Raw genomic sequence first — 72089 nt, 5'->3', positions numbered from 1 at the left:
TCCAACATCTAATGGACTTTCAAAGCAAGTTTGGTTTTTATGATTTTCAAAACTTAATTTTAAAAAAATCTTATATATATATTTTTTATAACAAATTAGTATTAATAATATTATTAATTTATTTATTGGTTTTTTTAATAATTTCCTAACATCTCGGAATTATCATTATTTAAAATACGATTATATTTCCTCCAACATCTAGGTAGGAAAATTTTTCTTATTACTATTTTATTCGATAATCATTTTATATATTTTCTATTATTATTATTTAATACTTGGGTTATTATTCTTTTAAAAAATATTTTAAAAAATCAAAAGTTTTGAAATCATTATTTTATTATTGTTGTTATTATCCTTATTATTATTAATTATTATTATAAAACAACAAATATTTATTCTAATAAATTCTAAAAATTTTTAAACATGCATAAATAACAATAATAAAGCTAAAATTTATATAAATAATATATATAAAAAAGCAATAAAAATAAAAATTTTTTTACTTGAACCAGACCGGTCAATGGTTCAATCAACTTCAGTTCGATCGGTTCGGTGGTTTGGTCCAGTCTTGTTGAACCGGTTTAGGGCTACTAATGGAGGCAGGTCTACGGGTTGAGTTGAACGGATGCTGGGTTGGGTCACGAGCATGCGCGGATTCTTCCTTTGCCTAAAACGACATCATTTTAGGTTTTGTTTTTTTATATAAAAGTCAACTTTCTTCTTTTTTTTCTCTCAACTTTCACCAGCCAAAACCCTAAAAAATGATTGTGCGCTGCCGATTGCCATTCGCCGTTAGTGGTCGTCGGTGATCGAAAAATGCTAAAATTTTCCCAAAAACTTCTTTCAATCCTCTAAGCCCGAATTTGCCTTTTTTTTTTTTTTTAGGGAAATAACCCCAATTGGCGTAGATCAGGGTTTGAAGTTTTGGTGTTCATTTTATTAAACCAAAACTGATTTTCTTTCTTTTTGTAGGTAGCTCGACATTGATGGTTCCTCTTTATAGGGAAGACTATGTTGTTTTTTTTTTTTTATTTGTTTTCTTTTTTATAGGTGCTAGAGTCTATGGGAATGGAGTCTGAGTCAACTGATGCTCGACTAAGGTCAAGGGTGCCTAGTGAGGGTTGTTATAGGGTATGTGGAGGCTGAAATTTTAAGGGTTAGGGTATGCGAAGAGCTGGGTTGTTGTGGCATAGGAGCTAGAGGTTTCTGGGCATGGGAGACTTGGGGTTTCTTGGGCATCTGAGAGACTTAGGATTTTTAGGCATGGGAGACCCGCCAACCCGCTCAACCAACCTTGAATCGGCTCAACTGAATCGTGCGTTGAACCATCACTCAATTGGTTCAACCAAACCGCTTACTGAATCGCCCTTGTTTTTGGCCCAGTCGAATCGTCATTGACCGAACCATTGATCGATCCAGTTAAGGTTTTTTTTTTTTTGAATTTTCCAATTTTTTTATATATTATTATTTTTGTTATTTTGAGTTTTTTTATATATATTTATGCATGATAAATTTTAAAATTTTTTAGAATAAATATTTAGTTGTTTTAATAATAACAAAAATGAAAACAAGTAAGATAATAATTAAAATATATATATTAAAAATGCTTAAAAAATAATAATAATCTAAAAAATAGTAATAAAAATTGAATTTTTATTATTATTTTATTTTTCCTGCCTAGATGTTGGAAGGAATAAAAACACACTTCTAAAAATAATTTTGTCTAGATGTTGGAGAATTATAAAAAGAAAATTAATAAAAGGTATAAAAAATTAAAATTAATAATAATATTATTAATATTAATAATAAAATTAAAGTTATTATTAAAAATAAGTTTTCATAAAAAGGGAAATACATGAAGATTTTTAATAAATTTTCAAAAATCATAAAAATCGAACTTGTTTAAACAATCCACCTAGATATTAGGGATTTTTAGAGATGTTCGCGTTTTCTTTAAATCCTAAATTAAACCCTAAATCTTTTAAACCCTAAAACTAAAACTTCAAACCTCAAATCCTAAAACTGACCCTAAAATTCGAAATCCTAAACCCTAAAATCCAATACCTTAAAATTCAAAATTCTGAAAACATCAAATTTGGTACAAAATCTCGAATCATTGCCCGAAACTCACCAAATCTTAAAACCTCAACCTAAACTTATACTCAAAACCTTTTTGAAAATTTGAGGATACGTGCGAAGATCTTAAGTGGATTAATTTGTTCTCGAATGTCCCCTAGATGATGGGGTATTTAAAGAAATCCTATTCCATTAAGTTTTTCTCATAAATCCTTAATTCTCTTTAACAATGGGTTAATAATTGTTTAATAATAAAATGAGAGTAATAATAAAATGAGATCTTAAATATAAATGGTCACACCAAAGCTCTGCCTAGATGATGTGGAGTTAAGGTGGTCTCATTATATTTAAGAATCTAATTTCAAATTTACACTTCATTATCATACACAACATCTATTGGCTTACATACATTTATTTGTTACTGTTTGCACTTGTTTGCATTTCTTTTTCTTTAATTGTTACTTGCTATATGATAATACCATCATTTACGTTTTCACACAAAAATATTTTTTTTAATTTACTTACTTTTAAAATTATGATGTCGTAACGGTTTTGTATCCGTTCGACGAATTTGGAAATGAAATAAAAAATAACGGAGTCGCTACCAATTTTTTTTGGCTAGGTGCGATTGGCTATCTACTAAAACATATCATTTAATAAAGTTTTAAAATTAATTAAAATTTATTAAAAAGATAATTTTACGGTCTGCGAAACAGTCTGGGTTTGGAAGTCAGTTACGCGTGGGAAAGGATTAACACCCCTACAGCGCCCGTTAAAAATGATACCAATTAACAACGTATTATCCTTTGATTTTGATAAAAATAGTCCAATTTTTTATGTTTGAAAAATAATTTCCTTGATTTTTAATTTATTAGAAAAAAATTTTATTCTCGAGAAAAATAAATTAAAACTTTTTTATTGAAATAATTTTTAAAATGTTTCAGTACGTTGGTAACATTAGAAGAACTTTTTCTCACCTAGAGATTTCTTAGGCATTACTTCTCAGAATACTTTAGAATCTCATCCTCGAAGGCTCAAATTTACTTTTCGTAAAAAAAATATCATGCATGCAATGCAAAATATTACCATATTGATGCACACATTTTATTCTCCCTTGTTAAAAATTTTATTAATATTTATTTTTAATTGAAATTTTGAAGAAAAAAGGAATTTAATTATATTGAAGATTTTTTATAAATATTCCAATACACTAGTAATATTTTACAAAAAATCTTCTCACCTAAGGATTTCTTAAAGCATTTCTACTTGGAATACTTTTAGAATCCCATCATTGAACAAAATTTCCTTTTTTTCTCATTTTTTATTACCTATTTTTAATTTATTAGTTAATTTTATTGTTATTATTTTATAAGAAAAAAAACTTTTTATTGCATTGAAAATTTTTATATAAATACTCCAATACGCTAGTAATATTTTAAAAAAATCTTCTCACCTAGAGATTTCGTAAGCATCACTACTTGAAATACCTTTGAATTTCATCGTCGGATAAAAATTTCTTTTTTCTTGCATTTTTATTATTTTGGTATTATTATTAAGTTTATTTTTTTATTTTTAAAGTTCATTTTAAAAGTTAACAAAATTATAAAAAATAATATTTCATCATTTAATCTAACAAATATAAATATTTTAATATACATAAATATTAATAAAATTCAAAAAAAATTCAAAAAAAATTTTTTTTTACCTGAACGAGACCGGTCAACGCGCTGTTCAGTTCGACGATTCGGTCTGGCGTCAACGGTTCGATCACGTTCAGCAGTTCAGTTTCAATGCGAGTCAAGTTCAACGGTTCGATTTCAGTTCAGTCGGATCGATCAGAGGCTAATGAAGGAAACGGGTCGCGAGTAGGGTGTGCGGACCCCGGGTCGGGTCGCGAGTAGATGTGCGGATCCTGGGTGCTTAAAACGACGCCGTTTTGGTTTTGGCAGTTTATATAAAAGGTGCTAAATTTTTTGTTTGGTCATTTTCACCATTTCCTTAGAAAAAAACACTTTTTTCTCTTTTTTTTTTTTTTCAGGTTAACTTGGGTCCGATGGCCGTCCATCACAATGGCCGCCACAGTCCTCGCTGACGATGAGTTCCGATTGCTATAGTCGGTGTTGAAAAATTCTAAAATTTCTTAAAATGTTTCTCTCAACACTCTAAATACAGATCCAGCCTTCTTTTCACCAAAAAGTGTCTAAAATTTTCCAGATCTGCTAGTGAAATTTTGGTCAAACCTTCATTTTTTATTTTCTCTTTTTTTTTTTTGAAATTGACTCTTTGTATTTTCTTTGTGCAGGAACTCTCGACGTTGGGTTTCCCGTTCCAGGGGATTGAATTTTTTTTTGTATTTTTTTGGTATTTTTTTCTGGCAGAAAAGTCTTTTTTTTGCAGGGTTTTCTTCATTCTTCGTTTCTCTCCCCTCTTTCTTGTTCGGCTAAGAGCTTTATAAATAAAGCTCTAGTAGTGAATGGCATAAGGCTCGGTATGGGGTGCAGGCACGAGCCCCATGCTGCCTTTATTTATTTTTGTCTTATTTAACAATAAGGGTAGTAGCTGTCAGTGAGATGGGTGATCAGAGGGGTGGAGGGTAGGGTATGGTGATAAGAAGGAGAGGTAGGGCATAGTGGTAGTGGTGCCGAGGAAGGCACCACTGCCATCCCCCTTTTTTCTATTCTGTTTGTTTTTCTTTTTCTTTTTTTTTGGTATTTTGTATTTTTCTTGTATTTTATATTTAATAATATTTTTTTTACCTGACAAATTTGATGTCCACAGCTACCCCTCTTTGCACATTGTTGATAATCAATAATAGGGCACAGATAAAGACAACAATTTTATCCAAAATCCAAATAGATTTTTCTTTCCTTTTTTCTCTTTTTTTTTGAACATAGACTACTCAAAAAGTATTTTTTTTTTCAAATCGAAAATGCTCCTCTCACTTGAAGCTTGACAACTTTTGAAAATTTAAAATCTGAAAAAGACTCCCTCAGCAGAGGCTCAACAACTTTAAAAATCTCATCTTGAAAAGGGCTCCTCTTAGCAAAAGCTCAACGATTTTAAAAATTTCATCTGAAAAAGCTTCTCTCAACAAAGGCTCAACAACTTTAAAATTTTAAAATCTGAAAAAGACTCCTCTTAGCAAAAACTCAATAACTTCAAAAATTTCATCTTGAAAATGGCTCCTCTCAGTAAAGGCTCAACGATTTTAAAATTTTATCTGGAAAAGCTTCTCTCAGTAGAGGCTCAATAACTTTAAAATCCATCTTGAAAAAGCTCTTCTTAATAGAGGCTCAACTACTTTAAAAATTTTCTTGAAAAAGCTCATTTCAACAAAGGCTCAACAACAAGCTCCTCTCAACAGAGGCTCAACAACTTTAAAAATTCTCTTAAAAAAACTCCTCTCAACAGAGGCTCAACAACTTTAAAATCTCATTTTGAAAAGGGCTCCTCTCAACAGAGGCTCAACAACTTTAAAATTTCATCTTGAAAAGGGCTTTTCTTAGTAGAGGCTCAACAACTTTAAAATCTCATTTTGAAAAGAGCTCCTCTCAATAGAGGCTCAACAACTTTAAAATCTCTCATATGTTCTTCAAATTGAGTTCTCATCTTTGAATAAGTAAATTTCTCTCTTTTGAAATCTTTTGTTTGATTAGGAAATGAAAAGCTCTGTCCTTATTAAAATGCTCATGGATGCATATACTGAGTGCTTTAAATGTAATGCATGTAATGCAATCAAAATTTTTCATTGTAGTAAAAAGGTTCTCGAAATCTCTTTGGCTTCTTTTATCAGAATTCTTATATGACCAATCTGTTCTTAACATTTGACCACAATATTTTTCTTCTTCAAAAGTCTGCAACATTAATATCTTGTCATGCTTTTCTCATCCTTTTTCATTTGCCTTTATCAACTTTTAAAAAGTAATGCTAAGATCTTTCATGTTTGTTTTTCTTTTCATCATTTTAAGTCCAAGACCAATAAAATGCAATCACACATTTCTTCTATTCGTATAGCGGATAAAAAATGAGAATAAAGGAATTGATAGGTGTTATTTCCAAAAGAAAGATAGCATATTTTATTAGACTGGTAACAAGTGCATGGCAAAGTATTTGAGTTGAAACAAAGGTGCCCAAATAATGATCATAAGATAATCATGAATAAAATATTCCCAAATTCTTTTCCTAAAACTAAATTAGATGACTTCCTTGATCCTTCAGAGTTCATCAAACTACACTTGCCCCAGTATTATGGAATGATGCTTCTTCTTCACATCCAAGTCACCTTTTTTAGGTTTTCAGCTTAAATGAGTCATTATTTTTTCATTTTCTACTTTTTTTTTCTTCGAAGCAAAATATTTTTTCACAGCATCTGAGTTTATCGGAGTAGATAAATCACTTCCATCCATCTTTGCCAAAATCAATGCCCCATCGAAAAAGGCCTTTTTCACCACATACAGGCCTTCTCAATTTAGTGTCCATTTTTTTTTTATTATCATGTTGATTTGGAAGGATCTTTTTCAGCACTAAATCTCCTTCCCTAAAGCAATGGGGACGAATTTTCTTATCACGTGCTCTCATCATCTTTTTTTGATATAATTGACCATGACAAAGTACTGTAAGTCTTTTCTCTTCAATAAGGTTCAATTGCTCGTAGTGATTTCTATCCCATTTTGCTTCCTCTAATTCTACCTCCATCAAGACTATCAGCAAGAAAATTTTTACTTCGACCGGTAGCACAGCTTCCATTCCATATGTCAAAGAGAATGGAGTGGCCCCAATAGATGTTCAAACTGATATTCTATAAGCATGCAAAGCAAAAGGCAATTTCTCATGTCAATCTTTATAAGTATCAATTATTTTCTTCAGGATTCTTTTAATATTCTTGTTTGTAACCTTTACTGCCTCATTCATCTTTGGATGATATGGTACCGAATTACGGTGACAAATCTTGAACTGAGTGCAAACTTTAATCATCATTTTGCTATTTAAATTTTTGGCATTATTAGAAATAATTATCTCTAGAAACTCATATATATTATCTCTTTTTTTATGAATTTACATACCACAGATTGGGTCACACTAACGTATGATGTAACTTCTACCCATTTTGTGAAGTAATCAATCATCACAAAAATGAATCTATATCCATTTAAAGCTTTTGGAGTGATGGGACCGATGACATCCATACCTCACATAGAGAATGGCCATGAAGGAGTCAAAACATGCAATGCTATTAGAAGAGTGTAGATCTTGTCAGCATAGATTTGACACTTATGGCATTTTCTAGCATAATCAATACAGTCACTCTCTACTGTCAATCAATAGTATCCAGCCCTCATAATTTATCTAGCCATCATATGACCATTTGTATGTGCCCCACAAACTTTATCATGCACTTCTTCAATAATTTTTTTCACCTCAGCTGCATTCACACACCTTAAGAGTACTTGATCTCAACACTTTTTATAAAGAACATTTTCATCAAGAAAGAAACTCATAGCCAACCTTCTAATAGTTCTCTTATCATTTTTTGTTACAAGTTTTGGGCATTATTGGCTTTTAATGTATTACATGATGTCATGATACCATGGTTTCCCATCAACTTCTTCTTCAACACCTGAACAATGTGTTGGTTCATCCTTCACATTTAGCTTGATGGGTTGGATTTTAGTATTTGCATCTATTTTAATCATTGCAGCTAGAGTAGCCAGTGTATCAACAATTTAGTTTTCTTTTCTAGGCAAATGCTCAAATTCAACTTCTTTGAATTGTTTGACCAACTGCGAGATGTACTTATGGTACTATATCAACTTGAAATCTCTGGTTTCACATTCTTCTTGCAACTGATAGATGACTAGAGCTAAATCTCTAAACACATCTAATACTTTAATTTTTTTTCAATTGTTGCTTGCAGACCTATAACACAGGTCTTATACTCAGCCACATTATTTGTGCAATTAAAATTTAACCTGGCTGTAATGGGATAATAGTGCCCATCAGAAGATATTAAAATTACCCCAATACCATGACCCAAAGTATTAGTAGCTCCATCAAAATACATCCTCAAAGACTCTTCAACAGGTTTATTTTTTTCAATGGCCATCACATCTTCATCAGGGAACTCCAGGTTCATTGGTTCATAATTTTTGGCAGCACGATCAGCAAGAAACTCAACTATGACACTTCTTTTTATAGCTTTTTGAGTCACATAAATGATATCATATTCTGAAAGCGTAACTTGCCAGCATACTATTCTTCCTATCAATGAGGGCTTTTCGAAGATATACTTAATAAGATACAGCTTTGTTATGAGCCAAGTAGTATGATAAATCATGTATTGTCTAAGCCTTCAAGTTGTCTAGGCTAATGCATAATATATCTTCTCTAATGATGAATACTTAAACTCATAATCAGTGAATTTTTTGCTCAAGTAGTATATTACTCATTCTTTCTTGTCAGTTTCATCTCTTTGCCCCAACACACATCTCATGGAATTTTTATGTACCTTTAAGTATAAAATCAAAGGCTTTCTTGGAACAAGTGGTACCAATATGGGCGGATTTGATAAGTATTCTTTGATTTTATTAAAAGTTTTTTGGCATTCATCATTCCATTCTCTTGGATCATGTTTTTCAAGAAGCTTGAAAATAAGATCGCACCTATAAGTGAGTTGAGAGATGAAATGAGCAATATAGTTTAGTCTCTCTAGGAAACCTCACACTTTCTTTGAGGTACGAGGAGTAGATAAGTTTTGGATGGCTTGTACCTTATTCGGGTCCACTTCCATTCCTCTTTCACTGATCACAAAGCCTAATAGTTTTTCTAATTTGACACCAAATGTACATTTAACAGGATTCAACTTCAGCTGAAATCTTCTTAACCTGTCAAATAGGTTTTTGAGATAGACTACATGATCTTCTCTTTCATGAGATTTCGTAATCATATCATCCATATATACCTCTATTTTTTTATGCATATATCATGAAAGAGAGTCACCATTGCTCTTTGATAAGTGGTACCAATATTTTTTAACCCAAAAGGCACGACTTTGTAATAGAATGTCTTTCACATGATCATAAATATAGTTTTCTCCATATCATCTCGAGCCATCTTGATCTGATTATAGCCTGAGAAGCCATCCATAAAGGAAAATATGAAATGCCTCGTAATATTATCCACTAGAGTATTGATGTGAGGTAGAAAAAAGTTATCTTTAGGGCTTGCCCTATTCAGATCTCGATAATCAACACACATTCTCACTATTTCATCCTTCTTAGGAACTGGCACTATGTTGGCTACCCATTCAGGATATTTTACCACCTTCAAAATTCAGCATCAAATTGTTTCTTCATTTCCTTTTTAATTTTTAGCAGCATCTTTGATTTCATGCGCCTTAGCTTTTGCTACATCGGCTTACATCCTGGTTTTAAAAGCAACTTGTGCTTTACAATATCAATGCTGAGTCCTGACATATCCTGGTAAGTCCACGTGAATACATCTACATATTTTTGGAGTAGCTCTTTTAGCTTTTGTCTTTTAGCTGGTAAAAGAGATATACCAACTTTAACCTCTTTTCTATTTTCACCATCTCTCAAATTTACTAATTTGATAATTTTCTGGTAAGGTTCAATTGGCTTATCTTTATGTTCTATTAATTTTAACAAATCAAGAGGCAGTGTGTAGTTATCTGAATATTCCTCATTATCAAGTTCATCAACATGAATTAAGTTTTCAAAATCAAATTCGAGATTATTGCCATAATTATCTTCGTGTTCATTATTTGGGACCCTGCAAAGGGTAAGATGAAGAGAATATTGGCACACAAAAATGAAATGGCAAGAAAATAATGGAAATAGAAGAATGGAAAGCAAAATGAAGATGAAAAATAATAGAAAAAATGCATATACATCTTTTAAGTCTTTTATTAAAATGACAAACATAAACACACCATAAAAGATCTCTTTGTAGAAAGTAATTAGGGATTTAAAGTTTCACAATACATTACTTTTCCAAAGTTTTAAAGGTAACAGGCAACTCTATAACTTTCTAATTATCCAGTTCAAAATTTAGAGGATAAAGGTACACGAACAGCTTTTCATTTTAACTCTTCTTTTTTCCATCATCCACCATTTGAATAGCCAACTCTGAAAATTCTTCCACGAATTTTGCACTTAGGGCTTCAGGCAAATCTGGATAAATATATCCTCTTGAATGAAAGGAATCATAAAGGTATGAAATGACCATAGGTTTTCACTCCGGCTCATATCCCCTAAGATTAGCTATCCTCTTATCTCTTTTCTCATTCACCATTCTTATTCTGTCCCCTCTTGTTGGTTTATATCCCAAGCCAAATCTATCTCTCTTTTTATATATGATCGATGGTTTCATGATTCCTTGTAGGCTCTTTCCAAGTCTGACTTCAGGTCACCATCCCATCTTGGTAAGCTGTTTGACTACCATTTTAGTTATAATAGACAAGTGTGGCGAATACAATTTAGATTCTCTAGCTATATATGTTGCATTGACAATCTCAAAAGATCAATAAGAGCATTCCAGAGCTTTATCTGCTGATTCCATATAAAGAGTATTTATCGGTTGAGTTACTAATAAATCTTCTTCTCTTGCTACATATGTTAGCTTTCCTTCAATAATGAATTTAACTTTTTGATGTAATGAGGATGGAACAGCACCTGCCATATAGATCCACGGCCTACCCAATAAACAATTGTGTGAAGGAGAGATGTTCATAACTTAAAATTTCACGTTGAAAGTGTATAGGCCAATATGCAATGGCACTTCTATATCTCTCATCACCTCTCTTTTAGTTTCATCAAAGGCTCGCATTATCATATGACTAGGCTTCATATAAGATCCATCAATAGAAAGTTTTTTCAAAGTAGTCACAGGTATAACATTGATGGATGAGCCATTATTAATCAAAACCTTAGCCATTGTATGACCTTTATATTTCACAGTAATGTGAAAAGCCTTGGTACTTCCTCGACTTTCAGGAAGAATCTCTTCATCACTAAAAGAGACATAATTTGAAATTATCAGATTGCTAACAAGCTATTCCACATATTCAATAGAAGTATTGTGAGACACATATGTTTGATTTAACACCTTCAGCAAAACATTACGGTGTGACTCTGAATTGAGTAATAATGACACTAACGAAATTTTAGCTGGCATCTTGTTAAGTTGTTCTACCACGCTATACTCGCTATGTTTTATTAACTTTAGAAATTCACATGCTTCACTTTCAGAGATTGGCTTCTGATATTCTTTTTTTAGGGCTGCGTCAAGACCACTTTAACTTTTTTTTTCTTCTCCTACCTTGGCTTTTTCTTTTCTAGCTTTTTCTAGAGCCTCTGGGGTATAACACCTCTCACTTCGAGTCATGCCTCCTATGCCTATTATGTTGACAGTATCTGGATTGACTATGATATCATAATCATATTTTTATGGTACTGTTTTATCATTTTGATATGAAAAAAGGTCAAAAACTTTAATTGTCACCACTGGTCGAAAGATCGACTTTTTTAGCTTCAATGTTGGCATCTTATCATAATAGATAGTTATCGGTTTACGCATAAACTTATTCTTTGAATCAATGGTAGACACTTTAACTTTCGCCAACTCTTCTTTCTCTTAGTAAAACTCTATTCTATCCATATTCATTAACTTTTGCACCTCTTGACGAATTGGTGACAATTCTTGATAAAATACCCCATAACACCTTTGTGATAATTGTAGCTTTCAGTTGAGTTAATCACTTTAGAGCGATTTTGAGGTTCTATTGGCTTCAACATGTTAGCTTTGACCAAGACTTTGAACATCATAGCCATCGGAGTCTTAACTTTATTTATTTTTTCTCTCACGTGGCTTCTTTGCCCATTAATTAAGGTATTTATTGATGGTCTGGTATGATTTGGTAAAGGGCTCCCATTAACATTTGGAGTCCCTTATTGGTTGGTATCAAAGTTTAATACCCCTTCATTGATTAACCCTTGCACTTTATGCTTCAAAGTAGTATACTTCTCAGTGGAATGACCTGGATTCCCATAATGATAATCACAATATGCATTGGGGTTATACCATTTGAGAAATGAAGGTTTCAAGGGTACAACAATAATAGAAGCAAGCAAATATTTTTTAACAAGTCGAGAATACAAATCTGTGTATGTCATGGGAATGGGATCGAAAGTGATTTTTTCTTGGGTAGTTCTTGGGGCTCTCAAACACTATTAGAACTAGGTCTCCATTCTGTTTTGATAGGTGCAGCAGGACGATTGTACGTGGGTGTCTGAAAAGATGGCTAAAAATGGAATGGATGAGCTGGTTGTGGTAATGACTGGTATGGTTGATATGAATGAGGGATGGATGTAACATGGTTTAAGGAAGGGTAATGGGTCTGGTAGACTGGTGTAGGATAAGGTGTGAAACCTTTAAATTGTTACCCCATATAGTTCACTGCTTAAGCTTCATTCTCTTTTTTTTAAGAGCTTTACCTTTTCTTGCTCTACTTGTCTCTCATGCATCGAGCTTACCATTTTTTATGGTATTTTCAATGATTTCACATGATATCACCATAGCTATAAAGTTTTTGGTTGCATTGCCTATCAATATCTCATATTATGGTGTTTTCAGGGTGTTCACAAATAAAATAGTTATTTCTTTCTCAGTGAGAGGAGGTTGAACTTATGCAGCCATGTCTTTTCATCTTTGTGCATATTCTTTGAAGCTTTCAGTTGCTTTTTTTTTCATACCGTGTAAAGATAGACGATCTGGAGCTAAATCCCTAACATGTTGATATTATATAAGAAATGCCCTTGTGAGTTCTTACCAGGAATGAATATGAGTGTTGTCTAGTTGGACATACCATCTAACTATAGATTTCGTAAGGTTATCTTAAAATATGTGCATCAATAACTTCTCGTCACGAGTATATGCTGCCATCTTATGATAATATATGGTGATATGAATCATTGGACATTTTATGCATCATATTTTTCAAATTCAGGGACCTTAAATTTTGGTGGAATGACCACATCTGGAACTAAACAAAGGTCAGCAGTATCTGTGGAGCCATAAAAATTCATTCCCTCTACAGCCCTAAGCTTTTCTTTCAATAACTTCATCTTCTCTCGGGCATTGGTATCTTCCACTTTCTCAGGTGTTTGTATCCTTAGCTTTTTTCTTTCCTTGGGATCATCTAAATAAGGAACTAAGATTGGTTCAGGTGATTTTTCCATCATAAAGGGATTAACAAAATTTTGAAATTATCTTGGAACAGGTGTAGATGTCATTCTTGGATAAGGATTGGGATATCCATCGAGAGTAAGAATTGCCACTCTAGTTTCTTGAGAAGGTTGGGTCGATCGTGGCTCAAACCTTAAAGGGTAAACAGGATCTACCATATCTGACGATTACTTTTGAAAGCTAAGATTTTCTTCCACTGTTTCTCTTGTCAAGTTTCTTGAGCATATCCATTATTGTACTGAGATCCCCTCTTAGTTCTTCTTGAACTTTTTCTATTCTCTCAAACCGACTAGCCTATTCTAGGTTCATGATTCTTGTCTGAGTCCTGGTATTGTATGAATAACAAGTAGGTTAAGTTAAAATTTTTGATGGGTGAGATATTCTTGAACCTTTATTATCACAAAGTTTTTTTTTTATTTTGAAAAAAAAAAGGAAAAAAAATTAGAATGCTATGTGTTGAAAATTTTATTTTTCAATGATGTACATGATGCATGAATACAAGTGGGAGATATTTGCTCTTAGATGAATTTCAACATTAGCAATTTTTATTGATTCTATATAACTTTTATTACATAGGATTTACCATCCTAAAGTTATATCCATAGAAGCGTTTGACTTGTTTATAATGGTCTTTTGCCTCGTCTAGAAAGTTCACTAGGCGTTGTCCATATTCTCCTATGAGATTGACTTCTCTTCTTAATGCTTCTACCTTTTCAACCATCCCCCATGCTTTCTTCACTACCTTGTAAACTTGATTAGTCAAGTGCTCTATGTACTGTTGCCTCCCTAAGCTTTCTGTCTTCCATCTCATGTGAGCGTCCTTTTCTGAATCACATGTGAAGATCCAATCTTTTCCCCTTCTATGTCACTCATCTAAATATGGCTCTTGTGGTCTTGTAGTTGTATCTTTAACCTTTGGATCACCTGGTGAAGTGATTCTTTTTCATTTAGTACTTCGGAGTGCTTTCTTTTCTCTTTTACGAGCATAACTTTCAACCTTTCCTTTTCGTTTTGGCATTCCACCAATCTTGCTGAGGTTGTAGAGTATAATCCCTTCCAATTCTGACATTCTTGAGAAATTCTGGTGGTTTTCTCTTGCTTTTCTTGAGCTTTGCCCTTCCATTGGTTTATTCCCTCTCAAAGCTCATCCATTTCACGTTGTCGACTAAGGTAAGACTTTGTGACTTTTCCAGTTTTGAATTGAACTTGTAACCTTTTATTTTCTTGATGTAGATCTTTTAAATCACTATTGGCCACATCCTATTTTTTTATGACTTTTTCTAATCTGCTCCATTGTATCTCTGCTTCATATTTCAATTGCCCTACTTTCTCATCAAGTCTCAAATTTTTTCTTATTATTTTTTCTTTTTCAGCTTCTAATTCTTTCTTGACAAGCTTAACTTCTGATAATTGCACCTCTTCCAAAAGATTAACTAATTGATATGAGCTGTCATCAGAAAGGAGTACTATGTCTCAGGCTGCCTTGCTTTCCAAATCTGGTAATCAAAAGTGACTTTATCAATGAAAGGCCTTAACCTCATTCTTCGTGTTCTCTTTCATGCTTGAATCAACTACTCTGAGGTTTTTGATGGATTTGATTCCCCGTAAATAAATTCTATTTAGGCCAAACCATGAGTGGCAGGAACTAATTACTTTGCACTAAATTACCTAAGTACCATCAATGGAGCGTAACTTACAATACCTCATAATCCTAACAACGGTATCCACGGCTCATTTCCTCCATGATACAATAAAGGCACTCGAGGCATCCAAGGCACCATCCATTTAATTTCATCCCCACTCTTCTTTAGTCTTCAATATTGGCCATTGACTTTTACAAAACTCTTCAATTGGTGCTTTATTTTGTAGATACGATTTCAAAAATGCACTCTTTCTATACTTGAAATGGCTTCTAACCCATACATATAATAGAGATGCACATCCTATGAATCGTCTTTTTTCATTTCGTTGATAGAAATTCAATGACCTGATGGTTTCAGCTAGGACTACTGGAACGGGATTAATTGCTTGGGGTTCAATTTGCTCAAAAAAATTTACCACAGTTATCTCAATGTAACCCAAAGTTTTCGAAAAGATTACCATGCCATACAATGCTAGAGCAAACACAGCCATACCTTGATCATCATTTAAATGCCCTTGAATAAAGTTTCGAAGAAAATCCCAACGAACGTCGAGATGTTCACCTTTAGGCTTCACAAAAGAATCAATGGTTTCTACTTTAATCCACATAAGCTTGGCTAGCTTTTTACGATAACCTAATTTTGGCTTTCGGGTAAATACTTTATCTGGACATTGTAGTTTTATTCCAAGCAAAATTGAAACTCTTCTATAGTTGGCACCAAATTTTTCTGATTAAAAGTGAAACATCTATAGGATGGATCCCAAAATTGTATAGCTACCTTGACCAGCTATTCATCCATCACTACTAAAATGAGAGATGCAATCTATCCGTACTTTTTACAAAAGCTTTCTTTTCTTTCTTTACTTAACTGACCCCAAACAGCAGCTAACTCTTTTAAATCATTTTGTGTGAGATCTAAATACATTTTTTCGCTTAATTCAGACACATAACGTATAGACAAACAATCTTCATTCTTTTGTTGAGCTTTTTTTTACTAAACATGTACTTCATTATATGACTCACATGACACACTGATTGAAGATGAGCAAATATATAGTGCTATGGGATCCATGAAAACTTTTTAGAAAAAATATATCCTAGAGCAAATATCTCGATGCAGAACTGTATGATATGATTAATACAAAAAAGAAAATGAAAATGAAACAAAATTGAGTTAGTGTGATAATGCGGTTTAAGAAAAAAATATTTTTTGTTTTTTAGTGATTTTTTTTTGTGTTTTGAGATTTTGTGTTTTGTTTTGTTTTGTATTACGCATAACTTTTATTCTTAGGTATTTCCTACAAGAAGGTGGATAAGACTCTACATAAGGCTGGTTTCCTAAGTTTATTATATGCTGGGTTTGGATTGACAAGGTCTAAAGGTTCCCAAATTGTTTCTCATTGTCGTCCATGTTAGACTAGTAAGACACTCTGATCCTCACCCATTACAGGCTACGAACGTAAAGGGTTCAATTCGAGTGGAAGTATTTCACTTGTCATTACAGAGGATATTACCTCATAAGGGCATAGGTACTTTACTTTCTCCTATAAAGGATAGAGCCCGAGTATAGAGCTAATGCATGATATGCATCGTGCCATTGTATGCAAATATATCCTAATTTATTGAGAGTAATATATACAGAAAAATAAAACATAAAAGGCATAGTAAAAGAAATGTGTGTGAATTTTTTTTTTGCTTTTTATTTGTTTTTTGGTTTTTTTTATTTACCTTTTTATTGTTAAAAAGAAAAAATAAAAATCTAAGAAATCGATTAGGACTATTTAAATCAAAATTTGAGGATAACACATAATTAATTTTAGCCTGACTCTCGAAAATAAAATGCATCCCCAGCGGAGTCGCCAAGCTATCATAACGGTTTTGTGTCTGTCCAACGAATTTGGAAATGAAATAAAAAATAACGAAGTCGCCACCAATCCTTTTTTGGCTAGGTGTGATTGGCAACCTACTAAAACATATCATTTTAATAAAGTTTTAAAATTAATTAAAAAGATAATTTTACGATCTACGAAACAGTCTGGGTTTGGGAGTCGGTTACGCGTGGGGAATGATTAGCACCCCTACAGTGCCTGTTAAAAACGGTTCCAATTAACGTGTTATCTTTTCATTTTGATAAAAATAGTCTAATTTTCGATGTTCGAAAAATAATTTCCTTAATTTTTTATTTATTAGAAAAATTTTTTTATTCTCGAGAAAAATAAATTAAAACCTTTTTATTGAAATAATTCTTAAAATGTTTCAGTGCGTTGATAACATTAAAAAAACTTTTTCTCACCTAGAGATTTCTTAGGCATCACTTCACAGAATACCTTAGAATCTCATCCTTGAAGGCTCAAATTTACTTTTCGTAAAAAAAATGTCACGCATGCAATGCAAAATGTTACCATGTTGATGCACACATTTTATTCTCCTTTGTTAGAAATTTTATTAATTATTTTATTAATATTTATTTTTAATTGAAATTTTGAAGAAAAAAGAAATTTAATTATATTGAAGATTTTCTATAAATATTCTAATACACTGATAATATTTAAGAAAAATCTTCTCACATAGGGGTTTCTTAAAGCATCTCTACTCGAAATACTTTTAGAATCCCATCATTGGATAAAATTTCTTTTTTTTTTTCTCATTTTTTATTACCTATTTTTAATTTATTAGTTAATTTTATTATTATTATTTTATAAGAAAAAAATTTTATATAAATACTCTAATACGCTGGCAGTATTTAAAAAAAATCTTCTCACCTAGAGATTTCGTAGACATTACTACTCGGAATACCTTTGAATCTCATTGTCGAGTAAAAATTTTATTTTTCTTGCATTTTTATTATTTTGGTATTATTATTAAGTTTATTTTTTTATTTTTAAAGTTTATTTTAAAAATTAACAAAATTATAAAAAAAATATTTCATCATTTAATCTAACAAATATAAATATTTTAATATGCATAAATATTAATAAAATAATATATAAAAAATAAGAAAATTTAAAAAAAAAATTTTTTTACTTGAGCCGATTCGGTCAAAACGCGGTTCGGTTCGACGGTTCGGTCTAGCATCAACGGTTCGATCATGTTCAGTGGTTCAATTTCGGTTCGAGTCGGGTTCAGTATTTCGATTCCGGTTTAGTCGGACCGTCAGAGGCTGATGAAGGAAACGGGTCGCGAGTTGAGTGCACGAATCCCGAATCGAATCGCGGGTTGATGCGCAGATCTTGGGTGCTTAAAACGACATCGTTTTGGGCTTTTATTGAAACGACGTCGTTTTGGTTTTTGTAGTTTATATAAACGGCGCTAAATTTTTTGTTTGCTCATTCTCCCCATTTTCTCAGAAAAAAATGCACTTTTTTTTCTCTTTTTTTTAGGCCAACCTAGGGCAGGTGGCCATCCGTCGCAACGGCCGTTGCAGTCTTTGCCGATGGCGAGCTCCGACCGTCGTCGTCGGTGTCGAAAAATTCTAAAATTTTTCAAAATGTTCCCTTCAACACCCTAAACACAGATCTAGCCTTTTTTTTCACCAAAAAGTATCCTAAATTTCCCAGATCTGCTGGTGAAGTTTTGGTCAAACCCTCTATTTTTATTTATTTACTTTTTAAAACTGACTCTTTTTGTTTTCTTTGTGTATGAACTCTCGGTGCTAGGTTCTCCATTCCAAGGGACTGAGTTTTTTTTTTGTATTTTTTTGGTATATTTTTTTCAGGCAAAAGATCTTTTTTTTTTACATGGTTTTCTTCTTTCTTCGTTCCTCTCCCCTCTTTCTTGTTCAGTCAGGAGCTCTATTTATAGAGCTCCAGTAGTGAATGGCATAAGGCTCGACATAGGATGCAAGCACGAGCCCCATGCTACCTTTATTTATTTTTGTCTTATTTGACAGTGAGGATAGTGGCTGTCAGTTGGATGGGTAATTAGAAGGGTGGAGGGTAGGTATGGTGATCAGAGAGGTGGGGGGTAGGGCATGGCGACAGTGGTGCCGGGGAAGGCACCACTGCCATCTCCAATTTTTTCTGTTCTATTTGTTTTTTTTTCTTTTTTTTTGTATTTTAGATTTTGTATTTTTTTATATTTTTTATTTAATAATATTATTATTATTCTTTTTTTTTGCCAGACAAATTTGATGTCCACATATGATATTATAAAATCAAACAAAAATAACATTCTAAAGGAAATAATTCTTAGTACTCTGCCTAGATGTTAGAGAGTCACTAATAATTATCTTTCACAAAGAGTGTTATTTTTATTTTAAGGAGTATTTTGTTTAATCTTAAGCGAGAAGAGTTATTTTAAATTCTGCCTAGATGTTGGAGAATTTTAAAATAATTCTTTAACTTAAAGATTTCTTCAATATTCCTAAAAAAAAAATTTAACCAAAATTTATTTTTTTAAAAGTGAAGGGAATTAGTGTTAAATTTCAAATTGAAACCATTTTTATCTAACATCGAAAATAATGTGTAATTAAATGGTACCAATTTATGGGTGTTGTGGGGGTGCTAATCCTTCCCTACACGTAACTAAGTCCCGGACCTAATCTGATTTTCGTAGACCGAAATTTATCTTTTTGATAAACTTCAAACCCATTTTTATAGTTTTATTAAAAAGATAAACTTTTGAATGGTCAATCACACTCTAAAAAAGATTAGTAGTGACTCTCTTTTCTTTTTCTTGATTTTAAAATCCTTTATATCTGACGGTCTCAAAACTGTTACGACAATAACATTCCAAGCATGCTAGAAGAAACAGAGCAAAAATGGACACCATAAGAGCCCACACGTGTCGCAAACACCATTCCCTATGCATGGGCTTCACTTGGCATGGGATCTTCTTCTTCAACCTTAAGCTGAGTCAACCTGACCCTATTGGACTTGCTCATTTGGGTTTGCTTGCAATTTAAGCCTAATTTTGATGCCTTTTTTTGTGTTTCTCATGAACTTAAAGTTTTTAAAACCCAATTGAGCTATTGTTTCAACAAACCCATGTGAAAAACTGTAAAAAAAAAAAAAAAAAAGACAAAAAATAGACCAATCAACCAAAAGAAATCATATTATTAAACTCATATTCATACCTGATTCAAGCTTTCATCAAATTTCATGGTTTTTTTATGCAATTAAAATTCTAAACTTTAATTAACAATAGATTTACTAAGCCTATGCTTCAATTCGCATAAAAACAATATGAATCAACATAAATTTAAGCAAAAAATTTAGATTAAAAAAATTATACGTAATCTAATTTGGTTTTCTTTAAGTTTGGGCATATAATCTAAAATTTTATGAAATTAAACATATTGTTCCATCTTTATAGCAAGTGGGTAACATTATTCAAGAACCAATTTGAAAATCGTAAAAAAAAAAAGGACAAAAATAGACTAGTCGACCAAAAGAAATCGGGTTATTAAACCCACATTCATACCCGATTCAAGTTTTCTTCAAATTTCACGTTTTTTTATGCAATAAAACTTCTAAACTTTAATTAACACATATATTTACTAAGTCCATACTTCAATTCACATAAAAACAATATGAATCAACATAAATTTAAGCAAAATTTTCATATTAAAAAACTTATACATAGTCCAATTTAGTTTTCTTTAAGTTTGGGCATATAATCTGAAATTTTATGAAATTAAACATTTTGTTTCATCTTTATAGCACATGGGTAACAATATTCAAGAACCAATTTGAATTAAAACCAATATAATATCAAGATTTTAAATAAATCTTAAACCAAAATCCTTAAACCTTAATTTCTCTCTCTATAAAATGAATTACCAACATTGTTGGTATGGTTTTGATTCTTGTTCAAAGAAGAAACAAGATCAGAAAATTGGATTGTAGAAATCATAAGATTTCACCTAAAACTTAATTTCATGTAAAATTAAATTTTAAAAAACATAATTTTGGGTCTTACTGTCATATAATTAAGCTTTGATACCACACGTATTCATAAATTTTAAATTCCAAGAACCAAATATGAGTATTGGAACACCAATAATTGATTTACGTACCTGTTTGGCAGACATAATCATCAAGCGAAAGCAACTATAATTTTATGAAGAGACTAGATTTTTCTCTTCGCACTTCTCTTACTAATAATTCTCAATGGATAGATACCGTTATTTAGAAGTGAAAGAGAGGACCTTAGCCAATTTATATTAAAACCCTAAAAACCTCATCATAAAAACATTACCTGGCTAAAGGCTTCCATAACCGTTAGACCATACTAACCTCATAAGATGTGTAAGTCGATACATAAGTCATCATAATTAACTATTTGGGCCCTCATGTTTGTCTTGTATCATGAATAAATTTATCAATCTATTTTATTAAATTATAAAATTAAAAATTAATAGTAACCCACTTATTGAAAAATTCTAATAACCAGATCATAAGTGGTTCACTTATACTACCAGTGGCGGAGCCACATTGAAACCAGAAGAGGCCATGCCCCCCTTAACATTTTTAGAGCCCTTTACTACATAGTGATGTATATAATTTATAAGGGTTTCTTTTAAAATTTAAAAATAATTCCCCAAAAAAGAAATATTATTCTTTGTGATTATAAATGTTTAAAACTTTAAGATTTTAATTTCAAATTTTATTGTATGTGGATTTATTTCCATATTATGTTGGATTTGTCTAGTTATATTCTAATTTGTTAATTGGTTTATTTGTTTAATTATTTAGTTATTTAATACTTAATTATAATTATAATTTGTACTGGTAATTTCAAAAATAAAAAACTTTTAAGAAAAAAAATTAATTCTCAAATTCTAACTAATTTGTAAAATGTATTAATATTTATAGTTTAGTTCTCATTAAAATTTAAAAAATAAATGTATTTATTAAATATGACTCATGTTAAAAGTCAAAACTATTCAAAGAAATTTTTAAAAAGAGATAGGATTAATAGAATAGTCAGAGACACAAATCTTATTCCTTAAAATTTTAAACCTAGCACCAAGTTGATATAGTTATTACAAATGAAGGTGCATTCTTGTCTTTTTAGAGGGCTAATTATAAAGACGGTACAAAGGGCAATTATAACTTTTTTCATGATAAAACTACTACATCTTTGTCTTTTGATTTTGAAGCCATTAATAATAAATTACAAATTATTTTAATTTTAAATTTGAGAAAATTATTAATATTTATTAGGAAAAATCTTAATCTTGCTATTTATATTGAGAGAAAATTTGCTAAAACTTTTTAGTTTAATAATTTTTATTTTTATGAAAGATCGACGGGCACAATTTTAAACAAAATTATTTGAGTTTCTTCTATTTTAAATAGTTATACATTTTTTATTTCAATACTTAAATTTTTTATATACCTTGTTTATGGTTACATTATAGAATGTCATATTTTACTTAAAATTTTTATAATTTTTGACAAAATAACAACATATTATATGTTAAGTAAAAATTTTTAATTTACAGTTGTTATTTAATTTTGCCCCATCTAATTTGAAATCCTAGATTCGCCATTGTGTATTGCTATGTTACTTTGTAAAAATGGTGCTGATAATATATGAGCAATTGTTTCATGAAAATTTTTCTCCTATATAATCTAAGGTAACGTTTGGATAAATATTTATAAAGGAACAGAAAGGAAAGGAAAGGAAAGGAAAATAAAGTTTTTTAAAGGAAAGGAAATGATATATGTACCCTTTGTTTGGATAATTAAAATTAATAAAGAAAAGGAAAGAAAAAGAATTCTAATACCCATTGCTTGGATAAAGAGTGAAAAGGAAAATAAATGATTCATTATAATAATTGTATTCAATTATAACATTTTATTGTCTGTGATTTTAGAGCACTCATAGATCATGATATGTTTGTTATCTTGTATGGCTTCGCAATTGCTACTATATTAGTAGTTTTTAATCAAGTGAAACATAAAGATATTTTTACAAACATACATTAACAATTTTTTGACCATTGCCAAAATTTCAACACACAATCACTTTGGCGATGTATTTATATAAAATTTTGACTTCCTTTTTAATGTTAATAAAAGGATGGATATAATAGTCTTTTTATAAAAATAAAATTTTTTCAACTTTCCTTTCCTTAGTTTTTCCCTGAAATTGGGATATTAATAAAGTGAAAATTAGAAAGAAAACAAAATGTTATTGAGTTTTCATCTCTTTCCTTTCCTTTAAATTATAAGTTTATCCAAACAAATGAAAGGTTTTTCTGTTTCTTTTACTTTCCTTTATTTTCCTTTCCTTTCTTTCCCTTTCCCTTAAACCAAACATAGTGTAAGATTGAAAATAGCAAGATTAATCTAACATAAGCTATCTCCTAATAGGCCAACATATATGATGAAGTTATTCAAAGGACACTTCTGCATTATATCCAAAGTTAATAACTTGAAATTATAATGTCGAGTCATTCATTTCAAATCATAAGAAATGTAGGATGAGTTTATGTTTAGATAGAGTTATCTTCCCTTTGCGTAGCATTATAGTGTATGAGATGGTTATTTTTTATCGAACCCTAATTAATAATAAAATAGCCTGAATTTTAGGTTTTGGGAAATTTGTATGGTTTTAGGAATCTTATATAATATATAAAAGCCAAAGCTTTCGGCAAAAATGGAAAAAATTCTATATGGAAGGCTTAAAATGTTGATATGTGGACGGTCTTAAAAATCGTCACTTGACTTCTAATAAATGAATTTTATTTTATTTAATACATTTTTAATTTAAAAATAATTCAAAAAACTAAATTGATTTATATTTATGTTTTTATTATTAACTTTAAATCACTCTCAATTCAATTCATATTACAAGCATTAAAATTTTAAAAATTTCTTAATTTAACAAATTAAATCAATTAATATATAACTAATAAATTAATAAATACTACAATTACAATTATAAAATAGTTGATTTTTTAATTAATTATTTGATACATTTATATTTAATTAAATACAGTATCTAGTAATTGATGTCTTGCATACGTAAATATATAAAGCAAATATAATTCAAAAAACTAAATTGACTATATTTATGTTTTTATTGTTGATTTTAAATCACTCTCAATTCAATTCATATTAAAAGTATTAAAATTTTAAAAAAATTTTAATTTGATAAATTAAATCAATCAATATATAATTAATAAATTAATAAATACAACAATTACAATTATAAAATAGTTGATTCTCTAAGTAATTATTTGATACATTTATATTTGATTAATTATAGTATCCATTTGTGTAATTGATGTATTTCATGTGTAAATATATAAAGCAAATATATCAAATTAATTCTCCATAATTAAATTAATGGAATCAAATATTTTATTAATTTATATTTGATTGATACATTTATATTTTATTAAATATGATTTCATTTAATTTCATTTGATAAAATATTAATGCATGTTGATTTCATTTGTTTTCATTTGTAATGTTTTAAAATTTTATTATTTGATATTAATGCACGTTGATTTAATTAAAATTTAATATGTTTTATTGTCATTATTAAATATAATAAATTTAATTTGTTTTATTGTTCTAAATTAAGTGATCTCTAAAAGTTAATGATAGAATAAAATATTTTAATATCAATCAACTTGCCATTGTTAGACCCATTATTCACTCATAATTTTTATTATTTCAATATTAACTTTCATAATTTAAAATTATCTTATCAATTGACTATATTTATGCTTTTATTATTAACTTTAAATCATACTCAATTCAATTCATATTAAAAATATTAAAATTTTAAAATTTTCTTAATTTGACAAATTAAATCAATCAATATATAATTAATAATTTAATAAATGCTACAATTATAATTATAAAATAATTGATTCACTAATTAATTATTTAATACATTTATATTTGATTAAATATAGTATCCATTTGAATAATTAATATATTTTATATGTAACTATAGAAAGCAAATGTATCAAATTAATTCTCCACAATTAAATTAATGGAATAAAATATTTTATTAATTTATATTTGATTGATAGATTTATATTTCATTAAAGATGATTTCATTTAATTTCATTTGGTAAAATATTAATGCACGTTTGATTTCATTTGGTAAAATATTAATGAACTTGGATTTCATTTGATTTCATTTGTAATGTTTTATAATTTTAAAATCTAGATATTAATGTAAGTTAATTTAATTAAAATTTAATTTGCTTTATTTTCATTATTAAATACAATAAATTTATTTTGTTTTATTATTCTAAATTAAGAGATCTCTAAATGTTAATGGTAGAATAAAATATTTCAATATCAATGAACTTGTCATATTTAGACCATTTTTCACTCACAATTTTTATTATTTCAATACTAACTATCATAAATTTAAAATTATCTTATTAATTAACTTGTAACACACCTTTTGTATTAGTAGCTCTAGGTTAAGCATAATGTATCTTTAACCACTTTTCACTAACTTTATATTTTTTTATCACTGCTCAACTCTACTTTAATTTTTCTTCTAATTTTCACTTAGTATCATTTCTTGATCTGCACTGCTCAAATGTTATTTTTTTTTATACTTATATTTTATATTTCTTTAACTATGATATTAGCTTTCTTTTTTTAATATTTTTTATTGATGATTGATTTAAAGATGATTGGATATATATAGGGAAAATCTTTTACTAATAGAGTCACTATCATGAAAGTTGATACCACTCTTGGTTGATACTATATGTCACGTGAAAAAGGTATAATATTTTGATCCTTAGCTTGAATATAAAAAATTATTAGAAATGTATGTATAAACTTATTATAATGATTATGTTTGTTATAAAGTTATATAGTCTAAATTATAATTCAATTGTTATCAAATTACATATTATTATTTTATCTATCTTTTCACTTCCATATGTGAAATCTATTGACTCATTCGGTAAAATAACACATACTTCAAACATAACAAGAAATATTGAAGAATCAATTGCTGCATCTTTACTTCAACAACAACTTATGGAGGAGTCTTCCATGAAAAAAATTTGTATGTAAGATTGATTTTAAAGATGAAATTTTTAATTTCTTGAAATCAAAAACATTATTGTCTTTTATTTAAAGATTATTTGGATTTAATAAATTATAGTTTGAGTTCTTTTAGAACTGATGATAGTTGCATAAGTATATTCAATATATAATTAATTTATTTATTACATTAAAATATATAAATTTAAATAAAAATGATTATATAAGTTATGAGTTGTTCATAAATTTCATAACTTGTATTATCATTTAAGAAAATTTATATTTATATAGATTTATTGATATATAAATATATTTTCGTGCGTCGCACAGGTTTAAAACTAGTTATATATCAATGAGATAGTTAACAATATTAAATTAAGGTCAAATTTATTAGATATTCAAAGTCAATATAGAATTTTGTGTAAAATATTTCAATTTCGATTGAATTTTATCATTTTGCTTTTAATTTTATTTATGTTTTTAATTTTTAATTACTCTTGAAGTCCTCCTAATCCTTCTATTCTATACTACTTATCTGACTTACTTGCAGAGAAGGGCATTACACCTCAACCTGGCAACCTTTCAAATGCATGTGGTCACATGTGGATTACAAATTATTAATAAGTAATTTATTTGTAAGTGTATTTTTCTTATATTTAACACAAATCATTTTATCATTATTGACAGTGTTGGCAAAATTATGTTAGCCCACCTAGCTAGGTTTTGATTTTAATTACCCACTCTTTGCCAATTGAATTACCTTCTAATTACCCACTCTAACAGCGATAATATAAATTATTCATATCAGGGAAAAAGAAAATACTATTACAGATATTGAAATTTAGCTTAAGATGAGTTTGATTTGGAAGGGATGCATGTAGCCAAAATCTTTGTAAAACCTAGGAATAGAAAATCTAAGATTTAATTTTCTTGCAAATTAAGTCATTATTTCATGGAAATTTATATCTAGGCTTTCGATATCAATGGCCTTGACTGAAGCGTGTCCAGCTTCATCACTAAAACAATGTCTTCGTACTAGAAGAATGTCAGCTTAGCTACGGCCATTTTCTTCTCTTCCCCATGAATTCCACAACCCTAAGTTTTCTAATTAGGCTCTCTTGATTAATTAGTTTTTCCTTGGTAATTAATAATAAAGGTGGCGTTGTTAATTTTTTTATGCGGATAAAATAAACTTATGGGAGATTTTTTTTTTTTTACAAAAAGAAATTCATAGTCTAAACATAAAAAAAATGATAAATATTAATTTTAAATTTTAAATTTATTAAATAATATTTTTAAAATAATTATATAAATTAACTTAATTAAATTTTAGATTTCGATAAATAAATTATTTTAATCTTATTATATAAGATTGATCCTTCTCACCATAACATCAAAATACAAATTATTAATAAAATTTAATCCAAATCACATTTGTTGACGATACAATCTTACTAAGTCAATCACCGTGTGTTAAAAATAAGATGGTGTTGTTACTTTGATGATAAGAAAGTCCAGTTCACATTTAACTTTTTTACAACTTCAAGAAAATCTCTTCCCATGGACTATGCAAACAAGGCCAAAAATTACCTTTTCACGTGACCCATTTTCTTCAATCAATGAGAAAAAGGTTGTATTTTTAGGTTATTGTGCATGCACGTACATTTATGCAGTATTATTTATTGGAATGAGGAAGAAATTATATATTCCAACAATGGAGTAAACCATTTTGTTGTCTTCACGGCGCAATAAAAAATAATAGTCCTAATAATAATAATAAAAAATAAATAAATAAACACTATCTTCTTTATTTAAAAGGGCAAAAATATTAAACAAATTAAAGGATGAAGTAAATTAAATGCTCTATGAAAATTCTTAATCTAACTATAACGATTTCTAGCAAGTGAAAAATTTTTAAAAAAAGAAAAAACAAAAAATAAAACATTTTATTATAAAAAGTTTACTATGATTCAATGTTAATTATAGGAGTGTTTACATTTTTGTTTTAATTAAATTAATTGATTGAGTTAATTTAATTTATTAATAAATTGATTATTAAATTAATTTCGAATAAATATAAAAAATTATTTTCAATAAAAATGAAAGATATTGTTACGAGAAATTTACTATGATTCGACCTTAACAAAGGTTTTAATCAACGTGTAGCTGACCAGGATTGGTACTTATATCTGCAATTGATTTCTTTGAGTTTTTTCTCAAACCAGTGCAATTTAAAAACTTATTTCCCAATTTATTGTACTTTTAAATTTATTTTTTAATCTCTAGTACTTATTCCCATGTCATCCCATTCATTTTGTTTGCTCCTTTTCTTTCTCTTTCTATCCATCTTTCTCTTATTGTACTGTACTTTTTTTTCTCTCTTTTTGGGCTCTCTTTTTCATTTTTCATCTTCAGACATGATAATGGAGAAAATCAATTTGAGTTTACCATAGATGCTTCCTTGTCCTATCCTTATAGTCCTTCAATCTCTTTTTTCTACTTTTAATTTGCATGATTAATGTTAGATACAAGACTTGCTAATACAACAAACTTATTTTGATGATGATCTTTCACTTGAGAAAGGTTGTAGTATTCACTTTCCAGCCTCGTGTTGAACCAATCAAAGAACAAATAAAATGACTTCAAGACGTGTTATAAATATCACTTTTTTTAAAGTTTATTTTATCTCTATCAATTATGGTATACAAAAGAGATAATCGAAATGTCTCTTAAATATAATAAAATTTTATTTGAAATCACCTTATACTTGTGATTTTAAACTACTAAAGACCTTTTCATGTGAGGTAGAAATACTTTGCTTTGAACATAATTTTTTGCAGAAATAATGTCTAAGACACATGCTTCTATTTTGAGAGATAATTGAAGAAAAAAGAGAACAATGTCAAAATATTTTTTATTATCTCTCAAAATGTGTTCGAAGCATATCTATTTATAGAGAATGGATTCAAAGGTTGTAGCCTTTGACTGAATTGTTTCATGGAACAATCATCTCATTTAATCAAGAACTCATCTCTTTGAATAATTATATCTGTAATTATTCATCTTTCAAAGTGAAAGATTACTTCTTGAACAATTACAACTCATTCTAATAGAAACCAATTTTCACATTTTAGGAAATTATAACTTTTGAACTAAGGCAATTGGATGCCAAATCGGCCATCCGACTGCCTAAGTGTATTTTTCTAACAGAATACGCTTTTGAATGAAAACAGTTGACTCTCATCTAGGCATCCGATTGCCCAAGAATATTTCTAAAACCGAATGCTTTTCAAGACAGGGTAGTCAACTTCCTTCAAACAAAACTCAATTTTGCTTTGTTTTAACTTTGTTTCTGAACTCTTTGATTAAGTATATTAATTAATTAATTAATTAATTAATTAATTAATCTTTCTTTATTTTGAAAATCATTCTAATAGTGAATTCATAAAGGATTTTGCTCAATTGCTATAAACAAGAGCTGAAGAATTAAAGCAAGCTTGGAAGAATTGTTAATTAATCTCTCATTGAAAAAGGAAAAAAAACTTGAGGAATGGTTTTGGAAGTTAAGTTTGTAGAAGACGGAGAGTTTGTAAATTTCACCAATAATAGTAAAATCGAAAATTATTATTGCTAATTTCATCTTAACATAATAATAGAAAATAAAAAATTATTGTATTTTTGTGTAATCTAACAAGTTTTCTTAAAACCCTAATCTTTGCTCCATAGTTACAAAACATCCATGTCAAAGTAAAATTTTTGTCATTTCTCAAAGTAAATTTAATATTCTATATTTTAACAAAAGTAATTAATATACTATATTCATTTCTTTCACACACATTCATATATGATAGTTTTTGAATGATATATGATGGTTTTTGAATAAGTTTGAGAAAAATATGCAATACCATAAAATAAGAAAGAAGCAACATATAGAGGGGAATGATGCAATCAAGATTAAAGAGCGGGGTTTTAGGAAAGAAGCAATATATAGAAAAGAATGATGAAATCAGGATACAGGAGTAGGGCTTTAGGAGTGACTATAGAGTGCAATGGTTTGGTACAAAAAACTTTGGTTTCTCTTACACTGCCAAGATATGGCTAGCTAGTTGATTCCACTTTCTAATATAGTTTGAAACCTTAATCTTTGCTTCATTGTTACAAAACATCCATTAACTGTTTCTTAAAGTAAAATCTTTTGGTCATTTCTCAGATTAAATTTAATATTCTATATTTGTACAAAAATAATTAATATACTATATTCATTTCTTTTACACACATTGATATATGATAGTTTTTGAATGATATGAGATGGTTTTTAAGAAGTTTGAGAAAAAAAATACAGTACCATAAAATGAGAAAGAAGTAACATATAGAGAAGGGATGAAATCAAGATACACGAGTGGAGTTTTAGGAAATAAGCAATATATAGAAGGGAAGGATAGAATCAGGATACAAGAAGGGCTTACGAAGTGATTATATAGTTTAAATATGACATGACAACGACTTGGCAAAAAGTAAAAGACATTGAAAAATAAGTTTAAAAGTACAATAATTTTGGAAATAAGTTTTTAAATTATAATAGTTTGGTTAAAAAAATTGAGGTTTCTCCTACATTGCCAAGAGAAAGCTGGCTAGTTGTTTCCACTTCTTTGTGTAGTTTGGAAACGATGGATTTAAGAAGAGGCGACGAAATTGGAGGCTAGGGCAATAAGATTTTCTGGCAAAATAAAGAAGCAAGCAATAAGACTTTTAGGGAAAATAAAGAAGCAAAACAAAATAGAAAAAAAAAACTTTAAAACTATTAATTGGCAACTAGTTATAGGAAAATGGAAACAATATCATAGTAGGAATAACCTTGATTTTCAAAATTTCAAGAATCATGCATGAATGTAAGGTGGTGATTGAAAAATTCAAATAATTTTGATGATTGTTTGCTTTTTGAAGTCAGATTATTATAGATCTGGATTCATGAGAATTATTTAGTTTGAAGGATTTAAATACAGAGCAAGATAGCTCTCTCATAAGAAAAAGAAAATTTAAAGAATGAAGAACACAGAATGCTTAGGAGAGAGAAAAAAATAATTCTATTCCATTAATTTGTACCATATATCCCTTCTCCTTTTAATATTGTAAGCTAACAAGCTTCAACTAAATCTGAAAATCTCAAATACTAGTTCTACATTCTCTCTCTTTTCTCATAACCGTAATAAAAACATTCATAAGGAAAACAGGCTCTATTAAACATAGGCCTTACAAAAACTAAAAAAAGACCAGTAAAATAGGTCCAACAACAATAGTAAATAAAACCAATTGTAGTTCAATCTTTTAAGCCCACAACAATATTCCCTGTATGAAGAAGATCATTGTCCTCAAATGTTCTAAGGCAGGATACTTTTGTTGTAACTCATACAAGCTTTCCCAAATAGCATCTTCTAGAAAAGAATTAGTCTACTCCACCAGTACTTCAGTGACAGCTTTGTTATCCCTTTTAACCATTCTCCTGTCTAGAATCTTAATAGGTTCTTTCACCATTGTTCCATCTTCACCAATAATAGGCAAATTAGATTGGACCATGGAACTGTCTACATGTTTCTTTGGCTGTAAACCATGAAATATATGATGGATTTCAGAACCAATAGGTAATTACAGGCTTTAAGCCACTTGACCTATCCTTTTTAAGACACTGTAAGGTCCAAAAAATTTGGCAATAAACTTAACATATACCACATCTCCTACCATAAACTCTTTATCACTTTTTTTTTTGTCAGCCATGTTTTTCATCATTGTGTGTGCTCTGGATAAATAAAACTTCATCATTAGAATGGCAACTTCCCTGGCTTGTAAGCTTTTGTCCTTCACTTCTACCAAAAAATCTCCTACCAAGTAAGGCAGATGTAGTAGAGGAAGTTGTCCAAATACTACCTCATAAGGAGAGGTTTTTAGAGTAGAGTGATGGTTGGTATTTATACCACCATTCTACTAATGGCAGCCATTTATTCCATTCTTTTGGTGTCTCAATCACCATGCATCGTAAGTATGTATTTAAACATTTATTAACTATATCTGTCAATCCATCAGATTGAGGATGATAAGTTATAGACATGTTGAAAGAAGTTGCATGCATTTTGAATAACTCCTAGCAGAATCTACTCATGCAAATTTTATCCTTATCTGAGACAATGGAATTAGACATCCCATGTAACTTGAATATATTATCCATAAACGCTTGAGCTACTGACAAAGTAGTGAAAGGATGAGAAAAGGCCACAAAATGAGCACATTTGGTCAACCTTTCCACAACCACCAATATAGTATCCTTGCTCTATGATATAGGTAGACCTTCAATAAAATCCATAGAAATGTCATACCAAATTCTGTCAGGTATAGGAAGTGGTTGGAGAAGACCTGGTGTTGCTCAATTGTGATATTTGCACTGTTAACATACAGTACATTCTTGAACCAACCTCCTTACATAATTTTTTTAATCCTTTTAGGAACACAACATTGCCAATTCTATTCATTGTAACATGAACCCTAAAATGTCCACTAATTGGACTGCTATGATAATATAGCAAAAGTTCCTATCTCGAAGCTGGTACTAATCTTACAACCAATTTTCCTTTTCTCTTCAATTAGCCTCCATGCCAAGTGTATTTAGAGCTAATAGACACATTATATTGCACTTCACCAATAAGTTTTTGGAGTGAATTTTACTTATGGTTACTGAAATTTGACCAAAATCCCATCCAAATCACTAAACTTTAATTTGTCTCATTAAAATCACTAAAATTTATTTAGTGTATCAAAATTGGTCATTTGACAAATACCATCCAAATTATTTGGCATAAAAATAACGTGGGCACCATTTCAATGCCACATCGTCAGCATATCAGTTAATTAAACCTCAATAAATAGCAAAAATCTATGTTTGTTTTTTCTCACTACCTTTCCCAAAAAAAAAAAAATGATTGTCACCAAACAATCATCACCACTTTCTTACACCACTCCGACCATCGTCCTATATCCACAATCCTTGCACAAAATATTGCGCCAAGGCATTGCATTACAATTTAGAAAATGGCTCTAATCGGAAAGAACATTTTTGCAAAAAGAGACCAAATGTCACAACTGGGCTCATGTGTCCACCTACTCAAAGCACCACAAAGGAAAAAGTTAATAAAAAAAAATTACTTGAAAATTCATAAAAAAAACGTTGCATGGAAGTAATTAACAATATAAGAATAAGACTTTTATTAATTACTAGACAAAAGTGTGAAAATAAAAGCTTTGAATTTTAAGGTTTTAAATTATTTTCGGGCCTACGTGAAACTTAACCTCCATATTTTGACTTAACTGAATTTACCATGAACTATGGGAGTTTGATACTCACTGAAGATTTTGCTTGCTTCCATTTTAAAACTCCGTAACCTTCATTGATTGATGCAAATAACCGAATTTGCTTATAAAATTTCCAACTTTTTTGAATTCTAAAATTACTACTAAAAAAATGGAATCTTTTGGATGAAGTTTAACTTAATATAGCAACCAAATTCCCATATTGTTTGAAATAACAACAAAAAACTAATGCTTCAAAATTTGAATCTTTCTTTTGCAGTCTAAGGAACCAAAGAGACGATATTAAGAAGTACCTTGTCAGTTTTCACTTTATAGCCTTTAGCAGCAAAGGCAATGAAAGATTGGAGTCTCGGCGAGGCAAAAGAGATAATGGAAAACTTATGGGAAGCAAATGAAGGGAACCCAAAAATGCATTGGGTGGAACTACGTTTCAAGGCTTTGCCCAGCTTCTTTAATGCACCAGACGTATATGGCGTGATTTGTTCGTTCAAAAATTATATTTTAATTAGTAAAATTAATTATCCCATTGTATGTTTTAATTTATAAGAGTTTAGTTAGTTGATGTGAGGGATGATGTGGCATGACATGGTAGTCACCTTATTTTTCTGTCAAATAATATGGATAAAATATACTAAGTGACCAAATTTGATGCACTTAATAAACTTTAATGACCTTAATGGGACAAATTAAAGTTCAATTATTTGGATGAGATTTTGGTTTCGCTCTACCTTTTGCAATCTTTAGTCCTGCTTCCAAGAATCCTAAATTTTACTCAATAAGTCAATGTTCATAATCGAAACTACCATTATCGAGTTGACATAAACTCAGGTCTTTTTGATAAAGTATCAGCCACTATATTAAATGCTTCTTTTCTATACACAACTTCATAATTATACCCTATCATTTTTGCTATCTAGAGCTATTATGCAAGAGTTATTGCTTGTTTAGTGAGTAGAAATTTTAATTTTGGTGATCAGTCTTGATAATAAAATGCCTACCAGATAAGTATACATTCCACTTCTTAACTTCCATAATCACAACCGTCATTTCTTTCTCATACACAGAAAGAATCTGGTGCTTAGTTGATAATGCTTTGCTAAAGTATGCAATAGACCTTCCTTCCTAAGTTAATACAAGTCTTACCGCCAAGCTAGAAGCATTACTCTTAACCATGAACACTTTGTTGAAATTAGGGAGGGCTAAAACTAGAACTATGGTCATAACGATCTGTAGCTTATTGAAAGACTCTTATGCTGATTCGTTTCACTTAAAAGCATCTTTCTTAAGTAACTCTGTCAACAGCTTAGCCGGTAATCCATACCCTTTAATAAACCTCTTGTAATACCCTATGAGTCCAAAGAACCTGTTCAGTTTTTTGATGCTTTGATGTTGAAGCCAATTCAAAATACCCAAACTTTTTATTTATCCATTTCAACTCTTTTATGAGAAATAACATGCCCCAAATATTCAACTTTTATAGCACCAAAGACATACTTACTCCTTTTAAGGAACAATTGGTTAGTTTTTAGAATCTTAAAAACCATTCTCATATGTTTTAAGTGACTACACATACCAGTAGAAAATATGAGAATATCACCAAAGAATACTAATACAAAATTCCTCAAGTGAGTTTTAAAAAGACAGTTCACAAGGCTTTGAAAGGTTGAAGGTGCATTGGTAAGGCCAAAGGCATGACTAGAAATTCATAGTAGCATTTATTAGTTCTAAAGGCAGTTTTGTAAACATCTGCCTCCTGCATCTCAATTTGATGATAACCAAACCTTAAATCTAGTTTAGAAAATTTTTTGCACCATATAACTCATCTAGTAATTCCTCCACCAGGGGAACATGAAACTTAGCTTTAATAGTGAGATGATTCAGTTGCTTGTAATCAACATAGAGTCTCCACGATCCATCTTTCCTTTTCACCATAATAATTGGAGGAGTAGAAAAGCTATAATTGTGCCTAGTAATACCAGAATCCAGCATTTATTTAATCGTTTTGTTAATCTCATGTTTTTATATGGCAGGGTATATGTAGGGTTTAATCTTAATTGGTTGACTCTTATTCATAAGAGGTCTGCAAGAAAGTAGTCCTTATGGAGTATCAAACAGATCAGCGTTCTCTTCTAACATTTGCTCAAAGGCAACATTATCAAGGGATTGGTTACCTATTACCCTAGTGATAACATTTACCTAGATTTGACTATTGATATTGAATAATAAAGAACAAGAATGAGCTTTCTGACTGACAGTCAATGCCTACAAAAGCTTCATAGTTTGTTTTTCTTTGGCCAAATATAGCATACCAAGTTGTGTACCTTGTAGTTTCTTCAAACTACCTTGATAAGGAAATTGCATGGTCAAAGCAAAAAAATCCCATACTATTAGCCCCAAGGTTTTCAACCATTGCACTTTAAGAATAAGGCTAAAACCATGAAATCAGTTGTAAATATAGACCCCAAACAGGACCACTATAACTTTGACATAATCCTGCAGTTTTCACGCTTTCACCATTTGATATGGTTACCCCCACTTGATGGTTTTGTTTAATAGGTATTCCTAATGCTTTAATCAATGAAATGACTATGAAATTGTGAGTACTACCAGAGTCAACTAGTATCACCAGTTTATGATTCTTAAGTTCCCCCTTATATCCTCATAGTCTGAAACCTGATGTACCTTGCATAATATGTAAAGACAACACAGGTTGTTCCCCATTATCATTTTCAGTCATCATCACTTTAAGATTAATTATGCAATCAGAGAATTCTTTAACCTCTGTAGACACCGGTTTTGTCCGGGTTTACTATTGAAATTAATAATAATAATAATAATAATAATAATAATAAATAAATAAATTTTTTTAAAAAATAATTATTAATTATTAAAAAAAAGAAAGAGAAAATAGGAAAAAAAATAGAAAGAACGGTGGCTGGTGTACGTCGTTGCTGCCGCCCCTGACCAGCCCCTTGTCCAGCCACCCTACCACGCCTACGATCATCTATCCCCCTATTTAAAGCTCTTTAAAACCCACAGCTTCTTCCCCTTCAACCTTTTTCTCGGACATCCCTTCTCGAAAACCTTCGGACAGATCTTAAAAACCTCCAAACATACTTCCCACAACACCCTTTCAGACACCCAGACACACAAAAAAAAAAAAACCCTTCAACCCACACCAACCACGAAAACAGAAACATAAAAACAGAAACAAAAAAAAAAGACACAGTCCTCCCCGTAGGGAGGAACCTCAGTGCCGAGCTCCCTACAAAAACAAAGAAAACAGATCAATTTTAGTTTAAAAAAAAAAAAGGCAGAAAACTTCAAGCCCTGATCTACGACGATCGAGGTCGTTTTTGGCAAAAAGAAAGCTAGATCTAGAAAAAGGGCATTGAAGAGAGTTGCCAGAATAATTTTTATGTTTTTTGACGATCGAAAACCACCGGCAGTGACCGCCTGTGGTGACCCAGGCGACTGTCGGTGCGGTGGTCTAGCGACTGGACGGTGAGAGCCTTAGAGCTCTCTTTCCCTTTTTTTTTTTTTGAAATAGGAGAAGAATGACCAAAAAATTTTTTTTTGGTTTTATATAGAAGGCTACAGTCCAAAATGACGTCATTTCGACCAAGGAGGATCCGTGCGTTGACCCAAATTCGACCCGGGATCTGCATAACCTGACTTGTTAACCCGCTCTTCCAACAACTGGTGACCGGTCCAATTGAATCAGATTGAATCGTAGACTTCCACCCGAATTGCAGATTAAACCGCTAAACTGATTTAGTCCAACTTTGGTCGGACCGTTGACCGGTCCGGCTCAGGTAAAAAAATTTTTTTTTTAATTTTTTATATATTATTATTTTTGTTATTTTAAGTAAATTTTTTATATTTATGCATGATAAGTTCTTAAATTTGTTATGATAAATGTTTAATTATTTTAATAATAATAAAATTAAAAACAAGTAATAATTAAAAATATATATTAAAAATGCTCAAAAAATAATTATATTTTATTATTTTTTCTGCCTGGAAGGAATAAAAATATTTTTCTAAAAATAATTCCGCCTAGATGTTGGGGAGTTATTATTATTAAATTTTCATAAAAAGAGATATATTTGAAATTATTGATTAAATTTCAAAAATCACTAAAATCGAACTTGCTCTGAAAATCTGCCTAGATGTTAGAGATTTTTAGTGATGTTCATATTTTCTTAAAAATGATACCTCAATTTTTAAAACCAAAACCATAAGTTTCTAAAACTCTTAAAATTCGAAACCCCTAAAAATCTAAAATCCCTTAAATCCAAACCCCTAAAATCCAAAACCCCTAAAATCCAAACCCCAAAATCCAAAATCCCTAAAATCCAAACCCTTAAATCAAAACTCTAAACCACAAAACCCAAACCCTAAAATCTCCAAACTCTAAAATCAAAACCCTAAACCTTTCATATCCTAAAATTCAAGCCTTAAAACCCTCTAAACCTTAAAACCAAACCTTCAAAACCTTTACTCCAGCCCCTACTCAAAATCTCATAAAAATCCTAAGGACACGTGTGAAAATTTCATTTGAAGCAATTTATTCTCGAATGCCGCCTAGATGATGAGATATTTAGGAAATTTTACTTCGTTAAGTCTTTTCACATGATTTCTTAATTCACATTAATAATAAGATTAATAAATAAAAAGTATGACAGTAAATTGAGATTTTAAATATAAACAGTCGCACCTAAGCTCTGTCTAGATTTCAATTGGGATTTTAAATATAAATAGTCGCACCTAAACTCTTAAAATTCGAAACCCCTAAAAATCTAAAATCCTTTAAATCCAAACCCCTAAAATCCGAAACCCCTAAAATCCAAACCCCAAAATCCAAAATCCCTAAAATCTAAACCCTTCCTAAACCACAAAACCCAAACCCTAAAATATCCAAACTCTAAAATCAAAACCCTAAACCTTTCATATCCTAAAATTCAAGCCTTAAAACCCTCTAAACCTTAAAACCAAACCTTCAAAACCTTTACTCAAGCCCTTACTCAAAACCTCATAAAAATCCTAAGGACACGTGTGAAAATTTCATTTGAAGCAATTTATTCTCGAATGCCACCTAGATGATGAGATATTTAGGAAATTTTACTTCGTTAAGTCTTTTCACATGATTTCCTAATTCACATTAATAATAAGATTAATAAATAAAAAGTATGATAGTAAATTGGGATTTTAAATATAAACAGTCGCACCTAAGTTCTGTCTAGATGCTAGAGAGTCGTGGTGGTCTCATTATACTTAAGAATCCAACTTTTAAATTGCATTTCATTTTATATGACATTCATTAGCATACATACGTTAGCATGTTATTATCAGTAATTATTTGCACTATTCTGTTTTTAATTTTTATTTACTACTTGGTGATAAAATATTTTATAATAAAAAAGAATAATACTTTTTTTAAAAAAAATTGTGATATTGCAAAATAAAATAAAAGTAACATTTCGAAAGAAATAATTCTTGGTACTCAGCCTAGATGTTGGAGAGTCATCAACAATTTTCTATAAAGAGTGTTATTTCATTTTAAGGATTGTTGAGTTAAATCTTAAGTGAAAAGAGTTATTTTAAATTCTGCCTAGATGTTAGAAAATTTTAAGATAATTCTTTAACTTAAAGTGTCATAACGTCTAGATCCGGGGATCTATCGCCAGACATTGACTTTAGGGAGTCGCCACCAATCTTTTTTTATCCAGGTGCGATTGGCCACCTATGGAATCTGCCCTTTTAGGGAACACCTAAGCTTAAGGGTCCCTAAAAGAATAGGTTCGGGTCTGCTTAACCAGAACAGAGTTCGGGAGTTCGGTTACGTGTGAGGAAGGTTATAGCACCCTCACAACGCCCATCAAAAGATGGTACCAGCTTAAATTTGTGTTATCCAAAAGCTTTAAAATTTTACCAAGTAATTAGTTATTGAAAATTATTCTCAATTGACTCTAATACTTTTAGCAGAAAATTGAGAAAATTCCCTCACCTCAAGAGTATGCAAGAAAAACTACTGTTTCACTTGCAGAGGCTCCGTCGTCGGATTATTTAAAGAAAAATCAAGATCAACCAATTAATTAATTATCGAAAATTATTCTCAATTGACTCTAATACTTTTAGCAGAAAATTGAGAAAATTCCCTCACCTCAGGAGTATGCAAGAAAAACTACTGTTTCACTTGCAGAGGCTCCGTCGTCGGATTATTTAAAGAAAAATCAAGATCAACCAATTAATTAATTATCGAAAATTATTCTCAATTGACTCTAATACTTTTAGCAGAAAATTGAGAAAATTCCCTCACCTCAGGAGTATGCAAGAAAAACTACTGTTTCACTTGCAGAGGCTCCGTCGTCGGATTAATTAAAGAAAAAAAAATCAAAATCAGCCAAGTAATTAATTATCGGAAATTATTCTCAATTAACTCTAATACTTTTAGCAGAAAATTGAGAAAATTCCCTCACCTCAGGAGTATGCAAGAAAAACTACTGTTTTTACTTGTAGAGGCTCCGTCGTCGGATTGATTAAAGAAAAAAGAAAAAAAAAAATCAAGATCAAAATCAAAGTCAAATAAAAAAAATTCAAAAAAAAAAAATTCAAAAAAAAAAAAAAAAAATTCAAAAAAAAAAACCTGGAGCGGCTCGGCTATCGGCTCGGCTCGGCTCGGCTCAAGGAAGAAAAAACGGCTCGGAGGAGCGGCTTGGGAAGACCGGCTCGGCTCGGCTCGGCTCGGAGGGGGGCTGGGCACGCGCGGGTCAGAATCGGGTCGACGCTCGGGTCGGGTCGGGTTCGGCAAAACGCGCGGATCCTCTTATTAACTTAAAGCCAAAACGACGTCGTTTTGGGAGGGTATAAAAGGCACTAACCTCTGTTTTTCGGCAGATCGCTCTCCCCCTCTCTCTCTCTTCTTCTTTTTTCCTCTCCCTTCTCTCTAAAAAACCGAAGAACTCCGGTGGAAGATTCACCGGATTCTGGAAATTTTCGCCGGAATCTGGGTTTTTTCGCCGGAAGTTGGCCGGAAATTTGACGGTTTCTGGGATTCTTCGCCGGTTTCTGGGATACTTCGCCGGAAACTGGGCAGGTCGTCGGAAACTTCAATGTTGGTCGGAATTTTGGCCGGAAACTTCAAGATTGGCCGGAAAATTCAACCGAAAACTGGAATTTTCCAGAAATTCCCAGAAAAAAAATTTCGAAAAATCCCCAAAAAATTTCTGATAATTTCTGGAACTCTCCTAAACCTTTTCCTAGCCTTCTATACTCTTTCCTACGCCTTTGCTTCTCAAATCAGTAGCTCTAGCTTACTGTTTTCTGTCTGTTCTTGACTGTTCCATTGGGTCCTTTATATAGGGGTTGATCAGGAGTTTCTGATCAATCCCAACTCCTCCTTGGACGGGGATTCAGTCTTTGAATCCAATTGGACTCTTTAGATTGAATCCCCACTCCCAGTAGGATTCTTCAGCTTCAATCTCAACCTTCCAAAAAAAAAAAAAATCAAATAAATATAAAAAATAATAGATAATTAGAACAGATAAATAAAAAGATATTATAGTAAAAAAAATATCTGATAATCAGGAAAAAATCAGAACAGATAATTTAAAAAAAAATAATAATAAAATAAGATAAATCCAAAAATATCTTACAAAAATAATAATAATAATAATAATAATAAATATATAACTATATAAATAATATACATATAAATCTAATCTGAATAAAAATAAATAAATGAATAAAGATATACATAATAATAATAATAATAGAATACATAAAATACAAAAGAAAAAAATATACAGGATTGAAATGGGCCTTACCCATTTGGGCCAGGCCCAATTGATCTGGGCCCGGACCCAATTGGGTGTCTACATAAAGATTTTCTTAATATTTTTAAATAAAAATTTTAGTAAAAATATTTTTTAAAACGAAGGGAATTAGTATTAAATTTTAAGTCAAAACTATTTTTATCCAATATCGAAAATAGCGCATAATTAAATGGTACCAATTTATGGGCGTTGTAACTGACTCTCGAACCCAACCTGATTTTTCGTAGACCAAAATTTATCTTTTTGATAAACTTTAAACCCGTTTTTATAGTTTTATTAAAAAGATAAACTTTTGGGTGGCCAATCATACCCTAACAAAGATTTGTGGTGACTCCCTTTTATTTTTCTCGATTTTAAAACACCTTACGTCTGGCGGTCCAAAAATCATTAGGACAGCTTGGCGACTCCACTAGGGACATTTGAGAGTCAGGCCAAAATTTTAATTATGCGCTATTAGTAATGGTTGGATTTAATTGGTTTTATTTAATATTTAGTTTAAATCCCTTTGTTTTAATTTTTTAAAAAATATATATATACAAGTTAATAAACAGAATAAATTGCATGATAGTTATTATTTTGATTTTGGTCTTTTGATTTATTTATTTGGATTAATACATTGCTTTACACACACTTTGCATATTCACTCGCATGTATGAGCTCTATACCCGGACTCCATCCCTTTTAGGAGGAAGTGAAGTAGCTATGCTCTCGTGAGATGATAATCTCCGCATTTACTAGCAAAACACTTTCACTCAGATTGAACCCTTTTCGTTCATAGCCTATAATGGGTAAGGATCGAGGTTTCTTACTAGTGCAGTGTGAATGTCAGTGAGGAACAATTTGAGAACCTTTAGATGAACAAATTTTCACTCAGCATACAGTGAAACTTAGGGGACCGGCCTTTGATAGAGCATTGCCCTTTGGTAGAAATAAGAGAATAGCATTTTCTTGAAGATTTTTTTTTACATGTATTTCATTACTTTGGTAGTTATCCAAAATTTACATTTTCATAAAATATTTTAGAATAGAATGAATTATTTTTAGCATTAATCCAACAAGCAAAAAAAAAAAAAAAATAACAAAATAAAAAGTTTTTAAAAAAAAATTAAAGTTTTTTTTTTTAAGAATTCTTTGTTTATTGACTGAATAAAATTAATTTTCAAGTCCTAGTTCTTTTGTTTTTCCTTTTCATATTTTTTTTTCATATTTTGTTTCATCTTTCGCATTTCATGCATCATGATGAAATAATACATGTATCCCATCCCATCCCATGCGCATCATGATAGGATAATATGAGCATTCCATCCCATCCACATCAATGGACAGTGCATGCATCCCATGTTATACACTTGCTGATAAATGATACATGCCTACCTTATGCATCTTAATAAGTAGTGCGTACATTCCATCTCATTACATGTTTAAAGGTAGTGTCAGTTCATTAGGATGACATAACACAAGCATTGCATTTCATGTAAAAATATAATAAGCACTTGATAGGTTCATGCATTCCATACAAGTATGCTGCATTAGTCATAGGAATACATTTCATCATTCATGTAAATATGTCATTGCATTTCATGCATATAGATTCATGAATAATAGGGTCGTATGGAACATACATTGCATTTCATATCCCACCATTCTTGCAACATAACATTGCATTTTTTGCATACACATTCATGGTTGATAAAAATTTTTATTTGGGTCTTTACACATATAAAAATTCTATTGTCATAAGTATATATGCATTTCATGACATTCTCATATTCATGTATTCATAAACATACTTTGTATGTCTTTGTTTTGTGATATTCATTCAATAAGGGTAATAGTCTAGAATTTTTTGTCTAAGTCCCGAAATAAAATGTTTGTCTTGGTAGAAATTAGAATGTCAGAAATGGGAGATCAATTGGAAGCAAGGATTAGTGCTTTGGAGTTGAATCAAGAGGAATTATGGCTTGAGCTTTGAGAGATGAAACGATAAATGGCTCAATTGATAGAAATGATTAAAGGTGGTGGTGGAGTTGAGTTTGTTCCTCCTCAAGGATCATTGTCACTTTCGATTCCATCAAGTCAAGATCAATCGATTTCTTTTAGTTCTAGCACTCTTCTAGAGCATATTAAGACATTGGATGATTTGACAGTGATCGAAGTTTGGGCGAACTTAAGAGAGGAATGGGTGAACTAGCCACACAAATGACTGAGCTCAAGAGTTTGATTTTCAATAAGGAGTCACCTAGCTTCAAACAACCATCACCAACTATTTCAAGTCCTAAACCATACCTAAATCCTTATTATGACTACTTCTAACCTCATTTCCAAGCATATAGAATTAAGCCCCCAAGTGTCATGCAACCTTTAAAAATTTCACACTTGAATTCACGTCCCCCACTTCACATTTCACAATCGCTTGTTCAGCATGCTATCCAATCACCACTTTATCAGCCTAATCTTTAACCCAGAGTTTCTTAATTCACCTCGAGACTAACTATACCAGCACTTTTTCAACAAAGCAAACCAACCATATGACAGAAAAACTCTGGTAACACTAAAGGAAAAGCCCTTATTGATCCAATACTCATGTCCTACACAGAGTTATAACCGCTGCTCCTAGGGAACTACCTCATTGCTTCTATCCCTACTAAACCTCACAAACCATTTTTCCCTAAATGGTATAACCCTAATGCCCAATGTGAATACCATTTTGATGTTGTGGCCCATTCTTTGGAAGACTGCACAGCTTTGAAACATAGGGTGCATGGTTTGATGAAAGTCGAATATTTGAGTTTTGATGCCAAGATGAAGCTAGTTATTCACGAGAACCCTTTTTTAATCCATGCTGAGATGGTAGGTAGTGCTATAGGCAACAGTAAGGTTGGTCAGGATGATGAATAAAAACTTTTTAAAGCAAACGATTGTCTTCCCCGGTAATCATAGTCAATTATTTTTGGATTTCTTAGGCGAAACAAGAGGGAGTAAGAATAAGTCTAGCACTTTTTAGCCTCAGCCCTAGAATGGTTCGTGATGTGTAAACTTGGTACTTTTGAAAATGAATGAAAACTTCTTTTGACCTAAATTTTTATGAATTGATGCCTCTATCCACTTTTAATAATTGGATGTCTAAAGGAACCAGTAAAAAATATAATAGTTGTGAATATGCCTTCATCGAACTTTTGAGGAAGAATGATTGGGAATGTATCTAAAAACTTTTCAGACATGGTGATTTTTGATGAAATTATAAAAAATACAATCAAGAGTGGTGGGATTAAGTTAAAATAGACGACAGAAGTTAAAGAGAAAAGTACATCAGAAAAGAATAAAGAAGAGGTGTAAACAGTCACAATGGATAGGCATCTACCTAATAGCTTTATCCCATACAATCCTTATCCCGCTTATCAACTCCATCACCCTGCCATAAGCCATATCTCTCAAAACCCATATCTTTGCCAACCAAGCCAGCATTTGAGCTTTCAGCAAACTCTCATCCTCAAATGGTCATTTATGATCTTGTTCTTACATTTGAATCCACCACTCGACCAACAAAGAATCAAAGAACCAAGGAATGATCAAGAGAAATTGCCCATCCCCATTTCTTACTTTTTGTTTTTGCTAATAGAAGGTCGATATCTCACTCATGTGCCTCTAAAAGTAACATAAAATCCATCAGTAAAGAGTTATGATCCCAATGGTAAGTGTGATTATCATATGGGATAATTAGCCACTCAACTGAAAAATACAGACGGTTAAAAGAAAAGGTTACAGATCTTATCAAGACTGGTATTCTGACTTCGAAGGTAATAGAACAATAGAAGTTGTTGACTCCATCCAATTGTCAAATGTGAAAAGTTGAGATGAAGAGGGAGGTGTTAAGTTTTGAAAATCAAGATAGGATGATCTTTTTTTTATTTTTTACTATGTATGTATGACATGTACATTGTGTCTCTAGGAGTTATCTAACTTATTTTGGAATAATTGAATGTTTTGGATTGAAATTTCTCTTTATGCATTTGTTTGAATAAAAAATCCCACATAAGTAACTTTCAAGATTTCAAAAAATTTTTTTTTTCTTTTGCGATAAAGACGGAAAGATTCTTAAGGGAAATGGTGATTACTATTAGGAAAAAGCTCATCAAATACTTCCACACCTTTTCAAATACTTTCATGACCCTAATCACTCAAATGATTGGACTCATCAACCATAACCTTTCAAGGAATGTGAGTTTGAGTTCAGACCTTAAAGGGCCGATAATTTTTCCTGGGTAAAAAACAAAAGAGATTAATTTTGAAAGTTTGTTTTGAATTTCAAAAATCAGATACTCTTTCAAATTTTCTAATTGATAATTCAATGTGTGTCAAAATTTTGCTATGACCATAAATACAAAAATGCTTGAGCTTTTTTCTTAAATAACCTTTGTTTTATGTCTTAAGACACATTGAGAAAAAGAAAAAAGAATCCCTTTCTGCCTAAGACAATTTATTTCATACCTTTATACATTTTCTCTTTCTTTCACCAAGAAAATGCCAGAAAAATTTTGGAGTCCAAATAGCCTTTTTGAACTATGTAATCAATCTTATACAACTTGATCGTCATTAGAACCTTGAGTAAACAAAAGATGGGGCATCACACAAAAAAAATAAAAAAAACAAAAAAAAGTTTAAAAAAAGAGGAAAAAATAAACAAAAGAGACATATTCAATGATTTGCTCTTCTAGCCAAGTGATCATGTTTGAAATGATGAATAGCCACATTTTTCTATCTTTCTCGTGCATAAAAATTATCCATTTGCTACCCATTTAAGCCTATTAAATTTTTTGTTCTAAAATAAACCCTAGCCAAGGATCATTTTCTACATTAGGGGGCAAAATTAGGATATATTCAAGATCAACTTCAAGAAAAATATTCGATAATTGAAAGCATCTAACATGCCCTTCGAAGGTGAAAGTCTAGGGTAAAGAGTGAACAAGATTTCAATAAGAATCTCAACGATTCGAGAGATTGAATAGCTAAAGATAAAATTGAGTATTTTCAAGAAAGAGTAAAGAAACTTTTGAGATAAGAATATGAAGCTTCAACTAGAATAAAAAATAAAAAAAATCAAAAATAAAAAAAAAAAAGAAAATATGTACCTTGAAAATGAGAATTCAAGGCAAAAAAAAAAAGAGTGAGTAAAGTTGTTAAAATTAAAGCCAAATGTTTCAAAAAAAAAAAAAAAGAGCAAAGGAAGAAAGTCAGAGAATGCTCATCAGGATCCTTGGCCTAATTACCCTGAATAACATATTTTGAGCCTGTTTACCCATTCTTTCAAAACTCTTAACCTTGGCCTACATTACATACCTTGAAAAGTCTATTTTGATCAAATGTTGACACTTGGATTGAAGAGCAATGTCCTTGAATTTGTATATACTTGTTGAATTCTTCATTGATAGAAAATATAGCTCTAAGGTGAAAACCTTAAAAGGACAATTTAGAGCTAAAGATATTTTTGAGGCCCTAAAATGAATTTCAGAGTTCCAAGGTTCTATCCGAAACAAAAAATCTTAATGTAAAGCCTTTTGAAAGACCAATACCCACTAAAAACCTTTCATTTTAATAAAAAAAAATAAAAAAAGAAACCAACCATGTCGTTTTCCCAAATCTTGTTTGAAAAGTAATGGCTAGTTTTGACTCACATTGAAGTATCATGTTTTCAGTAAAAAAAAAATGTTCTAAAAAAATTATCTCTTTTGTGAGCCCAAGAGAAATCTTCGCAGCTTTCGTCGAGCTTTTCATGAGATATGCCCACTAGTGAAAGGAGTTGAATTGTCAATTACCATCCCATTCATAAGCTTTTTAAATAGTAGTCATTAACTTCCAAGAGATTCGAAAGTCTTGAGTCTTATATTTTTCATTAATTACGAAGATACTTTATGTGAGGTAATTTTTGATCACTTTTGAAAATTTTCAAGATTATTTGAGTATTTTGTACATAATACTGAGATCATTTTTTTTTGTGAAAATGAAACAATGAAAATTTAAACAGAATTTTTTTTTTAAAAAGGGGCAAGAAGAGTCTTTGTATTTGCATTGCTTGCATTTACATCACAAGAAAGACATTCGTATTTGCATCACTTGCATTGGCATTTGTATAAGACATTTGCATTCACACCGTAAGAAGAATTTGTATTTGCATTATAGCCTCTGTATCCTAAGAAAAGGTATTTGTAAGGGCATTTACATGAAAAGGACATTGTCATTTGCATTATCAAAAAGTCAAATGTATCAAGCATTTGCATTCTTATGTTGGCATTGACATTTGCATCGACATTTCCATTAGCATCATTTGATGAGAATAGACATTTTGTATCAGGTTTGCATTTATCAACTTTGTAAGTATTAAAAACAAAAAAAAAGGAAAAAAAAAAAGGGGCATGTTTTTAAAGTTTTAAAGTCTCTATTTAAGATGAACCAATTTCAATCAAGATTTCAAAGCCTCTATTTAGAGGGAACCTTCCTCAGAAAAGACCTTTAGAGTTTCAAAAATCTTTGATCAGGCGAAAGCCATGTTTAAAAAAATGTTCAAATTTTTAAAGTTTCATTGCCTCTGATTATGAGGAGCATTCAAAGATTTCGAGATTTGTAAGACCTCCGGGCATAATCTCTAAGACCTTCGAGTACAACTTTAAAGACCTAGGGCATAATTTTGATTCGTGGTGTTATCTCGATCGATTTTTTATTTTTTGAATTACGGTGTTATCTCAGTCGATTTTGTAAGATCTTCGGACATGATTTCTAAGACCTCCAGACATAATTTTGATTCACGGTGTTATCTCGATCGATTCCTTATCATTCAACTCGCGATGTTATCCCAGTCGATTCTGTAAGACCTCCGAACATGATTCTGTAAGACCTCCGGGCATGATTCTGTAAGACCTTTAGGCATAATCTCTTAGACAATCGAGCACAACTTTCAAGATCTTTGGGTATAATTTTGATTCACGGTGTTATTCCGATCGATTCTTTATCTTTTGATTTATGGTGTTATCTCAGTCGATTCTGTAAGACCTCCGAACATGATTTCTAAGACCTTCGGGGATAATTTTGATTCGTGGTGTTATCCCGATTGATTCCTTATCTTTCGACTCGCGGTGTTGTCCCAATCGATTCTGTAAGACCTTCGGGCATGATTTTTAAAACCTCTAGGCATAATTTTGATTCGTGGTGTTATCCCGATCGATTCTTTATCTTTTGACTTGTGATATTATCCCAATCGATTCTGTAAGACCTTCGGACATGATTTCTAAAACCTTCAGGTATAATTTTGATTCACGATGTTATCCCGATCGATTCCTTATCTTTTGACTCGCGATGTTATCCCAGTCGATTCTGTAAGACCTTCGAGCATGATTTCTAAGACCTCCGAGCATAATTTTGATTCGCGGTGTTATCCTGATCGATTCCTTATCTTTCAACTTGCAGTGTTATCCCAGTCGATTCTATAAGACCTTCGAATATGATTTTTAAGACCTCCGGGTATAATTTTGATTCGCGGTATTATCCCGATTGATTCTTGATCTTTTGACTTGCGATGTTATCCCAATCGAATCTGTAAGACCTCCGGGCATGATTTCTAAGACCTCCGGGCATAAATTTGATTCGCGGTATTATCCTGATCGATTCTTGATTTCTTGACTTACGGTGTTGTCCTGTCGATTCTGTAAAACTTCCAAGCATGATCTCTAAGACCTCCGGGCATAAATTCGATTCACGGTGTTATTTCGATCGATTCACTATTTTTCGACTTGCGATGTCATCCCAATCGTTTTGTGTTTTAAAAAAAGAAAATCACAATTTGCTTCCAGACAAAATCGTTGTCTTTGTCTTTGTCTTTGTCCTATTCCTGATTCTTAGCAATGTGCAAAGAGGGACAACAGTAGACACCGATTTTATCTGGGTCTACTATTAAAATTAATAATAATAATAATAATAATAATAATAAATATATTTTTAAAAAATAATTATTAATTATTAAAAGAAAAGAAAAGAAAGAGAAAATAGGAAAAAAAAATAGAAAGTAGGGTGGCTGGTGTACGGAACTGCTACCGCCCCCACCAGCCCCCTGTCCAGCCACCAGACCAGATAGCCACCCTACCACGCCTATGACCACCATCTATCCCCCTATTTGAAGCTCTTTAAAACCCACAGCCTCTTCCCCTTCAACCTCTCTCTCGGACATCCCCTCTCGAAAACATTTGGACAGATCTTCAAAACCTCTAGACATACTGCCCACAACACCCTCTCGGACACCCAGACACACCAAAAAAAAACCTTTCAACCAACACCAACCACGAAAACAGAAATAAAAAAAAAATGACAAACAATCCTCCCCGTAAGGAGAAACCTCAGCGTCGAGTTCCCTGTAAAAACAAAGAAAATAGATCAGTTTTAGTCTAAAAAATAAAAAGGCAGAAAACTTCAAGCTCCAATTTACGATGATCGGGTGTTTCTGGCGAAAAGAAAGCCAGATCTGGAAAGAGAGCATTGAAGAGAGTTGCCAGAATAATTTTTACATTTTTTGACGATTGAAAACCACCGGCAGCGACCGCCGACGGTGACCTAGGAGGCTGCCGGTGCAGTGGTCCGACAACCGGACAGCGAGAGCCCTAGAGCTCTCTTTCCCCTTTTTTTTCTGAAATAGGAGAAAAATGACCAAAAAAAATTTTTTGGTTTTACATAAAAGGTTACAGTCCAAAACGACATCGTTTCGGCCAAGGAAGATCTGCGCATTGACTCGGATCTGACCCGAGATCCACGCAACCCGACTCGTTGACTCGTTCTTCCAACAGCTGCTGATCGGTCCAATTGAACTGGTCTGAACCGGATTGAATCGTAGACTTTCACTTGAACGTAGATTAAACCGTCAAATCGGTTCAGACTAGCTTTGACCAGTCTAGTTCAGGTAAAATTTTTTTTTTCTTTTTTAAATTTTATTTTCTAAATTTTTTATATATTATTATTTTTGTTATTTTTAGTATATTTTTATATTTATGCATGATAAGTTCTTAAATTTGTTATAATAAATGTTTAATTATTTTAATAATAATAAAATTGAAAACAAGTAATAATTAAAAATATATATTAAAAATGCTCAAAAAAATAATTATTTTTTATTATTTTCCTTGACTAGATGTTGGAGGAAATAAAAATATTTTTTTAAAAATAATTTCACCTAGATGTTGGAGAATTATTATTAATAAATTTTCATAAAAAGAGATATATGAGAAATTATTAATTAAATTTCAAAAATCACTAAAATCGAACTTGCTCCGAAAATCTACCTAGATGTTGGAAATTTTTTGAGATATTTACATTTTTTTAAAACCGAAACCTCAAATTTTAAAACCAAAATCATAGGTTTCTAAAACTCTTAAAATCTAAAATCCTAAAATCTGAAACCTCTAAAAATCTAAAATCCCTTAAATTCAAACCCCTAAAATCCGAAACCCTTAAAATCCAAACCCTAAAATCCAAAATCTCTAAAATCCAAACTCTTAAATTAAAACCCAAACCACAAAACTCAAACCCTAAAATCTCCAAGCTCTAAAATCAAAACCCTAAACCTTTAATATTCTAAAATTCAAGCCTTAAAACCCTCTAAACCTTAAAACTAAACCTTCAAAACCTCTACTCAAGCACTTACTCAAAACTTCCTAAAAATCCTAAGGACATGTGTGAAAATTCCATTTGAAGCAATTTGTTCTCGAATGCCGCCTAGATGATGGGATATTTAGGAAATTTTACTTCGTTAAGTCTTTTCACATGATTTCTTAATTCTTATTAATAATAAGATTAATAAATAAAAAGTATCACAGTAAATTAGGATCTTAAATATAAACAGTTGCACCTAAGCTCTGCCTAGATATTGAAGAGTCGTGATGGTCTCATTATACTTAAGAATCTAACTTTTAAATTGCATTTCATTTTATATGACATTCATTAGCATACATACATTAGCATGTTATTATCAGTAATTATTTGCACTATTCTGTCTTTAATTTTTATTTACTACTTGGTGATAAAATATTTTATAATAAAAAAGAATAATACTTTTTTTTAAAAAAATTATGATATTACAAAATAAAATAAAAATAACATTCCGAAAGAAATAATTCTTGGTACTCAGCCTAGATGTTGGAGAGTTACCAACAATTTTCTATAAAGAGTGTTATTTCATTTTAAGGATTGTTGTGTTAAATCTTAAATGAAAAGAGTTATTTAAATTCTACCTAGATGTTGGAGAATTTTAAGATAATTCTTTAACTTAAAGATTTTCTCAATATTTCTAAATAAAAATTTTAGCAAAAATATTTTTTAAAATGAAGGGAATTAGTATTAAATTTCAAGTCAAAACTATTTTTATCCAACACCGAAAATAGCGCATAATTAAATGGTACCAATTTATGGGCGTTGTGGGGGTGCTAATCATTTCCCACACATAACCAATTCCCGAACCCAACCTGATTTTTCGTGGACCAAAATTTATCTTTTTGATAAACTTTAAACTCGTTTTTATAGTTTTATTAAAAAGATAAACTTTTGGGTGGCCAATCACACCCTAACAAAGATTGGTAGCGACTCCCTTTTATTTTTCTCGATTTTAAAACGTCTTATGTCTGGCGGTCCCAAAACTGTTACGACAACCTCACAGTCCTCTTCACACCCTTCAATAAGAAATTGATACAACTATGACTTCATACATTTATGACCAATTGAATACTTGGCTCTACTTTAATAGCAAAGCCTCTTTTTTCTCATTTCCTCCATTGTAGCTAGAGTAAGCCTTTTAGTAATGGTCTTAAAGCTATTAGTGCTACTATTAAGGAACTTGGGTTGATTGGTTTGCTAGCTGGAATTTTTAGTATTGTTGAAGTTCAATAAGTTGGAGTTAGGTGAAACCTTTGGTGTTGGCAATAAGAGAAGTAAGGTACTATTTTTAGTAGAAACAATACTAGTAGAATGGTAAGAGGATGAAAAGATGATTTAAAGAATGAAATGGTTCATTTCAAGTTGGGTTGGATGATAGTCTTAATATTTTTAGCTAAATGTGAAGCTTGGTTTAAAGTTGTGGATCTAAACAACCTAATAGATTAGGATATATCTGGTTTTAAATTACTAATGAACAATACTCAAGACATAGTTACTAATGAAAAACACTCAAGACATAGGAATCAGATAGCTGCATCTAAGAAAGCCAATAAAATCTTCATAAATTTGTTTAACATAAGTGGTTTGTTTAAGTTCTATGAATTCGGCCATAGGATCCTAATACATTTCATATACAAATTCATCTTTCATGTCTTTGATATACCCTGCCTAGTTCTAATTTTCAAACCCCTTTTGAGACCTAGTATAGTATTGGGGTCACCATAGAGTTTTTCCCTCCAAGTTCAACATTACTTGCCTTACCTTACTACTAATAGGTACTTTCTCAACTTCAAAATACTATTCTAACTTCATAAACCAACCTTTAAAGTCCTCATCATTAAACTTAGGATAATCCCTTTAAAGATTCTAGATGAATAAAAAATGATGTACCTATTTTGGGTTGTTGTTAAGGGATTGTTAAAAAACACCTCAACCACAAGGGACTTGTCCACTTCATGATTGAGGTTGTTTCTTTTCCTAGCCTTTTCTATAGTGCGCTCACCGAAGCTTGGTCACCCTCAAATGCACTTGATATTGAGTTCTTTTCCCTAGTAGTCATCATCTCTAAAAACTATTTAAGCTTAAACCTCATTTCTGTAAACTATATATCCATCTTGAAATCAAACTGATCAATCTTGGAATCTGTTGCTACATCTCCATTTGAAGCTTAGCTACATCTTGCTAAGTTTGTTGAATCTGCTTTTGAAGTAGAATAGAAATTCCATCAGCCATTGGTGATAAGTCATGGCTCTAATACCAAATGATGCAAACTGACTTTAAATATAGAGCAAGATAGTTATCTTAAAAAAAAAAAATTTAAAGGAAGAAGAACACAAAATGTTTAGGAGAAAGAAAAAGATAATTCTATTCCAATGATTCATACTATACATCCCTCCTCTTTTTAGTACTGTAAGCTAGCAACCTTCAATTGAATATGAGAATCTCGGATGCCAATGCTACATTCTCTCTCTCCCTTCATAACATTAATATAAACACTCATAAGGAAATTGGGTTCTATTAAACACATATATTACAGAAACTAAAAGAAGTCCAATAAAATAGGTCCAACAACAATAGTAAATAAAACCAACTGTAGTCCAATCTTTTAAGCCCACAATGTTGAGATTAAATCGTTTGATGTTCCGGCAATTTAAGGATTGGGCCATCTTGAGCTTTAAACATTTCGTATTCACTTTTGGTTTAAAGCATTTCAAGTTTAAATAATTTAGTTTCAAATCATTTTGAATTTAGGTTGGTTTGTTTCATGTTCATACAATTTTAAGTTTGGACCGTATGGAGTTTCAATCATTTCAGATTGAGTCTATTTTGGGTTTGATCAATCTCCGGTTAATTACAATTAGGTCTTCTTTGTAAGGGTTTCTAATAGGATATGTTGATGAGTTCGGTATTATTGCAGGTTGGGGAAAACTATGGGTTCATATCTCTTTAAGATTCAGTTGCTTCGAGTTTTTCAACTACGAATGTTCAGAATGGTGGCGGCCAACTGTGAATCCGACGTCCATAGATGAGGGTACTGTCAACATTCGTAGAATTAATACTGCTACTGGTGAGGCAGAAAGGGCGTTTTACTACTAAAAAAAAAAAAAGGTGGCTAACTTTTTCTGTTTCACCAACAACTGCTGCAAAATAGCTATGTATCAAAAATCCCCACCCCGGTACCACCTAAATTAAGCAGGTCTATAGCAATATAACAATCCACAATCATTACTAAAACAGTAATAATCCTTAAAGAACACATTGTTCAACGGGGGACAGGCCGACAGGGAAAGAGAGGAAACTGCTAACATCCGCAATACCAACATTGCAGGTCGTCTGGCTTCTTATTCAACTAAAACAAGCAGTTTAGAGAAGTTCACATTTCATACTAGAAAGCACAGCACAACAGGCACAGTCTCACAATTCATGTCCAAGTAGGTGTGACAGCCCATAGAAACAGTGGTAATTCTAACATTCATAAATAATTAAAAGCTCAGCTCACAATTTCAACAGGCTCAAAACCCTTCTCAACGGATGCGTTGACAGCATCCACAACCAATTGTGTCTTCCTACTGATTGTCGGCCACTTATTATCTGGCTGAGCACCATTTTTTTTAATATTTCCAACCAAGCCAGCAAACTCTCTCACCATGCAGGCTTCCTGAGGTAGGTCTACGTTGACATTGTGTTCACTTGGAATCGGCACCCATCCTGTTCCAAGCTCATTATATCGAGCTTTTGAGGATGTAGTATAAGAGGCCTCATGCTCTTGGTAAGGAATGATAAAATCTGTGAGATGCAAAGTTCCAAATGTTCCTATAGCAGTGATATTCATTGTCAGATTTGATAAGAAAGAGCAATTGAAGGTTGCAGTTTTGCCATCTTCCCAGTGTAGTGAAGCCCCACAATCAAGTATTAACCCTTCTTCATTGACAACAGGACCTCGCAAGGCTGTAACGGTCTTGGGCAGCTCATAGTCAGCTGCCCACAGGATTGACCTGATGCCATACCATCCAGCATCACCAAGAGCACCAAGAGTGTCAAGATCTGGCTTCACACGAATGTTATTCTGGAAAAACTCCGGAGGGGCAAAATATGTGAAGCAGCTATGTACCTGAGGAAGCCAAAGGTTTTTAATCAATATTGTCATTCTCAGTTAAAATTACACAGCTTAAGAAAAATACTTGTATTGTTATTTTAAATCAAATACTTATTAAAATTTAATTTGAGAAAAATTTGTAATCAATCCAATTTATCCTTCTTGAACTATTTATCTATATTTGAGCTAACAAATAAAAACTTAAAAAAATCCTCAGCAACTATATTTTAGGTGTTGTGTCTTTGGGCCATTATTTTAAGGTCCGTTTCATATCAAAAAATTTTTTTGCTACTCATTTGCTTTATCCTTTATAAAACCCTTTCTTCGAACCCCAACTAAGCTTATGTCCGGTGGCCATAAAAACTCGATCTGTGTTCGTATCATTGTTGATAATGAACTTTTTTTTTTTTACTAAGCCAAAATAAAATTTTATTAAAAGTAACAAAATGACTACAAATATCCGAATACAATAAAGCACATATAGAATAGAGGCCCCAAAGAAAATATATTAACACCATATGAGAAATCCAAGAGTAGTGTAATTATCAACAATTCCAACAGTCACAGATAGGTCAACAGTAAAAATATAGATTTAGAAAGCCGTAAATACAAAAGAATCCAACTAAGCACCCGTCAAAAAGATTCTGAGCTAATTCCTTCATCAAGTCAACATCCAATATGAACATTCATATTTATAGACCATTAGTTGTATTTGTTTTCTTTCCCTTCATCTGCAACCCACAAGATTTAAGATTTTCCATTCTAAACAAATATTCATGTCCTAGCTAATTATCTTTTTTTGTTTTTTCATCCAACTAAGAAGCAAAATTACTAAGACTTTCAAATTCTTATCTAAGGCGAGACCAAAGCACTCTGTTTAGTCTCCTTGATATTTGGCATGAGATTCTCCCCACTCAATTTTCTTTATGACGTCTTTGTCACAGCAAACATACTCTACCTACTTCCCTAAAACACTTGGTGTGGTCTGACCCACCCTACCTACCCTCGCTGAAATGCTCGGTGCCCGCATACCCTACTAGGGCACTTGATGTGGCCACTTGCCACATGATCATTATCCTATTCTTGTAAATTTGGCTTATTGGAATGTACACATTTATATGTTCAAAGACTTCTCCTTTCTTATTCGAAGTGAGATTAAAACACGGTATCCTCTTCTTTTGAAGCGTTTGATCTGACACAAAACCTCTCCTAGCATCTTACATTACTCTATGGGGTTTAATGCTCGTCTAATAAGCCTCGGTCTTGGTTCTAAATTGACAACTTAACAACCAACAAAAGCTTTTGCCAAACCAATAAATGAATCATGGTCCAACAAGGTAGCACGAATGCCTCATGTTTTAACAATAAACAAGCCATAAGCATCGGCTGAAGAGGTTCAGAAAAGCACTAGGTTCTGGATTAACAGGAATACACGATAACTCCATCACCCAAACACAGACAGTCTTAATACATTGCAGTCAAATTAGGTGAAGGACACTAAATATAATACCTGAGTAAAGCAAGTTGCTCATTTCTAAAAACATTAAGTACCGCATACAAAGACGCAAACATTTATCAATTTTAAGAAGTTGACAACATTCCATTGCCTAATTTATTACAAATATCAGGCAATTACTAAAAGGCATCATAACTCTAGCTCAAAATAATATTTATAAAAACAAATAAAAATAAAATAAAAATCAATAATATGCTAATCTTTTTAAAAACATAATGTTTTATACCTTATTGAATTGACCCACTTAACTTTTGAAATTGAATAATATATATAATATGGTCTATAACTCTTTATTAAAAGAATTTCAAAGGTATTAGAGACTGACAGTTGTCCAAACGGATAAGGAAGAAATTTGTAAAATTTTTAAGATGGCATTTAGTTCTTGGAATCTTAGATCCCCTTTGAGAATATGATTTCAGAGGAAATTACTTTATTAGATAGATTCTGAAAATGAATGATTCTTGCATTTGGTAAGAAATATAATATTATTTAATAAAGTTTGGTTATATATTATCTTCAATGTCATGTGAATAACACATGATATATAGTTATATTTAAATTATTTATTTATTTAACATGTAAATAGTTTATTTAACATGATAATTTATATTTTTTAAAAAATTATTAAAAATTTAAAAACACTAAAATTATCTATATATAAAATAATCCTTTTGTAAATAAATATTTGAATCTATATTCTATTCAATTGCATGGAATCTAATTACTATCATAACATTACATGCCTCAATGCAAAGCCAACATACGATTCTATCTTCGTGATAAGATCGATGTGGAAGTTGGAAGGAATATGGTAAACCTCCTCTGAGGGTTTCCGAAGACAAAGCTCCCAAAATAAATTTTATGTATAGTATATTTTAAATTGTATTGTACATATAATATATTTAAAATGTAAATTATTTATTTAATATATAATTTATTTATTTAACATGTAAATTATGAAAATATATTATAATTATTTTCATAATATATTTTATAATAGACAACATTTGTTGTCTTAAAACGTAGTCCATGTTTGTGATCCTAAAATTATTTAAGAAGCTTTTTGAAAAATAATTTTTTTCATAATATATTTTAACAATGATTACGTTTTTAATCATAGAAAATAATCTTTTGTTGAAACTGAAAAATTCTCAAAAATAAGTTTTTATAATGTATTTTCAACAAAAACTACATTTTTAATAAAAAACTTGTTTTCGTTGAAATTATAGAATTCTAAAAAATAAATTTCTTTTATAATATAATTTTAACAAAAACCATGTTCTTAATCATAAAAACATTGTAAATAATAAAATTCTAAAAAATAAATTTTTTTTCATTATATATTTTCAACAAAAATCATACTCCAAAAAATATTTTTTTATAATATATTTCAATAAAAGTCACATTTTTAATCTTAAAAACATTATTTTTGTTGAAACTATAGAATACTCGTAATGTAGTTTCAACAAAATTCACGTTTTTAATATGTAAAATATTATCTTTATTGAAATTATAAAATTATTCTTTTTGTTGAAATTATAGAATGTTGAAAAAAAATTAAAATTTTGTACTTTCAACATAAATTTCATTTTTATCTTAAAAACATAATATTTATTAAAATTATGAAATTTAAAAATTAAATTTTTAATTAATTGAAAAAAATTTTAATTATATAAAATTCAATTAATATCTATTTTTGAAAAGAGTTTTATATTTTTTATAAAAATAAAAATATGGAGATAAAGAAAAGAGAAGAAATAAAAATTAAAAGAATTATGCAAATAAATTTTTTATTTGTATCAAATGTTTTATAGATTTGCGATAACAATCTTTAAAAACAAGCTTTAAACTTATTATGTATAGGAATTGTCTTTTTCCATTTAAAATTTTGATCTTATGATCTTATGTATTTATTATAATTTGTATTGAATATATGCATTATTTTAGTTTTAAAAAGTGATATATTAAATTAAGTTTGTGATTGTGGAATATTTAATTTTAATTATTAATTAAATAAAAACGAGTTTTAATCATTAAAAAGTGTTATTGTATTAATATAAAATAAGTTATTGCATATATATAAATAATATTTTAATTACTCAATTTATATTTATTAAAATTAAAATAAATATTCATAAATAAAAAATATATATCTAAACGAAACTCGAGACACATTCTATTTAGTATAAAAATATTGTTTTTTCCTATTTTTGACATCATTAAAATTTATTTAAATTTGTTATGAAATCATAAAAAAATAAATTTTCATTTTCATTTTTACATTTATTTAATTTGGGAATTCTAATACTAATTTTCTTTCACTACAAGTCTAAGTTTAATTTGTGAGTTAAAAAAATTATTCGACATGCATTTCTATTGTTTTTTTTAATTAATCTCATTTTATCTTTATATTAATTTTAGTTTGTTACTGTTTTTTGTTGAAATTCTCTCTTTTTTTTCCTTTCATTTTATTGTCATCACACTTTGCAATTATATTTATTCTTTAATTATCTCGATAATACATATTATATATGAGTTTAATCTAATTTGTAATTGATTGATTTATTTTAATTAATATCATATGTAATTAGTTATATGACAACACAAATGTAATTTCATTGTAAAAGAAAATTTTATTGTATCATCTATTTATTTGAATTTTTTTAAAGATTATGATTGGCATTAGAGAAAAATAAAAAATTAGCACAACTAATGAGATTATTGAGATAAATTTTCATTATAAATCAATTATAAAAAATATTTATTTAATTTAAAAATTATATTATATTGTGAAATATTTTTTATATTTAATTTCTTTGTATTAAGCAACAAAATATTATAAAAATTCCATAATAAAAGAAAAAAAAATTGAACCGAAACCCGGTAAAATATTTACCGTTTTAAGCTGACCAAACCGCTCCTTATCGTCTAAAAACTCCTTCATTTTCTGCGTCCTGGGATGATGCACCCACATGGTCCCATCCATAATCTGAACCCTATTTTCATCACATGCCTTTAGAATCTGATCAAACTCAGCCACGTTCAATGCCACGGGCTTCTCCAATAGCAGATGCTTCTTTTTCTGAGCAGTCAATACGGCCCATTTCAGGTGGAGACTAGTGGGTAGGGGCAAATAAACCGCGTCGACGTCGGGGTCGTCTAAAAGGGATTCGTAGGAGCCGTAGACCTTGGCTTCAGGTGGGAACCCATTGGCCTTCGCGAAATTGGCCGCTTTGTCGAGGGAGCGGCTGGCGATGGCGGAGAGAGTAGCGTTAGGAGCTAGTAGGATAGCTCGTGAGACTCTGCGGGCTATCTCAGCGCAGCCGATGATGCCAAATCTGATTGGAGTATCAGCCATCTTTTAGTGTGGTGGCAGTGCTTTGGTGATGCTTCTCTTATGAAATTAGAAGATAAAGAGAGAATAATAGTGAGAAAGAAAAGAGTAAAGAGAGAGAATAAAATATGCTTTTCAAACAACCAATTGCATAAGAGGATGAACGGCACTCTTATTTTTACAATTTTATAATGTCTATACTAGCAATACCGAGAATCTCAGACTATTCCTTACACTTCAGACGCACACCGAAAGTTAGGCTAAATAAATTTATCATCTGTCCACTTAAATTGGCCTAAGTCCGAGAACATTGGCTTTACAATATTTTAAATGCCATTGTTGTTCAGCCTGCATCGATACTCCCCAACAAAAAGATTCTTGTCCTGGAAGATTAAAGGTAGTATACTTCTTTATAAATTCATATAAAACCTCCATTGTTGCATCCTCAGAGGAGGAGTTTGTTCATTGTTCTAAAACCTCAAAGACTGCTTTGTCATCCTTGTTAACCATCCTCCTGTCAATAAGGTTTTATGGTTCTTTAACAATTGTTCCATCCTCTCGCACAACAGCCGCTAACGTTTATTTTAGATTCATTTGGATAGAATAGTGAAATTGATTTTAGGGATACAAAAAAATAGTAGTAAAAATAAAAATAATTACTATAATAATAAAATTAAATAAGTAGTGCGAATACATGTTTAAATGTAAACGTAATGACGACGATGAGATTAATTATAATGAGAATATAAATGATCATTAAAATTAATAGATTAAAATTTGTATCTAATAATAAAATTTTAAATTATTTAATATTTACAAATTTTATTTAAATTATTAGTTATATTAAGTTAATAAAAATATTTTATAATTTTTAAATTAAAGATCAAAATGAAAACAAAAATAACATTGGTTCAATTGGTATTAAAATATGGTTTAAAGAGCAAAATAAAAAAAAAAAAACAAAAACAAAAAACCAAAACCCACGTCGCACCTATTTGATCAAAAATAGCCAATCAATTATTTGCCCTCATAGCATGTGTTGGCCACCTATTTGGGTGTCTTATGAAAGGTGAACACAGAAAAGGATGATAACCATCCCTTACCAAGAGTCTAGTTCATCCAAACGAAACCTTAGACAATTGATTCTAGAAAGTACCGATAAATGTTCCCATTTAGTGATGTTTATCCTAGAAAACACCATTAAATTTATAAAAATTTCATTCCTGAATTTCATATCAAAGCATTTAAGAAACATCACTAGATATTAAAAAAAATCTTAATTTTAACAGTGTTTTCCCAAAAATGTCGCTTGACAATAAAAAAAATACCACTAAAAGTCTAATTTCTCATAAGATATGTAGCTAAATTTCCAACATTCATTTTTAATCGAGACATATGAGTTGTAGATATACAATAGATCTAATGGGTAATTGTAACTTGTAGGCCATTTTTCCCTCTTGTTTTAATATTTTAAAAGATCTAAAAAATTTAAAAGCTAGTTTGACAAGATTCTTGCTCATAACTTATTGCTATCAATATGGCTGGAGTTTGACATAAGCCAAATCTCCCACTCGAAACTCCTTATCACTTCTTATCTTGTTATCCATGTTTTCATCCTCTTTTAAGGCTTGTGTAAATAAAACTTCAACTTTTGTATAGCACATTCTCTAACTTGTAGGCTTATGTCTATCATTCCTACCAAAAAGTCTCTTACTAGTGCCAAGCAAGGCAAATGCGAGAGAGGTGGTTGTCCATACACCACCTTATATGGGCTAATGTTGATAGCAAAATGATAATTAGTGTCGTACCATCATTCTGTTAATGGTAACCATTTGCACCATTCCCTTGGTGTTTCACTCACTTTGTATCTCAAATAGGTTTCTAAACATCAATTAACCATTTTTATTTGCCTATTCAATTAAGGATGGTGGGTAATAGGGATGTTTAGAAAAATTCCATACTTTTTGAAAAGCTCATGCCAAAACCTATCCATAAAAATCTTATCAATTTAACAAACAATAAAGTTAGGCATTCAATGTAGCTTGAATATTAGATCCATAAATACTTGTGCCATTATCAAAGCTATGAGAGTATGACAAATTGTGACAAAGTAGCATACTTACTCAATTTGTCGACAAAATAAGCATACTTGTGCCACTATCAAAGCTGTGAAATGATGAGAAATTGTTATAAAGAAGCATACTTGCTTTCTTGGGGCTACTTCTCACTCTCTTACTTCAAGGAGACTAACTAGAAACCCAAGTTGTCTAAACCACCGAAAATCACTACCTATTCTTCCTTAATTAGCCACTATTCGACTTCAATCTAGCCTTCTTTTTTTTGTTTCTTCTCATTTTTTACTGGCCAAAAATCTTACAAGAAAAACTTTAAAGCCTCTAACCATTTTTATTACCACTGATCCTAGTATTATTCACTGTCTGACCACCACATGCTTTTCTTTCCTTTCTTTCTTTCACAAATTTGAAATTGCCTAAAACACTCAAATAAAAAATACCAAAACTTTTTTTTGTTTTTTTTATTTTTTTCTTTTGTGGTTTTTCTTTAAGGAATTGTGTTCGAATTGTTGAAAATTTTGTGTTTTGTTGGTTATGTGTATTGGTTTCTAATGATATTTTAGCTTACTAGGTTTATCTTTGTGTATTGTAGTGATTGCCTATGTTTGATTGTGTACTCAGTTTATTGTTTCTAGGTTATAGCTATCTCACTAGTTGTGGGTTGTTCACTTATTCTTATTTCTAGGTTCCTTTTATAGATGTCAACAAAATAGGTTTTGGGGTAAAGCATTCCCTACTCCTATCCTTGAAATTTAAATTTTTCCATATCCTTGTCCCCATTCTCGAATTTGTAACTTGACTCAGCCCTATCCCCTCAAGAACTAATGGGTATGAGTAATCCCTATACCATAATTTTTTAAAAACATTAAAAATAAACATTTTAATATTTTTTAAACTAAGTAAAAACTTAACCATTCACATGTGAAAACAAAAACAAATATTTATAAACACTAATGCAAATACAAATCTAAATCACAAATATTCACAAAATAAAAATCATAAAAAAACTTTAGCAAAAATAATATTTTAAATGATATATCTTAAAAATTTTGAGAATTTCACTTGATGAACACATAAATTCATCATAAAATAAGCCCATTCAAAATTAAATAAAAGAAACACTTATCATTAGTAAAATAACACTTATAAATAGTGTTAAACAGTTAACATAAACTAAATACATAAAAAAAATTTTATCAATGTGTCTATAATATATACCTATTGTATCTCTTCTTCACTTTCAACATCATCATGAACAAAGCCATAATATGCATTATTTTCTTTTAAAGATCTGACTAAAAAAAATATCATTTAAAGTTATACATTAAATTATAATGTAATAAAATCACTAATTTTTTTTATTAAATCCATTACCTTATAGATCTTTCAACAACCACTTTTGAACACACATTAGTATTTCTAAAGTATTTACATGAAGCCTATTGTGATGAGAACTCACCAATTTACCGCTACTACTGAAGGTAGATTATGAAGGTACATTGAAAACTGGAATAGCCAAGATATCCCTAACAATTCTTTGTAAAGTTGGGTTATAGAGTCCACCACTTTTCCACCAAGCTAATATATTAAAATCTAGAGTTCTTGGCAAAACTTTATCTTTCAAATAATGATCTAACTCAGATTTAGTCAATGAATCATTGTCATAATAGTTTTGGAACTGTCAGGCATAAAAAATTTTAAAATTGAGAAAAAATAAGGGAATTACTACCAATCTTTTTTAGGGTATGATTGGTCATTCAAAAGTTTACCTTTTTAATAAAACTATAAAAGAAAGTTTAAAGTTTATCAAAAAGATGGGAAAAGATTAGCAACCCCACAACGCCCATACATTGATACCACTTAATCATGCATTACTTTCGATGTTGGATGAAATGGTTTTGACTTGAAATTTAATACTAATTCCCTTCATTTAAAAATTTTTTTTTCTAAAATTCTTTATTTAGAAATATTAAGGAAATCTTTAAGTTAAATAATTATCTTAAAATTCTCTAACATCTAGGCAGAATTTAAAAAAATTCTTTTCGCTTAAGATTTAACACAATATTCCTTTAAAATGAAAATAACACTCTTTGTAAAATATGATTGTTGGTGACTTTCTAACATATAGGCAGAGTATCAAGAATTATTTCCTTCGAAATGTTATTTTTGTTTTATTTTATAATATCATAATTTTAAAATACGTGTTTTCTTTTTTTTTTTGTTTTGTAAAACACTTTATATGAGAAAGTAAATGATGGTATTATCAGGTAGTAAGTAAAAATTAAAGATAAAGAAATGCAAAATGAGTGCCAACAATAATATGATGACATATGTATGTCGCTAAATGTTATGCAATGTGATGAAATGAAATTTAAAAATGGACTCTTAAATATAATAAGACCACATTGACTCTCCAACATCTAAATAGAGCTTAGATACGATTATTTCTATTTAAAATCTCATTTTATTATTATTTTTTTAGTAAAGCTTATGATCTTATTGTTGAAGCGAATTAAGGACTCCCATGAAAAACTTAATGGAATAAAGTTTCCTAAATACCCTATCATCTAGGCAGCATTCAAAAATAAATTACTCCACTTGAGATTTTTGCACGTATCCTTAGAGTTTTAGAATGATCTTGAGCATAGATTTAGGGTTGTAGAGGGTTTAAAAGTTTTAAATTTTTTTTAGGTTTAGGGTTTTAGGCTTTTAATTTGAGGGTTTAAGGTTTTAGGGTTTTAATTTGAGGGTTTAGGGTTTTAGGGTTTTCAGTTTTTAGGGTTTTTATTTTAGGATTTTGATTTTATGGTTTAAAAGGTTTAGGGTTTTAGTATTTTGATTTGGAGGTTTAAGGTTTTAGTTTTAGGGTTTAGGGTTTTGATTTTAGAGTTTGGGATTTAAGGTTTTGATTTTAAGGTTTAAAATGTTTAAGATTTTGATTTTAGGGTTTAAAGGGTTTAAGGTTTTAGTTTTAGTGTTTGGAGGGTTTTGAATTTTAAAAACACAAACATATCTAAAAATTTCCAACATCTAAGTAGACTTTCAAAGCAAGTTTGGTTTTTATGATTTTCAAAACTTAATTTTAAAAAAATCTTATATATATATTTTTTATAACAAATTAGTATTAATAATATTATTAATTTATTTATTGGTTTTTTTAATAATTTCCTAACATCTCGAAATTATCATTATTTAAAACACGATTATATTTCCTCCAACATCTAGGTAGGAAAATTTTTCTTATTACTATTTTATTCGATAATCATTTTATATATTTTCTATTATTATTATTTAATACTTGGGTTATTATTCTTTTAAAAAATATTTTAAAAAATCAAAAGTTTTGAAATCATTATTTTATTATTGTTGTTATTATCCTTATTATTATTATTAATTATTATTATAAAACAACAAATATTTATTCTAATAAATTTTAAAAATTTTTAAACATGCATAAATAACAATAATAAAGCTAAAATTTATATAAATAATATATATATAAAAGCAATAAAAATAAAAATTTTTTTACTTGAACCAGACCGGTCAATGGTTCAATCAACTTCAGTTCGATCGATTCGGTGGTTTGGTCCAGTCTAGTTGAACCGGGTCAGGGCTACTAATGGAGGCAGGTCTACGGGTTGAGTTGAACGGATGCTGGGTTGGGTCACGAGCATGCGGGGATTCTTCCTTTGCCTAAAACGACATCATTTTAGGTTTTGTTTTTTTATATAAAAGTCAACTTTCTTCTTTTTTTTCTCTCAACTTTCACCAGCCAAAAACCTAAAAAATGATTGTGCGCTGCCGATTGCCATTCGCCGTTAGTGGTCGTCGGTGATCGAAAAATGCTAAAATTTTCCCAAAAACTTCTTTCAATCCTCTAAGCCCAAATTTGCCTTTTTTATTTTTTAGGGAAATAACCCCAATTGGCGTAGATCAGGGTTTAAAGTTTTGGTGTTCATTTTATTAAACCAAAACTGATTTTTTTTCTTTTTGTAGGTAGCTCGACATTGATTGTTCCTCTTTATAGGGAAGATTATGTTGTTTTTTTTTTTTTATTTGTTTGCTTTTTGATAGGTGCTAGAGTCTATGGGAATGGGGTCTGAGTCAACTGATGCTCGACTAAGGTCAAGGGTGCCTAGTGAGGGTTGTTATAGGGTATGCGGAGGCTGAAATTTTGAGGGTTAGGGTATGCGAAGAGCTGGGTTTTGTGGCATGGGAGCTAGAGGTTTCTGGGCATGGGAGACTTGGGGTTTCTTGGGCATCTGAAAGACTTAGGATTTTTAAGCATGGGAGACCCGCCAACCCGCTCAACCAGCCTTGAATCGGCTCAATTGAATCGTGCGTTGAACCGTCACTCAATTGGTTCAACCAAACCGCTTACTGAATCGCCCTTGTTTTTGGCCCAGTCGAATCGTCATTGACCGAACCATTGATCGGTCCGGTTAAGATTTTTTTTTTTTTGAATTTTCTAATTTTTTTATATATTATTATTTTTGTTATTTTGAGTTTTTTTATATATATTTATGCATGATAAATTTTAAAATTTTTTAGAATAAATATTTAGTTGTTTTAATAATAACAAAAATGAAAACAAGTAAGATAATAATTAAAATATATATATTAAAAATACTTAAAAAATAATAATAATCTAAAAAATAGTAATAAAAATTGAATTTTTATTATTATTTTATTTTTCTTGCTTAGATGTTGGAAAGAATAAAAACACACTTCTAAAAATAATTCTGTCTAGATGTTGGAGAATTATAAAAAGAAAATTAATAAAAGGTATAAAAAATTAAAATTAATAATAATATTATTAATATTAATAATAAAATTAATGTTATTATTAAAAATAAGTTTTCATAAAAAGGGAAATACATGAAGATTTTTAATAAATTTTCAAAAATCATAAAAATCGACCCTCAAATCCTAAAACTGACCCTAAAATTCGAAATCCTAAACCCTAAAATCCAAAACCTTAAAATTCAAAATTCTGAAAACCTCAAATTTGGTACAAAATCTCGAATCATTGCCCGAAACTCACCAAATCTTAAAACCTCAACCTAAACCTATACTCAAAACCTTTTTGAAAATTTGAGGATACGTGCGAAGATCTTAAGTGGATTAATTTGTTCTCGAATGTCGCCTAGATGATGGGGTATTTAAAGAAATCCTATTCCATTAAGTTTTTCTCATAAGTCCTTAATTCTCTTTAACAATGGGTTAATAATTGTTTAATAATAAAATGAGAGTAATAATAAAATGGGATCTTAAATATAAATGGTCACACTAAAGCTCTGCCTAGATGATGTGGAGTTAAGGTGGTCTCATTATATTTAAGAATCTAATTTCAAATTTACACTTCATTATCATACACAACATTTATTGGCTTACATACATTTATTTGTTACTATTTGCACTTGTTTGCATTTCTTTTTCTTTAATTGTTACTTGCTATCTGATAATACCATCATTTACGTTTTCACACAAATATATTTTTTTTAATTTACTTACTTTTAAAATTATGATGTCGTAACGGTTTTGTATCCGTCCGACGAATTTGGAAATGAAATAAAAAATAACGGAGTCGCTACCAATCTTTTTTTGGCTAGGTGCGATTGGCTACCTACTAAAACATATCATTTTAATAAAGTTTTAAAATTAATTAAAATTTATTAAAAAGATAATTTTACGGTCTGCGAAACAGTCTGGGTTCGGGAGTCAGTTACGCGTAGGAAAGGATTAACACCCCTACAGCGCCCGTTAAAAACGATACCAATTAACAACGTGTTATCCTTTGATTTTGATAAAAATAGTCCAATTTTTTATGTTTGAAAAATAATTTCCTTGATTTTTAATTTATTAGAAGAAAATTTTATTCTCGAGAAAAATAAATTAAAACTTTTTTATTGAAATAATTTTTAAAATGTTTCAGTACGTTGGTCACATTAGAAGAACTTTTTCTCACCTAGAGATTTCTTAGGCATTACTTCTCAAAATACCTTAGAATCTCATCCTCGAAGGCTCAAATTTACTTTTCGTAAAAAAAATGTCATGCATGCAATGCAAAATATTACCATATTGATGCACACATTTTATTCTCCTTTGTTAGAAATTTTATTAATTATTTTATTAATATTTATTTTTAATTGAAATTTTGAAGAAAAAAAGAATTTAATTATATTGAAGATTTTCTATAAATATTCCAATACACTAGTAATATTTTACAAAAAATATTCTCACCTAAGGATTTCTTAAAGCATTTCTACTTGGAATACTTTTAGAATCCCATCATTGAACAAAATTTCCTTTTTTTCTCATTTTTTATTACCTATTTTTAATTTATTAGTTAATTTTATTGTTATTATTTTATAAGAAAAAAAACTTTTTATTGCATTGAAAATTTTTATATAAATACTCCAATACGCTAGTAATATTTAAAAAAAATCTTCTCACCTACAGATTTCGTAGGCATCACTACTTGAAATACCTTTGAATTTAATCGTTGGATAAAAATTTCTTTTTTCTTGCATTTTTATTATTTTGGTATTATTATTAAGTTTATTTTTTTATTTTTAAAGTTCATTTTAAAAGTTAACAAAATTATAAAAAATAATATTTCATCATTTAATCTAACAAATATAAATATTTTAATATACATAAATATTAATAAAATAATATTAAAAAATTCAAAAAAAATTTTTTTTTTACTTGAACGAGACCGGTCAACACGCTGTTCAGTTCGACGATTCGGTCTGGCGTCAGCGGTTCGATCACGTTTAGCAGTTCAGTTTCAATGCGAGTCAAGTTCAACGGTTCGATTTCGGTTCAGTCGGATCGGTCAGAGGCTGATGAAGGAAACGGGTCGCGAGTAGGGTGCGCGGACCTCGGGTCAGGTCACGAGTAGATGTGCGGATCCTGGGTGCTTAAAACAACGATGTTTTGGTTTTGGCAGTTTATATAAAAGGTGCTAAATTTTTTGTTTGGTCATTTTCACCATTTCCTTAGAAAAAAAACATTTTTTTCTCTTTTTTTTTTTTAGGTTGACCTGGGTCCGATGGCCGTCCATCACGATGGCCGCCGCAGTCCTCGCTGACGATGAACTCCGATTGCTATAGTCGGTGTTGAAAAATTCTAAAATTTCTTAAAATGTTTCCCTCAACACCCTAAATACAGATCCAGCCTTCTTTTCACCAAAAAGTGTCTAAAATTTCCCAGATCTGCTAGTGAAATTTTGGTCAAACCTTCATTTTTTATTTTCTTTTTTTTTTTTGAAACTGACTCTTTTTATTTTCTTTGTGCAGGAACTCTCGACGTTGGGTTTCCCATTCCAGGGGATTGAATTTTTTTTTTGTATTTTTTTGGTATTTTTTTTTGGCAGAAAAGTCTTTTTTTTTGCAAGGTTTTCTTCATTCTTCGTTCCTCTCCCTTCTTTTTTTATTCGGCTAAGAGCTTTATTTATAAAGCTCTAGTAGTGAATGGCATGAGGCTCGGTATGGGGTGCAAGCACGAGCCCCATGCTGCCTTTATTTATTTTTGTCTTATTTAACAGTAAGGGTAGTAGCTGTCAGTGAGATGGGTGATCAGAGGGGTGGAGGGTAGGGTATGGTGATAAGAAGGAGAGGTAGGGCATAGTGGTAGTGGTGCCGAGGAAGGCACCACTGCCATCCCCTTTTTTTCTATTCTGTTTGTTTGTTTTTTTTCTTTTTTTTGGTATTTTGTATTTTTCTTGTATTTTATATTTAATAATATTTTTTTTGCCTGACAAATTTGATGTCCACAGCTACCCCTCTTTGCACATTGCTGATAATCAATAATAGGGCATAGATAAAGACAACAATTTTATCCAAAATCCAAATAGATTTTTCTTTCCTTTTTTGTCTTTTTTTTTTTTGAACATAGACTACTCAAAAAGTATTTTTTTTTCAAATCGAAATGCTCCTCTCACTTGAAGCTTGACAACTTTTGAAAATTTAAAATCTGAAAAAGACTCCTCTCATCAGAGGCTCAACAACTTTAAAAATTTCATCTTAAAAAGGGTTCCTCTCAGCAGAGGCTCAACAACTTTAAAAATCTCATCTTGAAAATGGCTCCTCTTAGCAGAAGCTCAATGACTTTAAAAATTTCATCTGAAAAAGCTCCTCTCAACAAAGGCTCAACAACTTTAAAATTTTAAAATCTGAAAAAAGACTCCTCTCAACAAAAGCTCAATAACTTTAAAAATTCCATCTTGAAAATGGCTCCTATCAGCAAAGGCTCAACGATTTTAAAATTTTATCTGGAAAAGCTTCTTTCAGCAGAGGCTCAATAACTTTAAAATCCATCTTGAAAAAGCTCTTCTTAATAGAGGCTCAACTACTTTAAAATTTTTCTTGAAAAAGCTCATTTCAACAGAGGCTCAACAACAAGCTTCTCTCAACAGAGGCTCAACGACTTTAAAATCTCATTTTGAAAAGGGCTCCTCTCAACAGAGGCTCAACAACTTTAAAATCTTATCTTGGAAAAGCTCATCTCAGTAGAGGCTCAACAACTTTAAAATTTTATCTTGAAAAGGGCTTCTCTTAGTAGAGGCTCAACAACATTAAAATCTCATTTTGAAAAGAGCTCCTCTCAATAGAGGCTCAACAACTTTAAAATCTCTCATATGTTTTTCAAATTGAGTTCTCATCTTTGAATAAGTAAATTTCTCTCTTTTGAAATCTTTTGTTTGATTAGGAAATGGAAAGCTCTGTCCTTATTAAAATACTCATGGATGTATATACTGAGTGCTTTAAATGTAATGCAATCAAAATTTTTCATTGTAGTAAAAAGGTTCTCGAAATCTCTCATTTTTGGCTTCTTTTATCAGAATTCTTATATGACCAATCTGTTCTTAACATCTGACCACAATATTTTTCTTCTTCAAAAGTCTGCAACATTAATATCTTGTCATGCTTTTCTCATCCTTTTTCATTTGCCTTTATCAACTTTTAAAAAGTAATGCTAAGATCTTTCATGTTTGTTTTTCTTTTCATCATTTTAAGTCCAAGACCAATAAAATGTAATCACACATTTCTTCTATTCGTATGGCGGATAAAAAATGAGAATAAAGAAATTGATAGGTGTTATTTCCAAAAGAAAGATAACATATTTTATTAGACTGGTAACAAGTGCATGACAAAGTATTTAAGTTGAAACAAAGGTGCTCAAATAATGATCATAAGATAATCATGAATAAAATATTCCCAAATTCTTTTCCTAAAACTAAATTAGATGACTTCCTTGATCCTTCAAAGTTCATCAAACTACACTTGCCCCTGTATTACGGAATGATGCTTCTTCTTCACATCCAAGTCACCTTTTTTAGGTTTTCAGCTTAGATGAGTCATTATTTTTTCATTTTCTACTTTTTTTTTCTTCGAAGCAAAATATTTCTTCACAGCATCTGAGTTTATCGGAGTAGATAAATCACTTCCATCCATCTCTGCCAAAATCAATGCCCCATCAAAAAAGGCCTTTTTCACCACATACATGCCTTCTCAATTTAGTGTCCATTTTCTTTGATTATCATGTTGATTTGGAAGGATCTTTTTCAGCACTAAATCTCCTTCCCTAAAGCAATGGGGACAGATTTTCTTATCACGTGCTCTCATCATCTTTTTTTGATATAATTGACCATGACAAAGTACTGTAAGTCTTTTCTCTTCAATAAGGTTCAATTGCTCGTAGCAATTTCGATCCCATTTTGCTTCTTTTAATTCTACCTCCATCAAGACTCTCAGCAAGGAAATTTTTACTTCGACCGGTAGCACAGCTTCCATTTCATATGTCAAAGAGAATGGAGTGGCCCCAATAGATGTTCAAACTGATATTCTATAAGCATGCAAAGTAAAAGGTAATTTCTCATGTCAATCTTTATAAGTATCAGTTATTTTCTTCAGGATTCTTTTAATATTCTTGTTTGTAACCTTTACTGCCTCATTCATCTTTGGATGATATGGTACCGAATTACGGTGACAAATCTTGAACTGAGTGCAAACTTTAATCATCATTTGCTATTTAAATTTTTGGCATTATTAGAAATAATTATCTTTAGAAGATCATATATATATTATCTCTTTTTTTATGAATTTACATACCACAGATTGGGTCACACTAACGTATGATGTAACTTCTACCCATTTTGTGAAGTAATCAATCATCACAAAAATGAATCTATATCCATTTAAAGCTTTTGGAGTGATGGGACCGA

At 30.5% G+C, this 72089-nt stretch overlaps 1 protein-coding gene across 1 annotated transcript; it reads right to left on the bottom strand.

The window, feature by feature from the left end:
* Positions 1-54127: 54127 nt before the first annotated feature.
* Positions 54128-60003, bottom strand: LOC111315030 (putative oxidoreductase At4g09670). Its single transcript, XM_022916652.2, has 2 exons — positions 59346-60003; positions 54128-54948 (listed from the first exon to the last, which is right to left on the bottom strand). The coding sequence occupies exons 1-2, from the start codon at positions 59805-59807 to the stop codon at positions 54328-54330; spliced, it is 1083 nt and encodes a 360-aa protein (XP_022772387.2). The 5' UTR covers positions 59808-60003; the 3' UTR covers positions 54128-54327.
* Between the last annotated feature and the right edge of the window lie 12086 nt (positions 60004-72089).

This window comes from Durio zibethinus, chromosome 20 (assembly GCF_047325235.1).
Source record: "Durio zibethinus cultivar Kanyao isolate XHJ-2024 chromosome 20, ASM4732523v1, whole genome shotgun sequence".
In the NCBI taxonomy this organism is placed as follows: domain Eukaryota; kingdom Viridiplantae; phylum Streptophyta; class Magnoliopsida; order Malvales; family Malvaceae; genus Durio; species Durio zibethinus.
Note: the sequence above shows the minus strand (reverse complement) of the source record. Positions and strands in the feature narration are given on the sequence as shown.

Bases quoted from the DNA above. Each gene is read 5' to 3' on its own strand.
- LOC111315030 (XM_022916652.2), bottom strand. From the start codon at position 59,807: ATGGCTGATACTCCAATCAGATTTGGCATCATCGGCTGCGCTGAGATA. The intron at 54,949-59,345 runs GTAAATATTTTA...TGGCTTCCTCAG, and splicing joins GGTTTGGTCAGCTTAAAACG to GTACATAGCTGCTTCACATA.